The 72089-nt window shown below is 43.3% G+C and overlaps 1 protein-coding gene, 1 long non-coding RNA gene and 1 pseudogene across 6 annotated transcripts; 1 reads left to right on the top strand and 2 right to left on the bottom strand.

Moving 5' to 3' along the window:
• Positions 1-43900: 43900 nt before the first annotated feature.
• Positions 43901-45174, bottom strand: LOC123166609 (uncharacterized). The gene is made up of 3 exons (XM_044584420.1): positions 44862-45174; positions 44545-44789; positions 43901-44455 (listed from the first exon to the last, which is right to left on the bottom strand). The coding sequence occupies exons 1-3, from the start codon at positions 45027-45029 to the stop codon at positions 44092-44094; spliced, it is 777 nt and encodes a 258-aa protein (XP_044440355.1). The 5' UTR covers positions 45030-45174; the 3' UTR covers positions 43901-44091.
• Positions 45175-46522: 1348 nt separating this feature from the next.
• LOC123166005 (uncharacterized) lies at positions 46523-52386 on the bottom strand. Of its 5 annotated transcripts, none has more exons than XR_006483324.1 (5): positions 51903-52386; positions 51739-51791; positions 51408-51465; positions 47262-50992; positions 46523-46984 (listed from the first exon to the last, which is right to left on the bottom strand). It is a non-coding gene; the product is annotated as an uncharacterized lncRNA (long non-coding RNA). The 5 variants fall into 5 exon arrangements; XR_006483325.1 differs by having other exon boundaries at positions 51739-51833; positions 51933-52386; XR_006483323.1 differs by lacking the exon at positions 51408-51465 and having other exon boundaries at positions 51739-51833; positions 51933-52386.
• A 7411-nt stretch (positions 52387-59797) lies between these two features.
• On the top strand, positions 59798-62666 carry LOC123171026 (UDP-glycosyltransferase 92A1-like; annotated as a pseudogene).
• Positions 62667-72089: the final 9423 nt, after the last annotated feature.

Below are 72089 nucleotides of genomic sequence, written 5' to 3'. Positions count from 1 at the left end.
TCCGTTTGGACTCCATTTGATATTCTTTTTCTGCGAAACTCTGAAATAGGCAAAAAAAACAGCAATTCTGGGCTGGGCCCCCGGTTAATAGGTTAGTCCCAAAAATAATATAAAAGTGAATAATAAAGCCCAATAATGTCCAAAACAGTATATAATATAGCATGGAGCAATCAAAAATTATAGATACGTTGGAGACGTATCAGGCATTCCCAAGCTTAATTCCTGCTCGTCCTCGAGTAGGTAAATGATAAAAACAGAATTTTTGATGCGGAGTGCTACTTGGCATAATTTCAATGTAATTCTTCTTAATTGTGGTATGAATATTCAGATCCGAAAGATTCAAGACAAAAAATTAATATTGACATAAAAATAATAATACTTCAAGCATACTAACTAAGCAATCATGTCTTCTCAAAATAACATGGCCAAAGAAAGTTATCCCTACAAAATGATATAGTGTGGCTATGCTCTATCTTCACCACACAAAGTATTTAAATCATGCACAACCCCGATGACAAGCCAAGAAATTGTTTCATACTTTTGACGTTCTCAAACTTTTTCAATCTTCACGCAATACATGAGCATGAGCCATGGACATAGCACTATATGTGGAATAGAATGGTGGTTGTGGAGAAGACAAAAAGGGAGAAGATAGTCTCACATCAACTAGGCGTATCAACAGGCTATGGAGATGCCCATCAATAGATATCAATGTGAGTTGAGTAGGGATTGCCATGCAACGGATGCACTAGAGCTATAAGTATATGAAAGCTTAACAAAAGAAACTAAGTGGGTGTGCATCCAACTTGCTTGCTCACGAAGACCTAGGGCATTTTGAGGAAGCCCATCATTGGAATATAGAAGCCAAGTTCTATAATGAAAAATTCCCACTAATATATGAAAGTGACAAAATGAGAGACTCTCTATCATGAAGATCATGGTGCTACTTTGAAGCACAAGTGTGGTAAAAGGATAGTAACATTGTCCCTTCTCTCTTTTTCTCTCATTTTTTATTTGGGCCTTTTCTCTTTTTTCGTCCGGAGTCTCATCCCGACTTGTTGGGGAATCATAGTCTCCATCATCCTTTTCCTCACTTGGGACAATGCTCTAAAAATGAAGATCATCACACTTTTATTTTCTTACAACTCAACAATTACAACTCGATACTTAGAAAAAATATGACTCTATATGAATGCCTCCGGCGGTGTACCAGGATATGCAATGAATCAAGAGTGACATGTATGAAAGAATTATGAATGGTGGCTTTGCCACAAATACGATGTCAACTACATGATTATGCAAAGCAATATGACAATGATGGAGCGTGTCATAATAAACGGTACGGTGGAAAGTTGCATGGCAATATATCTCGGAATGGCTATGGAAATGCCATGATAGGTAGGTATGGTGGCTGTTTTGAGGAAGGTTTATGGTGGGTGTATGATACCGGCGAAAAATGTGCGGTATTAGAGAGGCTAGCAATGGTGGAAGGAAGAAGGGTGCGTATAATCCATGGACTCAACATTAGTCATAAAGAACTCATATACTTATTGCAAAAATCTACAAGTTATCAAAGCAAAGTATTACGCGCATGCTCCTAGGGGGGTAGATTGGTAGGAAAAGACCATCGCTCGTCCCCGACCGCCACTCATAAGGAAGACAATCAATAAATAAATCATGCTCCGACTTCATCACATAACGGTTCACCATACGTGCATGCTACGGGAATCACAAACTTTAACACAAGTATTTCTCAAATTCAACACTAATCAACTAGCATGACTCTAATATCACCATCTTTATATCTCAAAACAATTATCAAGCATCAAACTTTTCTTAGCATTCAACACACTCATAAGAAAGTTTTACTAATCTTGAATATCAAGCATATTAGGATTATTTAAGCAAATTACCATGCTATTTAAGACTCTCAAAATAATCTAAGTGAAGCATGAGAGATCAATAGTTTCTATAAAACAAATCCACCACCGTGCTCTAAAAGATATAAGTGAAGTACTAGAGAAAAACTATATAACTCAAAAGATATAAGCGAAGCACATAGAGTATTCTAACAAATTCCAAATCATGTGTGGCTCTCTCAAAAGGTGTGTACAGCAAGGATGATTGTGGTAAACTAAAAAGCAAAGACTCAAATCATACAAGACGCTCCAAGCAAAACACATATCATGTGGTGAATAAAAATATAGCTCCAAGTAAAGTTACCGATGGAAGTAGACGAAAGAGGGGATGCCTTCCGGGCATCCCCAAGCTTTGGCTTCATGGTGTCCTTAGATTATCTTGGGGGTGCCATGGGCATCCCCAAGGTTAGGCTCTTTCCACTCCTTGTTCCATAATCCATCAAAATCTTTCACCCAAAACTTGAAAACTTCATAACACAAAACTCAACAGAAAATCTCGTGAGCTCCGTTAGCGAAAGAAAACAAAAGACCACTTCAAGGTGCTGTAATGAACTCATTCTTTATTTATATAGGTGTTAAACCTACTGTATTCCAACTTCTCTATGGTTTATAAACTATTTTACTAGCCATAGATTCATCAAAATAAGCAAACAACACACGAAAAACAGAATCTGTCAAAAACAGAACAGTCGGTAGTAATCTGTAACTAACTCAAACTTCTGGAACTCCAAAAAATCAGCCAAAATAGGAAGACCTATACAATTTGTTTATTGATCAGAAGAAATTGGAAACACTAATTTATCATGTTCTGGTGATTTTTAAGAATTATTTTCATGAGCAGAAAGTTTCTTGAAATTACAGCAAGATCAAATAACTATCATCCAAGAAGATCCTATAGGTTTAACTTGGCACAAACACTAATTAAAACATAAAAACACATCTAAATAGAGGCTAGATCAAATATTTATTCCTAAACAAAAGCAAAAAGCAAAAAAAACTAAAAATAAAGTTGGGTTGCCTCCCAACAAGCGCTATCGTTTAACGCCCCTAGCTAGGCATAAAAGCAAGGATAGATCTAGGTATTGCCATCTTTGGTAGGCAATCCATAAGTGGCTCTCATGATAGATTCATATGGTAATTTTATTTTCTTCCTAGGGAAGTGTTCCATGCCTTTATTTAATGGAAATTGGAATCTAATATTCCCTTCCTTCATATCAATAATTGCACCAATCGTTCTAAGGAAAGGTCTACCAAGAATAATAGGACATGAAGGATTGCAATCTATATCAAAAACGATAAAATCTATGGGCACATAGTTCCTATTTGCAACAATAAGAACATCATTAATTCTTCCCATAGGTTTCTTAATTGTGGAATCCGCAAGGTGCAAGTTTAGAGAGCAATCATCAAAATCACAGAAATCTAGCAAATCGCACAAAGTTTTGGGAATAGTGGAAACACTAGCACCCAAATCACATAAAGCATAGAACTCATGATCCTTAATCTTAATTTTAATAGTAGGTTCCCACTCATCATAAAGTTTTCTAGGGATAGAAACTTCCAACTAAAGCTTTTCTTCATAAGATTGCATCAAGGCATCAACGATATGTTTAGTAAACGCTTTATTTTGACTATAAGCATGAGGAGAATTTAGCACGGATTGCAACAAGGAAATACAATCTATCAAATAGCAATTTTCATAATTAAATTCCTTGAAATCCAAAATAGTGGGTTTATTAACATCTAGGGTTTTGATTTCTTCAATCCCACTTTTATCAATTTTAGCATCAAGATCTAAAAACTCCGAATTTTTGGAATGCCTTCTAGGTAAAGGTGGATCATATTTAGTCCCATCATTATCAAGATTCATATTGCAAAACAAAGATTTAATAGGGGACACATCAATAACTTTTAGATATTCATCTTTATTTTCATAGAAATTTGAAGATAACGCTTTCATAAAGCAATCTTTCTTAGCACGCATCCTAGCGGTTCTTTCTTTGCACTCATCAATGGAAATTCTCATGGCTTTGAGAGACTCATTGATGTCATGCTTAGGAGGAATAGATCTAAGCTTTAAAGAATCAACATCAAGAGAAATTCTATCAACGTTCCTAGCCAATTCATCAACTTTAAGCAATTTCTCTTCAAGCAAAGCATTAAAATTCTTTTCCGAATTCATAAACTCTTTAACACTAGTCTCAAATTTAGAGGGCATCTTATTAAAATTTCCATAAGAGTTGTTGTAGGAATTACCATAATTATTAGAGGAATTGCTAGGATAAGGCCTAGGATTAAAGTTTCCTCTATACGCGTTGTTACCAAAATTATTCCTACCAACAAAATTCACATCCATAGATTCATTATTATTCTCAATCAAAGTAGACAAAGGAATATCATTAGGATCAGAAGAAACACTCTTAGTAGCAAATAATTTCATAAGTTCATCCATCTTTCCACTCAAAACATTAATTTCTTCTATCGCATGCACTTTTTTATTAGTAGATCTTTCAGTGTGCCATTGAGAATAATTAACCATAATATTATCTAAGAGTTTAGTAGCTTCTCCTAAAGTGATTTCCATAAAAGTGACTCCCGCGGCCGAATCTAAAAGATTTCTAGAAGCAAAATTCAATCTGGCATAAAAAAATTGTATAATCATCCACAAATTCAAACCATGAGTAGGGCAATTACGTATCATTAATTTCATCCTCTCACAAGCTTGTGCAACATGTTCATGATCAAGTTGCTTAAAATTCATAATATCGTTTCTAAGAGAGATGATCTTAGCGGGAGGAAAATACTTAGAGATAAAAGCATCTTTGCACTTGTTCCAAGAATCAATACTATTTTTAGGCAAAGACGAAAACCAAGCTTTAGCACGATCTCTAAGCGAAAAAGGAAATAGCTCCAATTTAACAATATCATTATCAACATCTTTCTTCTTTTGCATATCACACAAATCAACGAAGCTATTTAGATGAGTAGCGGCATCTTCACTAGGAAGGCCGACGAATTGATCTTTCATGACAAGATTCAACAAAGCAGCATTGATTTCACAAGATTCAGTATTGGTAAGAGGAGCAATCGGAGTGCTAAGGAAATCATTATTGTTGGTATTGGTAAAGTCACATAATTTGGTGTTATCTTGAGCCATCGTGACAAACAAGCAATCCAACACATGAGCGAACAAAAAGCAAGCGAAAAAGAGGCAAACAGAAAAGAGAGGGCGAATAAAACGGCAAGGGTGAAGTGGGGGAGAGGAAAACGAGAGGCAAATGGCAAATAATGTAATGCGGGAGATAAGGGATTGTGATGGGTACTTGGTATGTTGACTTTTGTGTAGACCTCCCCGGCAACGGCGCCAGAAATGGCTCGTTGTCGGGAGTCCAAATCTTGACTCAACCTTGCGTAAGCCTCCCCGGTAACGGCGCCAGAAATCCTTCTTGCTACCTCTTGAGCACTGCGTTGGTTTTCCCTTGAAGAGGAAAGGGTGATGCAGCAAAGTAGCGTAAGTATTTCCCTCAGTTTTTGAGAACCAAGGTATCAATCCAGTAGGAGGCTACGCGCAAGTCCCTCGCACCTACACAAAACAAATAAATCCTCGCAACCAACGCGATAAGGGGTTGTCAATCCCTTCACGGTCACTTACGAGAGTGAGATCTGATAGGATAATATTTTTGGTATTTTTATGATAAAGATGCAAAGTAAAATAAAAGTAAAGTAAAAAGCAATGGAAATAACTAAGTGTTGGAAGATTAATATGATGAAGATAGACGCGGGGGCCATAGGTTTCACTAGTGGCTTCTCTCAAGAGCATAAGTATTTTACGGTGGGTGAACGAATTACTGTTGAGCAATTGACAGAATTGAGCATATTTATGAGAATATCTAGGTATGATCATGTATATAGGCATCACATCCGAGACAAGTGGACCGACTCCTGCCTGCATCTACTTCTATTACTCCACACATCGACCGCTATCCAGCATGCATCTAGAGTATTAAGTTCATAAGAACAGAGTAACGCCTTAAGCAAGATGACATGATGTAGAGGGATAAATTCATGCAATATGATAAAAACCCCATCTTGTTATCCTCGATGGCAACAATACAATACGTGCCTTGCTGCCCCTACTGTCACTGGGAAAGGACACCGCAAGATTGAACCCAAAGCTAAGCACTTCTCCCATTGCAAGAAAGATCAATCTAGTAGGCCAAACCAAACTGATAATTCGAAGAGACTTGCAAAGATAACCAATCATACATAAAAGAATTCAGAGAAGATTCAAATATTTTTCATAGATAAACTTGATCATAAACCCACAATTCATCGGTCTCAACAAACACACCGCAAAAAGAAGATTACATCGAATAGATCTCCACGAGAGAGGGGGGAACATTGTATTGAGATCCAAAAAGAGAGAAGAAGCCATCTAGCTAATAACTATGGACCCGAAGGTCTAAGGTAAACTACTCACACTTCATCGGAGGGGCTATGGTGTTGATGTAGAAGCCCTCCGTGATTGATGCCCCCTCTGGCGGAGCTCCGGAACAGGCCCCAAGATGGGATCTCGTGGGTACAGAAGGTTGCAGCGGTGGAATTAGGTTTTTGGCTCTGTATCTAATCGTTTGGGGGTACGTAGGTATATATAGGAGGAAGGAGTACGTCGGTGGAGCAACAGGGGGCCCACGAGGATGGAGGGCGCGCCCTGGGGGATAGGCGCGCCGCCTACCTCGTGGCCTCCTCTTTTGTTTCTTGACGTAGGGTCCAAGTCTCCTGGATCATATTCTTCCTAAAAATCACGTTCCCGAAGGTTTCATTCCGTTTAGACTCCATTTGATATTCTTTTTCTGCGAAACTCTGCAATAGGCAAAAAACAGCAATTCTGGGCTGGGCCTCCGGTTAATAAGTTAGTCCCAAAAATAATATAAAAGTGAATGATAAAGCCCAATAATGTCCAAAACAGTAGATAATATAGCATGGAGCAATCAAAAATTATAGATACGTTGGAGACGTATCAACGACCTCCCGAAGACCAAGCCTGAGAGACGCATAGCACTATGCATATTTGAACTTTTTGGTAACTTATTGCGAAAGGGGGAGAAATATGTATAGATCATTGGCTTTGAGAGAGTATTTTGCTTCTTTGCTTTTTGGTTGAACCTTTTGATTGTGTGCTTGTGTGAGATACTTTATGTCCTTGTGAGATACTTGTGTGATCATGTGATTGATCATTTGCTACCTTATTGCTTGTTTGGATGATACTATATTTTATATCCTATATATGATCATTCACTTGCTTGGTGATGAGTGCATGCTTTTAATTTCTATCATTTTGAGCGCTCCACCAAGATGTATGTGATATGGAAGAGTAACCCATGATCCTAATCGATTGTGCATTTGCATTCAAAAGCAAATTTTAAATAATGCACAAATTTAGGGGGAGCTCTTGCTTATCACATACTTCTCAAAGCGACAATTTCAATCTTATGATCATTTGTCGAAGCTTTGATCTATATGTTGTCATCAATTACCAAAAAGGGGAGATTGAAAGTGCAACTATCCCTAGGTGGTTTTGGTAATTCCTAACAACATATAGCTCATTGATCTAATGCTATCTCAAGATAAATATTTCAGGAAAGCTCAATGATTGACATGGCATGGATTAGAAAGTGGACCCCTCAAAATGCTAAGGACAAAAGATTGGCTCAAGCACAAAGCACAAGACTCTACATTTTACTTTTAGTGATCCAAGATCACATTCAGTCCATAGGAAAAGCCAATACTATTAAAAGGGGGTGAGGTGTTGCTTAATGAGTTACTTGCTCAAAATGCTTAGTGATATGCTCCAAAAACCCTCAACTACTTTCTCATATCCACATATGTCCCAAACCAAAAGTCAAACTTGGCCCCACCGAAATCTCCTATCCGGCGCCACCGAGTTCACTTGACATAGCCACTGCCACAAACCCTAGTCACTTCAGTCTCACCGATAGGGATCTCGGTCTCACCGAGATGGGATTGCAACCTCTCTGTTTCCCTTTGAAACGTTTTGGTCCAACCGAGATGAGCGATCGGTCCCACCGAGATTGCAATGCAAACTCTCTGTTTCCCCATCGTAACGTTTCGGTCTAACCGAGATGAGCGAATCGGTCCCACCGAGTTTGCCTGACCAACTCTCTGTTTGCTTATTACCAAAATCGGTCCCACCGAGTTTGTGTAATCGGTCTCACCGAGATTACGTTATGCCCTAACCCTAATGGAATCGGTCCCACCGAGTTGACATGTCGGTCCCACCGAAAATCCTAAGGTTCGCATTTTGAACTAGATCGGTCTGACCGAGTTTCAGGACTCGGTCCCACCGAGTTTGGTGATTTGTGTGTAACGGTTAGATTTTGTGTGGAGGCTATATATACCCCTCCACCCACTCTTCATTCATGAAGAGAGCCATCAGAACATGCCTATACTTCCAACATACATTTTCTGAGAGAGAACCACCTACACTTGTGTTGAGGTCAAGATATTCCATTCCAACCACATAAATCTTGATCTCTAGCCTTCCCCAAGTTGCTTTCCACTCAAATCATCTTTCTACCAAATCCAATCCTATGAGAGAGATTTGAGTGTTGGGAAGACTATCATTTGAAGCACAAGAGCAAGGAGTTCATCATCAACACACCATCTATTACCTTTTGGAGAGTGGTGTCTCCTAGATTGGCTAGGTGTCACTACCTCCGTCAAGATTGTGGAGTTGAACCAAGGACTTTTTGCGGGCAAGGAGATCGCCTACTTCGTGAAGATCTACCCTAGTGAGGCAAGTCCTTCGTGGGCGATGGCCATGGTGGAATAGACAAGGTTGCTTCTTCGTGGACCCTTCGTGGGTGGAGCCCTCCGTGGACTCGCGCAACCGTTACCCTTCGTGGGTTGAAGTCTCCATCAACGTGGATGTACGATAGCACCACCTATCAGAACCACGGATAAAAAATATCCGTGTCTACATTGCGTTTGCTCCCTCCAAACTCCTCCCTTTACCTTCATATGCAATTGTTTTACATTCCGCTGCTATACTCTTAGAATTGCATGTGTAGGTTGATTACTTGATTTGTGCTAAGTTGCTAAAATCTTCCAAGACTTGAAATTGGGGAAGGGCTAGACTTTTATTTGGTCAAGTAGTCTAATCACCCCCCCCCCCTCTAGACATACTTTCGATCCTACATTTATCTTAAGGACAGACATTTGTTGGAAGCAGAGGAGAAGGAACTTGAGATTTGAGATGTCCGTCTCCGAGCCTTCGACCATGATGATGGTGTCGTCGGTGTACTGGAGAAGGGAGATCCCGCAGCCGCCGGCCAGGTGGGAGTGATCCCAAGAATATGGCCAGCAGCCTTAGGCTTATCCCGGATGGCGGCAAGAGCGTCCACCACCATATTGAACAAGAAAGGGGAGTAGTTTTGCGATATAAAGATGGTGATATTAGAGTCATGCTAGTGGGTAGTTGTGGATTAGTAAAAATACTTGTGCTGAGGTTTGTGATTCTCGTAGCATGCACGTATGGTGAACCGTTATGTGATGAAGTCGGAGCATGATTTATTTATTGATTGTCTTCCTTATGAGTGGCGGTCGGGGACGAGCGATGGTCTTTTCCTACCAATCTATCCCCCTAGGAGCATGCGCGTAGTACTTTGTTTCGATGACTAATAGATTTTTGCAATAAGTATGTGAGTTCTTTATGACTAATGTTGAGTCCATGGATTATACGCACTCTCACCCTTCCATCATTGCTAGCCTCTTCGGTACTGTGCATTGCCCTTTCTCACCTCGAGAGTTGGTGCAAACTTCACCGGTGCATCCAAACCCCGTGATACGATACGCTCTATCACACATAAGCCTCCTTATATCTTCCTCAAAACTGCTACCATACCTACCTATTATGGCATTTCCATAGCCATTCCGAGATATATTGCCATGCAACTTCCATCATCATCATATACATGATTTGAGCATTCATTGTCATATTGCTTTGCATGATCGTAAGACAGCTAGCATGATGTTTTCATGGCTTGTCCATTTTTTTGATATCTTTGCTATGCTAGATCATTGCACATCCTGGTACACTGCCAGAGGCATTCATATAGATTCATATCCTTGTTCTAGTATCGAGTTGTAATATTGAGTTGTAAGTAAATAAAAGTGTGATGATCATCATTATTAGAGCATTGCCCCAGTGAGGAAAGGATGATGGAGACTATGATTCCCCCATAAGTCGGGATGAGACTCCGGACTTTACAAAAAAATAGGCCAAAGAAGCCCAAATAAAAAAAAGAGGCCAAAGAAGCCCATCCAAAAAAATATAAAAAAATGAGAGAAAAGAGAGAAGGGGCAATGCTACTATCCTTTTACCATACTTGTGCTTCAGAGTAGCACCTTGTTCTTCATATAGAGAGTCTCTTGAGTTATCACTTTCATATACTAGTGGGAATTTTCATTAAAGAACTTGGCTTGTATATTCCGATGATGGGCTTCCTCAAATGCCCGAGGTCTTCATGAGAAAGCAAGTTGGATGCACACCCACTTAGTTTTTAGTTTGAGCTTTCATACACTTATAGCTCCAGTGCATCCGTTGCATGGCAATCCCTACTCCTCACATTGACATCAATTGATGGGCATCTCCATAGCCCGTTGATTAGCCGCATCGATGTGAGACTTTCTCCTTTTTGTCTTCTCCACACAACCTCCCCATCATATTCTATTCCACCTATAGTGTTATGTCCATGGCTCATGCTCATGTATTGCGTGAAAGTTGAAAAGGTTTGAGAACGTGAAAAGTATGAAACAATTGCTTGGCTTGTCATCGGGGTTGTGCATGATTTGAATATTTTGTGTGGTGAAGATGGAGCATAGCCAGACTATATGATTTTGTACGGATAACTTTCTTTGGCCATGTTATTTTGAAAAGACATGATTGCTTTATTAGTAGGCTTGAAGTATTATTGCTTTTATGTCAAATGATAGACTGTTGCTTTGAATCACTCGTGTCTTAATATTCATGCCAAGATTAGATAGATGATCAAGATTATGCTAGGTAGCATTCCACATCAAAAATTATCAGTTTTATCATTTACCTACTCGAGGACGAGCAGGAATTAAGCTTGGGGATGCTGATACGTCTCCGTCGTATCTATATTTTTGATTGTTCCATGCCAATATTATACAACTTTCATATACTTTTTGGCAACTTTTTATACTATTTTTGGGACTAACATATTGATCCAGTGCCCAGTGCCGGTTCCTGTCTGTTGCATGTTTTATGTTTCGCAGAAACCCCATATCAAACGGAATCCAAACGGGATAAAAACGGACAGAGAATATTTTTGGAATATTTGGAACATATGGGAAGAAGAATCAACGCGAGACGGTGCCCGAGGGGGGCACGAGGCAGGGGGGGCGCCCCTGACCCTCGTGGACCCCCCATAAGGCGGTTGCTACTCTTCTTTGGCCGCAAGAAAGCTAATTTTCGGAGAAAAATCTGGGCGAAGGTTTCAATCCAATCGGAGTTACGGATCTCCATATATATACGAAACGGTGAAAGGGCAGAAGAAGAGAGCGCAGAAACAGAGAGAGACAGAGAGACAGATCCAATCTCGGAGGGGCTCTCGCCCCTCCCATGCCATGGAGGCCAAGGACCAGAGGGGAAACCCTTCTCCCATCTAGGAAGGAGGTCAAGGAAGAAGGGGAAGAAGGGGGCCCCTCTCCCCCTCTCCTCCGGTGGCGCCGGAACGCTGCCGTGTCCACCATCATCATCACCGTGATCTTCACCAACACCTCCGCCATGTTCACCAACATCTCCATCACCTTCCCCCCTCTATCTACAGCGGTCCACTCTCCCGCAACCCGCTGTACCCTCTACTTGAACATGGTGCTTTATGCTTCATATTATTATCCAATGATGTGTTGCCATCCTATGATGTCTGAGTAGATTTTCGTTGTCCTATCGGTGGTTGATGAATTGCTATGATTGATTTAATTTGCTTGTGGTTATGTTGCTGTCCTTTGGTGCCCTTCATATGAGCGCGCGTGTGGATCACACCATAGGGTTAGTTGTATGTTGATAGGACTATGTAAGTGAGGGCAAGAGTGACAGAAGCTTCTACCTAGCATAGAAATTGATGCATACCGGATTGAAGGGGGACCAATATAACTTATTGCTATGGTTGGGTTTTACCTTAATGAACGTTAGTAGTTGCGGATGCTTGCTAATAGTTCCAATCATAAGTGCATAGAATTCCAAGTCAGGGATGACATACTAGCAGTGGCCTCTCCCACATAAAACTTGCTATCGGTCTAGTAAAGTAGTCAATTGCTTAGGGAAAATTCCGCAACTCCTACCACCACTTTTCCACACTCGCTATACTAACTTTATTGTGTCTTTATCTAAACAGCCCCTACTTTTTATTTACGCAATCTTTATTATCTTGCAAACCTATCCAACAACACCTACAAAGTACTTCTAGTTTTATACTTGTTGTAGGTAAAGCGAACGTCAAGCGTGCGTAGAGTTGTATCGGTGGTCGATAGAACATGAGGGAATATTTGTTCTACCTTTAGCTCCTCGTTGGGTTCGACACTCTTACTTATCGAAACAGGCTACAATTGATCCCCTATACTTGTGGGTTATCAAGACATAACAACATACGTTGTTCCCTTTGTCATCGGTATGTTACTTGCCCGAGATTCGATCGTCGGTATCTCAGTACCTAGTTCAATCTCGTTACCGGTAAGTCTCTTTACTCGTTCCATAATTCATCATCCCAAAACTAACTCATTAGTCACATTGCTTGCAAGGCTTATAGTGATGTACATTACCGAGAGGGCCCAGAGATACCTCTCCGACAATCGGAGTGACAAATCCTAATCTCGATCTACGCCAACTCAACAAGTACCATTGGGGACACCTGTAGAGCACCTTTATAATCACCCAGTTACGTTGTGACGTTTGGTAGCACACAAAGTGTTCCTCCAGTATTCGGGACTTGCATAATCTCATAGTCATAGGAACATGTATAAGTCATGAGGAAAGCAATAGCAACATACTAAACGATCAAGTGCTAAGCTAACAGAATGGGTCAAGTCAATCACATCGTTCTCTAATGATGTGATCCCGTTAATCAAATGACAACTCATGTCTATGGCTAGGAAACTTAACCATCTTTGATTCAACGAGCTAGTCAAGTAGAGGCATACTAGTGACACTATGTTTGTCTATGTATTCACACATGTACTAAGTATCCGGTTAATACAATTCTAGCATGAATAATAAACATTTATCATGATATAAGGAAATATAAATAACAACTTATTATTGCCTCTAGGGCATATTTCCTTCAGTCTGCCACTTGCACTAGAGTCAACAATCTAGTTCACATCGCCATGTGATTTAACACCAATAGTTCACATCACCATGTGATTAACACCCATAGTTCACATCGCCATGTGACCAACACTCAAAGGTTTTACTAGAATCAGTAATCTTAGTTCACATCGTCATGTGATTAACACCCAAAGAGTACTAAGGTGTGATCATGTTTTGCTTGTGAGAGAAGTTTAGTCAACGGGTATGCCATATTCAGATCCGTATGTATTTTGCAAATTTCTATGTCAACAATGCTCTGTACGGAGCTACTCTAGCTAATTTCACCCACTTTCTATATGTATCTAGATTGAGACTTAGAGTCATCTAGATCAGTGTCAAAACTTGCATCGACGTAACCCTTTACGACGAACCTTTTGTCACCTCCATAATCGAGAAACATATCCTTATTCCACTAAGGATAATTTTGACCGTTGTTCAGTGATCTACTCCTAGATCACTATTGTACTCCCTTGCCAAACTCAGTGTAGGGTATACAGTAGATCTGGTACACAGCATGGCATACTTTATAGAACCTATGGCTGAGGCATAGGGAATGACTTTCATTTTCTTTCTATCTTCTGCCGTGGTCGGGTTTTGAGTCTTACTCAATTTCACACCTTGTAATACAGGCAAGAACTTGTTCGTTGAATGTTCCATTTTGAACTACTTCAAAATCTTGTCAAGGTATGTACTCATTGAAAAAACTTATCAAGTGTCTTGATCTATCTCTATAGATCTTGATGCCCAATATATAAGCAGCTTCACCGAGGTCTTTCTTTGAAAAAACTCCTTTCAAATACTCCTTTATGCTTTCCAGAAAATTCTACATTATTTCCGATCAACAATATGTCATTCACATTTATTTATCAGAAATGTTGTTTCCCACTCACTTTTTTGTAAATACAGGCTTCACTGTAAGTCTGTATAAAACTATATGCTTTGATCAACTCATCAAAGCGTATATTCCAACTCCGAGATGCTTGCACCAGTCCATAGATGGATTGCTGGAGCTTGCACATTTTGTTAGCACCTTTAGGATCGGCAAAACCTTCTGGTTGCATCATATACAACTCTTCTTTAAGAAATCCATTAAGGAATGTAGTTTTGACATCCATTTGCCAGATTTCATAAAATGTGGCAATTTGCTAACATGATTCGGACAGACTTAAGCATCGCTACGAGTGAGAAAATCTCATCGTAGTCAACACCTTGAACTTTGTCAAAAACCTTTTTCGAAAAGTCTAGCTTTGTAGATAGTAACACTACTATCAGCGTCCGTCTTCCTCTTGAAGATCCATTTATTTTCTATGGCTTGCCGATCATCGGGAAAGTCAACCAAAGTCCACACTTTGTTCTCATACATGGATCCCATCTCAGATTTCATGGCCTCAAGCCATTTCACGGAATCTGGGCTCATCATCGCTTCCTCATAGTTCATAGGTTCGTCATGGTCAAGTAACATGACCTCCAGAACAGGATTACCGTACCACTCTGGTGCAGATCCCACTCTGGTTGACCTACGAGGTTCGGTAGTAACTTGATCTGAAGTTACATGATCATCATCATTAGCTTCCACACTAATTGGTGTAGGAGTCACAGGAATAGATTTGTGATGAACTACTTTCCAATAAGGGAGCAGGTATAGTTACCTCATCAAGTTTTACTTTCCTCCCACTCACTTCTTTCGAGAGAAACTCCTTCTCTAGAAAGGATCCATTCTTAGCAACGAATGTCTTGCCTTCGGATTTGTGATAGAAGGTGTACCCAACTGTCTCCTTTGGGTATCCTATGAAGACACATTTCTCCGATTTGGGTTTGAGCTTATTGATACGTCTCGAACGTATCTATAATTTTTGATTGCTCCATGCTATATTATCTTCTGTTTTGGACATTATTGGGCTTTATTATTCAGTTTTATATTATTTTTGGGACTAACCTATTAACCGGAGGCCCAGCCCAGAATTGCTGTTTTTTGCCTATTTCAGAGTTTCACAAAAAAAGAATATCAAACGGAGTCCAAACGGAATGAAACCTTCGGGAACGTGATTTTTGGAACGAACATGATCCAGGAGACTTGAACCCTACGCCAAGAAATCAAAGAGGAATCCACGAGGTAGGGGGGACGCGCCTACCCCCCCCCCAGGCGCGCCCTCCACCCTCGTGGGCCCCTGTTGCTCCACCGACGTACTCCTTCCTCCTATATATACCTACGTACCCCCAAACGATCAGATACGGAGCCAAAAACCTAATTCCACCGCCGCAACCTTCTGTACCCACGAGATCCCATCTTGGGGCCTGTTCCGGAGCTTCGCCGGAGGGGGCATCGATCACGGAGGGCTTCTACATCAACACCATAGCCCCTCCGATGATGTGTGAGTAGTTTACCTCAGACCTTCGGGTCCATAGTTATTAGCTAGATGGCTTCTTCTCTCTTTTTGGATCTCAATACAATGTTCTCCCCCTCCCTCGTGGAGATCTATTCGATGTAATCTTCTTTTTGCGGTGTGTTTGTTGAGACCGATGAATTGTGGGTTTATGATCAAGTTTATCTATGAACAATATTTGAATCTTCTCTGAATTCTTTTATGTATGATTGGTTATCTTTGCAAGTCTCTTCGAATTATCAGTTTGGTTTGGCCTACTAGATTGATCTTTCTTGCAATGGGAGAAGTGCTTAGCTTTGGGTTCAATCTTGCGGTGTCCTTTCCCAGTGACAGTAGGGGCAGCAAGGCACGTATTGTATTGTTGCCATCAAGGATAACAAGATGGGTTTTTTATCATATTGCTTGAATTTATCCCTCTACATCATGTCATCTTGCTTAAGGCGTTACTCTGTTCTTATGAACTTAATACTCTAGATGCATGTTGGATAGCGGTCGATGTGTGGAGTAATAGTAGTAGATGCCGGCAGGAGTCGGTCCACTTGTCTCAGACGTGATGCCTATATACATGATCATACCTAGATATTCTCATAAATATGCTCAATTCTGTCAATTGCTCAACAGTAATTCGTTCACCCACCGGAAACTACTTATGCTCTTGAGAGAAGCCACTAGTGAAACCTATGGCCCCGGGGTCTATCTTCATCATATTAATCTTCCAACACTTAGTTATTTCTGTTGCTTTTTATTTTGCTTTTATTTTACTTTGCATCTTTATCATAAAAATACCAAAAATATTATCCTATCAGATCTCACTCTCGTAAGTGACCGTGAAGGGATTGACAACCCCTTATCGCGTTGGTTGCGAGGATTTATTTGTTCTGTGTAGGTGTGAGGGACTTGCGTGTAGCCTCCTACTGGATTGATACCTTGGTTCTCAAAAACTGAGGGAAATACTTACGCTACTTTGCTGCATCACCCTTTCCTCTTCAAGGGAAAACCAACGCAGTGCTCAAGAGGTAGCAAGAAGGATTTCTGGCGCCGTTGGCGGGGAGGCTTACGCAAGGTTCAGTCAAGATTTGGACTCCCGACAACGAGCCATTTCTGGCGCCGTTGCCGGGGAGGTCTACGCAAAAGTCAACATACCAAGTACCCATCACAATCCCTTATCTCCCGCATTACATTATTTGCCATTTGCCTCTCGTTTTCCTCTCCCCCACTTCACCCTTGCCGTTTTATTCGCCCTCTCTTTTCCGTTTGCCTCTTTTTCGCTTGCTTTTTGTTCGCTCATGTGTTGGATTGCTTGTTTGTCACGATGGCTCAAGATAACACCAAATTATGTGACTTTACCAATACCAACAATAATGATTTCCTTAGCACTCCGATTGCTCCTCTTACCAATACTGAATCTTGTGAAATCAATGCTTCTTTGTTGAATCTTGTCATGAAAGATCAATTCGTCGGCCTTCCTAGTGAAGATGCCGCTACTCATCTAAATAGCTTCGTTGATTTGTGTGATATGCAAAAGAAGAAAGATGTTGATAATGATATTGTTAAATTGGAGCTATTTCCTTTTTCGCTTAGAGATCGTGCTAAAGCTTGGTTTTCGTCTTTTCCTAAAAATAGTATTGATTCTTGGAACAAGTGCAAAGATGCTTTTATCTCTAAGTATTTTCCTCCTGCTAAGATCATCTATCTTAGAAACGATATTATGAATTTTAAGAAACTTGATCATGAACATGTTGCACAAGCTTGGGAGAGGATGAAATTAATGATACGTAATTGCCCTACTCATGGTTTGAATTTGTGGATGATTATACAAATTTTTTATGCCAGATTGAATTTTGCTTCTAGAAATCTTTTAGATTCGGCCGCGGGAGGCACTTTTATGGAAATCACTTTAGGAGAAGCTACTAAACTCTTAGATAATATTATGGTTAATTATTCTCAATGGCACACTGAAAGATCTACTAATAAAAAAGTGCATGCGATAGAAGAAATTAATGTTTTGAGTGGAAAGACGGATGAACTTATGAAATTATTTGCTACCAAGAGTGTTTCTTCTGATCCTAATGATATGCCTTTGTCTACTTTGATTGAGAATAATAATATCTATGGATGTGAATTTTGTTGGTAGGAATAATTTTGGTAACAACGCGTATAGAGGAAACTTTAATCCTAGGCCTTATCCTAGCAATTCCTCTAATAATTATGGTAATTCCTACAACAACTCTTATGGAAATTTTAATAAGATGCCCTCTAAATTTGAGACTAGTGTTAAAGAGTTTATGAATTCGGAAAAGAATTTTAATGTTTTGCTTGAAGAGAAATTGCTTAAAGTTGATGAATTGGCTAGGAACGTTGATAGAATTTCTCTTGATGTTGATTCTTTAAAGCTTAGATCTATTCCTCCTAAGCATGATATCAATGAGTCTCTCAAAGCCATGAGAATTTCCATTGATGAGTGCAAAGAAAGAACCGCTAGGATGCGTGCTAAGAAAGATTGCTTTATGAAAGCATGTTCTTCAAATTTCTATGAAAATAAAGATGAAGATCTAAAAGTTATTGATGTGTCCCCTATTAAATCTTTGTTTTGCAATATGAATCTTGATAATGATGGGACTAAATATGATCCACCTTTACCTAGAAGGCATTCCAAAAATTCGGAGTTTTTAGATCTTGATGCTAAAATTGATAAAAGTGGGATTGAAGAAATCAAAACCCTAGATGTTAATAAACCCACTATTTTGGATTTCAAGGAATTTAATTATGTAAATTGCTCTTTGATATATTGTATTTCCTTGTTGCAATCCGTGCTAAATTCTCCTCATGCTTATAGTCAAAATAAAGCGTTTACTAAACATATCGTTGATGCCTTGATGCAATCTTATGAAGAAAAGCTTTAGTTGGAAGTTTCTATCCCTAGAAAACTTTATGATGAGTGGGAACCTACTATTAAAATTAAGATTAAGGATCATGAGTTCTATGCTTTATGTGATTTGGGTGCTAGTGTTTCCACTATTCCCAAAACTTTGTGCGATTTGCTAGATTTCTGTGATTTTGATGATTGCTCTCTAAACTTGCACCTTGCGGATTCCATAATTAAGAAACCTATGGGAAGAATTAATGATGTTCTTATTGTTGCAAATAGGAACTATGTGCCCATAGATTTTATCGTTTTTGATATAGATTGCAATCCTTCATGTCCTATTATTCTTGGTAGACCTTTCCTTAGAACGATTGGTGCAATTATTGATATGAAGGAAGGGAATATTAGATTCCAATTTCCATTAAAGAAAGGCATGGAACACTTCCCTAGGAAGAAAATAAATACCATATGAATCTATCATGAGAGCCACTTATGGATTGCCTACCAAAGATGGCAATACCTAGATCTATCCTTGCTTTTATGCCTAGCTAGGGGCGTTAAACGATAGCGCTTGTTGGGAGGCAACCCAACTTTATTTTTAGTTTTTTTGCTTTTTGCTTTTGTTTAGGAATAAATATTTGATCTAGCCTCTGTTTAGATGTGTTTTTATGTTTTAATTAGTGTTTGTGCCAAGTTAAACCTATAGGATCTTCTTGGATGATAGTTATTTGATCTTGCTGTAATTTCAAGAAACTTTCTGCTCATGAAAATAATTCTTAAAAATCACCAGAACGTGATAAATTAGTGTTTCCAATTTCTTCTGATCAATAAACAAATTGTATAGGTCTTCCTATTTTGGCTGATTTTTTGGAGTTCCAGAAGTTTGAGTTAGTTACAGATTACTACCGACTGTTCTGTTTTTGACAGATTCTGTTTTTCGTGTGTTGTTTGCTTATTTTGATGAATCTATGGCTAGTAAAATAGTTTATAAACCATAGAGAAGTTGGAATACAGTAGGTTTAACACCTATATAAATAAAGAATGAGTTCATTACAGCACCTTGAAGTGGTCTTTTGTTTTCTTTCGCTAACGGAGCTCACGAGATTTTCTGTTGAGTTTTGTGTTATGAAGTTTTCAAGTTTTGGGTGAAAGATTTTGATGGATTATGGAACAAGGAGTGGAAAGAGCCTAACCTTGGGGATGCCCATGGCACCCCCAAGATAATCTAAGGACACCATAAAGCCAAAGCTTGGGGATGCCCGGAAGGCATCCCCTCTTTCGTCTACTTCCATCGGTAACTTTACTTGGAGCTATATTTTTATTCACCACATGATATGTGTTTTCCTTGGAGCGTCTTGTATGATTTGAGTCTTTGCTTTTTAGTTTACCACAATCATCCTTGCTGTACACACCTTTTGAGAGAGCCACACATGATTTGGAATTTGTTAGAATACTCTATGTGCTTCGCTTATATCTTTTGAGTTATATAGTTTTGCTCTAGTACTTCACTTATATCTTTTAGAGCACGGTGGTGGATTTGTTTTATAGAAACTATTGATCTCTCATGCTTCACTTAGATTATTTTGAGAGTCTTAAATAGCATGGTAATTTGCTTAAATAATCCTAATATGCTTGATATTCAAGATTAGTAAAAACTTTCTTATGAGTGTGTTGAATGCTAAGAAAAGTTTGATGCTTGATAATTGTTTTGAGATATAAAGATGGTGATATTAGAGTCATGCTAGTTGATTAGTATTGAATTTGAGAAATACTTGTGTTAAAGTTTGTGATTCCCGTAGCATGCACGTATGGTGAACCGTTATGTGATGAAGTCGGAGCATGATTTATTTATTGATTGTCTTCCTTATGAGTGGCGGTCGGGGACGAGCGATGGTCTTTTCCTACCAATCTATCCCCCTAGGAGCATGCGCGTAATACTTTGCTTTGATAACTTGTAGATTTTTGCAATAAGTATATGAGTTCTTTATGACTAATGTTGAGTCCATGGATTATACGCACCCTTCTTCCTTCCACCATTGCTAGCCTCTCTAATACCGCACATTTTTCGCCGGTATCATACACCCACCATAAACCTTCCTCAAAACAGCCACCATACCTATCTATCATGGCATTTTCATAGCCATTCCGATATATATTGCCATTCAACTTACCACCGTTCCGATTATTATGACATGCTCCATCATTGTCATATTGCTCGCATGATCATGTAGTTAACATTGTATTTGTGGCAAAGCCACCGTTCATAATTCTTTCATACATGTCACTCTTGATTCATTGCATATCCCGGTACACCGCCGGAGGCATTCATATAGAGTCATATTTTGTTCTAAGTATTGAGTTGTAATTCATGAGTTGTAAGTAAATAAAAGTGTGATGATCATCATTTTTAGAGCATTATCCCAAGTGAGGAAAGGATGATGGAGACTATGATTCCCCCACAAGTCGAGATGAGACTCCGGACGAAAAAAAAAGAGGCCATAAAAAAAGAAAAGGCCCGAATAAAAAATGAGAGAAAAAGAGAGAAGGGACAATGTTACTATCCTTTTACCACACTTGTGCTTCAAAGTAGCATCATGATCTTCATGATAGAGAGTCTCTCATTTTATCACTTTCATATACTAGTGGTAATTTTTCATTATAGAACTTGGCTTGTATATTCCAATGATGGGCTTCCTCAAAATGCCCTAGGTCTTCGTGAGCAAGCGAGTTGGATGCACACCCACTTAGTTTCTTTTGTTGAGCTTTCATAATACTTATAGCTCTAGTGCATCTGTTGCATGGCAATCCCTACTCACTCACATTGATATCTACTGATGGGCATCTCCATAGCCCGTTGATACGCCTAGTTGATGTGAGACTATCTTCTCCCTTTTTGTCTTCTCCACAACCACCATTCTATTCCACATATAGTGCTATGTCCATGGCTCACGCTCATGTATTGCGTGAAGATTGAGAAAGTTTGAGAACGTCAAAAGTATGAAACAATTGCTTGGTTGTCATCGGGGTTGTGCATGATTTAAATACTTTGTGTGGTGAAGATAGAGCATAGCCAGACTATATGATTTTGTAGGGATAACTTTCTTTGGCCATGTTATTTTGAGAAGACATAATTGCTTAGTTAGTATGCTTGAAGTATTATTATTTTTTATGTCAATATTAAAATTTTATCTTGAATCTTTCGGATCTGAATATTCATACCACAATTAAGAAGAATTACATTGAAAATTATGCCTAGTAGCATTCCACATCAAAAATTCTATTTTTATCATTTACCTACTCGAGGACGAGCATTAATTAAGCTTGGGGATGCTTGATACGTCTCCAACGTATCTATAATTTTTGATTGCTCCATGCTATATTATCTTCTGTTTTGGACATTATTGGGCTTTATTATTCACTTTTATATTATTTTTGGGACTAACCTATTAACCGAAGGCCCAGCCCAGAATTGCTGTTTTTTGCCTATTTCAGAGTTTCACAGAAAAAGAATATCAAACGGAGTCCAAACGGAATGAAACCTTCGGGAACGTGATTTTTGGAACGAACATGATCCAGGAGACTTGGACCCTACGTCAAGAAATCAAAGAGGAAGCCACGAGGTAGGGGGGCGCGCCTACCCCCCAGGCACGCCCTCCACCCTCGTGGGCCCCCTGTTCCTCAACCGACGTACTCCTTCCTCCTATATATACCTACGTACCCCCAAACGATCAAATACGGAGCCAAAAACCTAATTCCACTGCCGCAACCTTCTGTACCCACGAGATCCCATCTTGGGGCCTGTTCCGGAGCTTCGCCGGAGGGGGCATTGATCACGGAGGGCTTCTACATCAACACCATAGCTCCTCCGATGATGTGTGAGTAGTTTACCTCAGACCTTCGGGTCCATAGTTATTAGCTAGATGGCTTCTTCTCTCTTTTTGGATCTCAATACAATGTTCTCCCCCTCCCTCGTGGAGATCTATTCGATGTAATCTTATTTTGCGGTGTGTTTGTTGAGACCGATGAATTGTGAGTTTATGATCAAGTTTATCTATGAACAATATTGAATCTTCTGAATTCTTTTATGTATGATTGGTTATCTTTGCAAGTCTCTTTGAATTATCAGTTTGGTTTGGCCTACTAGATTGATCTTTCTTGCAACGGGAGAAGTGCTTAGCTTTGGTTTCAATCTTGTGGTGTCCTTTCCCGGTGACAGTAGGGGCAGCAAGGCACATATTGTATTGTTGCCATCAAGGATAACAAGATGGGGTTTTTATCATATTGCATGAATTTATCCCTCTACATCATGTCATCTTGCTTAAGGCGTTACTCTATTCTTATGAACTTAATACTCTAGATGCATGCTGGATAGTGGTCGATGTGTGGAGTAATAGTAGTAGATGTAGGCAGGAATCGGTCTACTTGTCTCGGACGCGATGCCTATATACATGATCATACCTAGATATTCTCATAACTATGCTCAATTCTGTCAATTGCTCAACAGTAATTTGTTCACCCACCGTAAAATACTTATGCTCTTGAGAGAAGCCACTAGTGAAACCTATGGCCCCCGGGTCTATCTTCATCATATTAATCTTCCAACACTTAGTTATTTTCGTTGCTTTTTATTTTACTTTGCATTTTTATCATAAAAATACCAAAAATATTATCCTATCATATCTATCAGATCTCACTCTCGTAAGTGACCGTTAGGGATTGACAACCCCTTATCGCGTTGGTTGCGAGGATTTATTTGTTTTGTGTAGGTGCGAGGGACTCGCGCGTAGCCTCCTACTAGATTGATACCTTGGTTCTCAAAAACTGAGGGAAATACTTACGCTACTTTGCTGCATCACCCTTTCCTCTTCAAGGGAAAACCAACGCAGTGCTCAAGAGGTAGCACTTATTAGGATGAAACTTTTTCACATAAGCATCACAACCCCAAACTTTAAGAAACGACAATTTTGGTTGCTTGCCAAACCACAGTTCATATGGTGTCGTCTCAACGGATTTAGATGGTGCCCTATTTAATGTGAATGCAGCTGTCTCTAATGCATAACCCCAAAACGATAGTGGTAAATCGGTAAGAGACATCATAGATTGCACCATATCTAATAAAGTACGGTTATGATGTTCGGACACACCATTACGCTGTGGTGTTCCAGGTGGCGTGAGTTGAGAAACTATTCCGCATTGTTTCAAATGAAGACCAAACTCGTAACTCAAATATTCTCCTCCACGATCAGATCGTAGAAACTTTATTTTCTTGTTACGATGATTTTCCACTTCACTCTGAAATTATTTGAACTTTTCAAATGTTTCATCAAATAGATATACCCATATCTGCTCAAATCATCTGTGAAGGTCAGAAAACAATGATACCTGCCGCGAGCCTCAACACTCATCGGACTGCATACATCAGTATGTATTATTTCCAACAAGTCTGTTGCTCGCTCCATTGTTCCGGAGAACGGAGTCTTAGTCATCTTGCCCATGAGGCATGGTTCGCAAGCATCAACTGATTCATAATCAAGTGATTCCAAAATCCCATCATCATGGATTTTCTTCATGCGCTTTACACCAATATGACCTAAACGGCAGTGCAACAAATAAGTTGCACTATCATTATTAACTTTGCATCTTTTGGCTTCAATATTATGAATATGTGTATCACTACGATCGAGATTCAATAAACCATTCACCTTGGGTGTATGACCATTGAAGGTTTTATTCATGTAAACAGAACAACAATTATTCTCTGACTTTAAATGAATAACCGTATTGCAATAAACATGATCAAATCATATTCATGCTTAACGCAAACACCAAAATAACATTTATTTAGGTTCAACACTAATCCCAAAAGTATAGGGAGTATGCGATGATGATCATATCAATCTTGGAACCACTTCCAACACACATCGTCACTTCACCCTTAACTAGTCTCTGTTCATTCTGCAACTCCCGTTTCGAGTTACTAATCTTAGCAACTTGAACTAGTATCAAATACTAAGGGGTTGCTATAAACACTAGTAAAGTACACATCAATAACATGTATATCCAATATACCTTTGTTTACTTTGCCATCCTTCTTATCCGCCAAGTATCTAGGGTAGTTCCACTTCCAGTGACCATTTCCTTTGCAGTAGAAGCACTCAGTTTCAGGCTTGGGTCTAGCTTTGGGATTCTTCACGGGAGTGGCAACTTGCTTGCCATTCTTCTCGAAGTTCCCCTTCTTCCCTTTTGCCCTTTTTTTGAAACCAGTGGTCTTGTCAACCATGAACACTTGATGCTTTTCTTGATTTCTACCTTCGTCGATTTCAGCATCACGAAGAGCTTGGGAATTGTTTCCGTTATCCCTTGCATATTATAGTTCATCACGAAGTTCTAGTAACTTGGTGATAGTGACTAGAGAACTCTGTCAATCACTATCTTATCTGGAAGATTAACTCCCACTTGATTCAAGTGATTGTAGTACTCAGACATTCTGAGCACATGCTCACTAGCTGAGCTATTCTCCTCCATCTTGTAGGCAAAGTACTTGTCAAAGGTCTCATACCTTTTGACATGGGCATGAGTCTGAAATACTAATTTCAACTCTTGGAACATATCATATGCTTCGTGGCATTCAAAACGTCTTTGAAGCCCCGATTCTTAGTCGTAAAGCATGGTGCACTAAACTATCAAGTAGTCATCATACCGAGCTTTGCCAAAACGTTCATAACGTTTGCATATGCTCCTGCAATAGGTCCGTCACCTAGCGGTGCATCAAGGACATACTTCTTCTGTGTAGCAATGAGGATAATCCTCATATCATGGACCAAGTCCGCATCATTGCTACTAACATCTTTCAACATAGTTTTTCTCTAGGAACATATCAAAATAAACGGGGAGCAACATCGCGAGCTATTGATCTACAACATAGATATGCTAATACTACCAGGACTAAGTTCATGATAAATTAAAGTGCAATTAATCATATTACTTAAGAACTCCCACTTAGATAGACATCCCTCTAATCATCTAAGTGATCACGTGATCCATATCAACTAAACCATGTCCGGTCATCACATGAGATGGAGTAGTTTTTAATGGTGAACATCACTATGTTGATGATATCTTCTATATGATTCACGCTCGACCTTTCGGTCTCCAGTGTTCCGAGGCCATATCTGCATATGCTAGGCTCGTCAAGTTTAACCCGAGTATTTCTGCGTGTGCAAAACTGGCTTGCACCCGTTGTACAAGAACGTTGAGCTTATCACACCCGATCATCACGTGGTGTCTCGGCACGACGAACTTTGGCAATGGTGCATACTCAGGGAGAACACTTATACCTTGAAATTTTAGTGAGAGATCATCTTATAATGCTACCGTCAATCAAAGCAGAATAAGATGCATAAAGGATAAACATCACATGCAATCAATATAAGTGATATGATATGGCCATCATCATCTTGTGCCTTTGATCTCCATCTCCAAAGCACCGTCATGATCACCATTGTCACCGGCGCGACACCTTGATCTCCATCGTAGCATCGTTGTCGTCTCGCCAACTATTGCTTCTACGACTATCGCTACCACTTAGTGATAAAGTAAAGCAATTACATGGCGATTGCATTTCATATAATAAAGCGACAACCATATGGCTCCTGCCAGTTGCCGATAACTCCGTTACAAAACATGATCATCTCATACAATTAAATATAGCATCATGTCTTGACCATATCACATCACAACATGCCCTGCAAAAACAAGTTAGACGTCCTCTACTTTGTTATTGCAAGTTTTACGTGGCTGCTACTGGCTGAGCAAGAACCGTTCTTACCTATGCATCAAAACCACAACGATATTTCGTCAAGTTAGTGTTGTTTTAACCTTCAACAAGGACCGGGCGTAGTCACACTCGGTTCAACAAAAGTTGGAGAAACTGACACCCGCCAGTCACCTGTGTGCGAAGCACGTCGGTAGAACCAGTCTCGCGTAAGCATACGCGTTATGTCGGTCCGGACCGCTTCATCCAGCAATACCGCCGAACCAAAGTATGACATGCTGATAAGCAGTATGACTTGTATCGCCCACAACTCACTTGTGTTCTACTCGTGCATATAACATCTACGCATAAACCTGGCTCGGATGCCACTGTTGGGGAACGTAGTAATTTTAAAAAAATTCCTACGCACACACAAGATCATGGTGATGCATAGCAACGAGAGGGGAGAGTGTCGTCTACGTACCCTCGTAGACCGTAAGCGAAAGCGTTATGACAACGCGATTGATGTAGTCGTACGTCTTCACGATCGACCGATCCTTAGTACCGAACGTACGGCACCTCCGCGTTCAGTACACGTTCAGCTCGGTGACGTCCCGCGAACTCACGATCCAGTAGAGCTTCGGGGAAGAGCTTCGTCAGCACGACGGCGTGGTGACGGTGTTGATGAAGCTACCGACGCAGGGCTTCGCCTAAGCACCGCTACGATATGACCGAGGTGGATTATGGTGGAGGGGGCACCGCACACGGCTAAGAGAGATCAGTGATCAACTTGTGTGTCTTGGGGTGCCCCCATGCCCCCGTATATAAAGGAGCAAGGGAGGAGGAGGCCGGCCCTCATAGGGCGCGCCCAAAGTGTGGAGTCCTACTAGGACTCCCTAGTCCTAGTAGGATTCCACCTCCCACATGGAATAGGAAAAAGGGAAGGGAGAAGGAGAAGGAAGGAAGGGGGCGCCCCTTTTCCCTAGTCCAATTCCGACCAGTCAATGGGGAAGGGGCGCGGCCACCCTTGAGGCCTTTCTCTCCTTTCCCGTATGGCCCATTAAGGCCCAATACGAATTCCCGTAACTCTCCGGTACTCCGAAAAATATCCGAATCACTCGGAACCTTTCCGATGTCTGAATATAGCCTTCCAATATATCGATCTTTACGTCTCGACCATTTCGAGACTCCTCGTCATGTCCCCGATCTCATCCGGGACTCCGAACTACCTTCGGTACATCAAAACACATAAACTCATAATACAGATCGTCACCGAATGTTAAGCGTGCGGAGCCTACGGGTTCGAGAACTATGTAGACATGACCGAGACACGTCTCCGGTCAATAACCAATAGCGGAACCTGGATGCTCATATTGGCTCCCACATATTCTACGAAGATCTTTATCGGTCAAACCGCATAACAACATACGTTGTTCCCTTTGTCATCGGTATGTTATTTGCCCGAGATTCGATCATCGGTATCTCAATACCTAGTTCAATCTCGTTACCGGTAAGTCTCTTTACTCATTCCGTAATGCATCATCCCGCAACTAACTCATTAGTCACATTGCTTGCAAGGCTTATAGTGATGTACATTACCGAGAGGCCCAGAGATACCTCTCCGACAATCGGAGTGACAAATCCTAATCTCGATCTATGCCAACTCACCAAGTACCATCGGGGACACCTGTAGAGCACCTTTATAATCACCCAGTTACGTTGTGATGTTTGGTAGCACACAAAGTGTTCCTCCGGTATTCGGGAGTTGCGTAATCTCATAGTCATAGGAACATGTATAAGTCATGAAGAAAGCAATAGCAACATACTAAACGATCAAGTGCTAAGCTAACGGAATGGGTCAAGTCAATCACATCATTCTCTAATGATGTGATCCCGTTAATCAAATGACAACTCATGTCTATGGCTAGGAAACTTAACCATCTTTGATTCAACGAAATAGTCAAGTAGAGGCATACTAGTGACACTCTGTTTGTCTATGTATTCACACATGTACTAAGTTTCCGGTTAATACAATTCTAGCATAAATAATAAACATTTATCATGATATAAGGAAATGTAAATAACAACTTTATTATTGCCTCTAGGGCATATTTCCTTCAATTCGATCAGGGAGGGCTTCTACATCAACACCATAGCCTCTCCGACGATGTGTGAGTAGTTTACCACAGACCTTCGGGTCCATAGTTATTAGCTAGATGGCTTCTCCTCTCTCTTTGGATCTCAATACAAAGTTCTCCTCGATCTTCTTGGAGATCTATTCGATGTAATTCTATTTGCGGTGTGTTTGTCGAGATCCGATGAATTGTGGGTTTATGATCAAGATTATCTATGAACAATATTTGATTCTTCTTTGAATTCTTATATGCATGATTTAATATCTTTGCAAGTCTCTTCGAATTATCAGTTTGGTTTGGCCTACTAGATTGATCTTTCTTGCAATGGGAGAAGTGCTTAGCTTTGGGTTCAATCTTGCGGTGCTCGATCCCAGTGACAGAAAGGGAAACGACACGTATTGTATTGTTTCCATCGAGGATAAAAAGATGGGGTTTATATCATATTGCTTGAGTTTATCCCTCTACATCATGTCATCTTGCCTAATGCGTTACTCTATTCTTATGAACTTAATACTCTAGATGCATGCTGGATAGCGGTCGATGTGTGGAGTAATAGTAATAGATGCGGAACCGTTTTGGTCTACTTGTCACGGACGTGATGCCTATGTTCATAATCATGCCTAGATATTCTCATAACTATGCGCTTTTCTATCAATTGCTCGACAGTAATTTGTTCACCCACTGTAATATATGCTATCTTGAGAGAAGCCACTAGTGAAACCTATGGCCCCATATTATTTTCCTATCAACTTGCTATTTCTGCCGTCGTTTACTTTGCAATCTTTACTTTCCAATCTATACAACAAAAATACCAAAATATTTATCTTATTATCTTTATCAGATCTCACTTTTGCAAGTGGCCGTGAAGGGATTGACAACCCCTTTATCGCGTTGGTTGCAAGGTTCTTGATTGTTTGTGCACGTACTAGGCGATTTGCGTGTAGTCTCCTACTGGATTGATACCTTGGTTCTCAAAAACTGAGGGAAATATTTACGCTACTTTGCCGCATCACCCTTTCCTCTTCAAGGGAAAACCAACGCATGCTCAAGAGGTAGCAAGGAGGATTTCTGGCGCCATTGCCGGGGAGGTTTACGCCAAGTCAAGTCAAGATTTGATCTCCCGTCAACGTGCCAATTTCTGGCGCCGTTGCCGGGGAAATCTACGCACAAGTCAAGACATACCAAGTACCCATCACAAACTCTTCTCCCTCGCATTACATTATTTGCCATTTGCCTCTCGTTTTCCTCTCCCCCACTTCACCTTTGCCTTTTCTTCGCCCTCCTTCCGTTCGATCTTGTGTTACCATGTGCCTTCTTTTTGCTTGCATCTTCGCTTGCTAAAAGTTTATGGATCCTCATCCCCTTCCTAATCTTTTTAAGAGATCCAATTATGATGAACCAATTTCTAGTGATTTGAGTGCACTATATTATCTTTATGAGGTTTTGCTTGAAATTCGTGAATCTGAAAATTGTGATGAAGAAATTTATGAAGAGATTCACGATAGCTCCTTGAATAAAAAACATGATTGCAATGATTTTACTATAAATTCTCTTGATGTAAATTGTGCTAATAATATTCAAAACCCTAAGCTTAGGGATGCTAGTTTTGCTATGTCTACTACTTGTTGCAATGATCATGATTGGGGTGATTCTTCTTATGATCTTGAAATTTTATTTAAGCCCCATGATGAATATGAGATTGATAATAGTGTTTGCAACAATATTGAAAGTGGGTTTGGAAGAGTGCCAACTTTAGATCCCACATATTTGGACAATGTTCAATCTTATGGTATTTTTGATAAAAGTGGGTTTGGAGAGGTCATGACTTTAGTTAATGATAATCTCACTATTTTGGAAGAGTGTCAACTTCGCATGCATGTGGATCGTGTTGAGAATATGTTATGTGATAGCTATTTTGTTGAATTTGCCTATGATCCTACATGTAATTATTAGGAGAGAGGAAAATATGGTTTTAGAAATTTTTATCTTACTAAATTACCTCTCATCATGTTGAGATTGCTATCGTCCATTTCTTCTTCCTTGCATATGCTAGTTTTTGCTTGCCTTGAAAATTTGTTTGCTTACAAAATGCCTATGCATAGGAAGTATGTTAGACTTAGATTTGTTTGTCACGTGTTTTACGATGCTCTCTTTGCACTTCAATTCTTGTCTTTCATGTGAGCATCATTAAAATTATCAATGCCTAGCTAGGGGCGTTAAACTATAGCGCCTGTTGGGAGGCAACCAATTTTATTTTTGTTTATTGTTGTTTCTGTTTAGTAATAAATAATTCATCTAGCCTCTGTTTATATGTGTTTTTGTGTTTTAAATTAGTGTTTGTGCCAACTAGAACCTTTGGGAAGACTTGGGTGAAGTCTTTATGATCTTGCTGTAAAAAACAAAAACTTTAGCGCTCACGAGATTAGCTGCCATTTTTTACTGGAGAGTTATTTTAGGTTGATTATTTTTGCAGATGATTAATAGACAAATTCCCCACGTCCACCAATTTATTTCAGAATTTTTTAAGTTACAGAAGTATACGTTTGATACAGATTACTACAGACTGTTCTATTTTTGGCGGATTCTGTTTTTCTTGTGTTGTTTGCTTATTTTAATGAATCTATGGCTAGTATAGGGGGGTATGAACCATATAGAAGTTGGAACACAGTAGTTTTAACACCAATATAAATAAAGAATAAGTTTATTACAGTAACTTAAAGTGGTGATTTGTTTTTTTATACTAACGGAGCTCATGAGATTTTCTGTTGAGTTTTGTGTTGTGAAGTATTCAAGTTTTTGGGTAAAGATTTGATGGATTTTGGAATAAGGAGTGGCAAGAGCCTAAGCTTGGGGATGTCCAAGGCACCCCAAGTTAAAATTCAAGGACAACCAAAAGCCTAAGCTTGGGGATGCCCCGGAAGGTATCCCCTTTTTCGTCTTCGTCCATCGGTAACTTTACTTGAGGTTATATTTTTATTCACCACATGATATGTGTTTTGCTTGGAGCGTCTTGTATGATTTGAGTCTTTGCTTTTTAGTTTACCACAATCATCCTTTCTGTACACACATTTTGGAGAGACACACATGAATCGGAATTTATTAGAATACTCTTTGTGCTTCACTTATATCTTTTGAGCTAGATAATTTTGCTCTAGTGCTTCACTTATATCTTTTAGAGCACGGTGGTGGTTTTATTTTATAGAAATTATTGATATCTCATGCTTCACTTATATTATTTTGAGAGTCCTTTAGAACATAATGGTAATTTGCTATGGCTATAAAATTAGTCTTAATATGATAGGCATCCAAGATGGGTATAATGAAAACTTTCATATAGAGTGCATTGAATACTATGAGAAGTTTGATACTTGATGATTGTTTTGAGATATGAAGATGGTAATATTAGAGTCATGCTAGTTGAGTAGTTGTGAATTTGAGAAATACTTGTGTTAGAGTTTGCAAGTCTCGTAGCATGCACGTATGGTAAACGTTGTGTGACAAATTTGAAGCATGAGGTGTTTCTTTGATTGTCCTCCTTATGAGTGGCGGTCGGGGACGAGTGGTGGTATTTTCCTACCAATCTATCCCCCTAGGAGCATGCGCGTAATGCTTGGTTTTTGATGACTGGTAGATTTTTGCAATAAGTATGTGAGTTCTTTATGACTAATGTTGAGTCCATGGATTATACGCACTCTCACCTTTCCATCATTGCTAGCCTCTTCGGTACCGTGTATTGCCCTTTCTCACCTTGAGAGTTGGTGCAAACTTCGCCGGTGCATCCAACCCCCGTGATATGATACGCTCTATCACACATAAACCTCCTTATATCTTCCTCAAAACAGCCACCATACCTACCTATTATGGCATTTCCATAGCCATTCCGAGATATATTGCCATGCAACTTTCCACCATTCTGTTTATTATGACACGCTTCATCATTGTCATATTGCCTTGCATGACCATGTAGTTGACATCGTATTTGTGGCAAAGCCACCATGCATAATTTCATACATGTCACTCTTGATTCGTAGCCCAACCCGGTACACCGCCGAAGGCATTCATATAGTCATACTTTGTTCTAGTGTCGAGTTGTAATCTTTGAGTTGTAAATAAATAGAAGTGTGATGATCATCATTAATAGAGCATTGTCCCGAAAAAAAAGAAAACAAAAGAAAGGCCAAATGAAAAAAAAGGAAAGGCCAAATAAAAAAGAAGAAAAAAGGGACAATGCTACTATCCTTTTTCCACACTTGTGCTTCAAAGTAGCACCATGATCCTCATGATAGAGTCTCTTATATTGTCACTTTCATATACTAGTGGAATTTTTCATTATAGAACTTGGCTTGTATATTCCAACAATAGGCTTCCTCAAATGCCCTAGGTCTTCGTGAGTAAGCAAGTTGGATGCACACCCACTTAGTTTCTTTTGATGAGCTTTCATACATTTATAGCTCTAGTGCATCCGTTGCATGGCAATCCCTACTCCTCGCATTGACATCAATTGATGGGCATCTCCATAGCCCGTTGATTAGCCGCGTCAATGTGAGACTTTCCTTTTTTGTCTTCTCCACACAACCCCCATCATTATATTCTATTCCACCCATAGTGTTATGTCCATGGCTCACGCTCATGTATTGCGTGAAAGTTGAAAAAAGTTTGAGATTACTAAAGTATGAAACAATTGCTTGGCTTGTCATCGGGCTTGTGCATGATGAGAGCATTTTTGTGTGACAAAAATGAAGCATAGCCAAACTATATGAATTTGTAGGGATAAGCTTTCTTTGGCCATGTTATTTTGAGAAGACATAATTGAAGTATTATTATTTTTATGTCAATATTAAACTTTTTTCTTGAATCTTTTGGATCTGAACATTCATGCCACAATAAAGAAAATTATATTGAAAATTATGTTAGGAAGTATTCCACATCAAAAATTCTGTTTTTATCATTTACCTAATCGAGGACGAGTAGGAATTAAGCCTGGGGATGCTTGATACGTCTCCAATGTATCTATATTTTTTATTGTTCCATGCTATTATATTATCTGTTTTGGATGTTTAATGGGCTTTAATATACCTTTTTATATTATTTTTGGGACTAACCTATTAACCGAAAGGCCCAGTGCAAATTGCTTTTTTTCTGCCTATTTCAGTGTTTCGCAGAAAAGGAATATCAAACGGAATCCAAACGGAATGAAACCTTCGCGAGGATCTTTTTTGGAACAAACGCAATCCAGGAGACTTGGAGTGGAGGTCAAGGAAGCCACGAGGCGGCCACGAGGTAGGAGGGCCCGCCCAGGGGGGTAGGCGCGCCCCCCACCCTCGTGGGCCCCTCGCAGCTCCACCAACCTACTTCTTTCGCCTATATATACTCTTATAACCTGAAACCATCGGGGAGAGACACGAAACACCTTTTCCACCACCGCAACCTTCTGTACCCGTGAGATCCCATCTTGGGGCCTTTTCCGGCGCTCCGCCGGAGGGGGGTTCGTTAATAGAGGGCTTCTACATCAACACCATAGCCTCTCCGATGATGTGTGAGTAGTTTACCATAGACCTTCGGGTCCATAGTTATTAGGTAGATGACTTCTTCTCTCTCTTTGGATCTCAATACAAAGTTCTCCTCGATCTTCTTGGAGATCTATTCGATGTAATTATTTTTACGGTGTGTTTGTCGAGATCCGATGAATTGTGAGTTTATGATCAAGATTATCTATGAACAATATTTGATTCTTCTCTGAATTCTTATATGCATGATTTAATATCTTTGCAAGTCTCTTCGAATTATCAGTTTGGTTTGGCATGCTAGATTGATCTTTCTTGCAATGGGAGAAGTGCTTAGCTTTGGGTTCAATCCTGCGGTGCTCGATCCCAGTGACAGAAAGGGAAACGACACGTATTGTATTGTTGCCATCGAGGATAAAACACTACTGCAAATAGAGAATTTGCCATCAGTCATTTCTTTGCCGTCTACCAGCGGATGGCAAAGAACGTCTTTGCCATCTGCTTACAAAAAACAGACGGCAAAGAACTGACAGATGGCAAAGAACCTGGTTGCCATCAGCCAGTTCTTTGCCATCTGCCAGCAGATGGCAAAGAATCTTTTCCGTCTGCTGGCAGATGGCAAAGAAGTGGGTGGGGCCCAGTGGATGACGGAGCTGTAACGGCCCACTAGCCCCACCTCTTTGCCATCTGCCAGCCGACGGCAAAGGTTCTTTGCCATCAGCTGGCTGATGGCAAAGAGGTGGGGCTTTGCCATCTGTTGGCTGATGGCAAAGATGTGGGCCTTTGCCATCCGTTGGCTGATGGCAAAGAAGTGGGACTATCTCCTCCCCTCTCTTTTTCACAAAAAAATCTCCTCCCCTCTCTCCCAGCCCGGCCCCACCCCTCTCTCTCTCCCCCCACCTCTCCCAGCCACCACCGCACCGCGCCCCAGCCCCGCGTTCCCGACGCCGCCCAGCACCGCCACCGGCCCGCCCCTCCCCGCCATCGCAGCCCGCCCCTCCCCGCCACCGCAGCCCGCCCCTCCATCGTTCCAGGCCGCGGCGCCGCCCCCTCCCCCAACCCTCGAGGCTCTTTCCCCTTCCCCCAACCCTAGCCACCGCACGCAGCAGCCATGGCGAACTGCACCTTTAGTGCCGGCAGTCGCCGCTCGTCCATGCTGTGAAGCCATCCCCGCCCTGCTCGCCTTCGTCCGCTGCCATCGCGGACCGTCTCCTCCGTCCCCGACCACACATCCCCGCCCTCGTCTGCCGCCATCACCGACCGGCTCCTCCGTCCCCGACAAGTCATCCCCGTCCTACTCGCCGTCTTCCGCCGAAGAACCCGGCGGCTGTGTCGATTCTCTGCCTCCCCGACCACCTCTTCCGATTTTGCGAAGGTGATGCCCTCTTTGCTGCCCGACCACCTCTCCCTGTACATTTTCAATAGCATTACTGGACAAATATATAGTGAACCCTCAGAAAACAGTGAAGTGGCACATACAAGTGTAACGAATTATAGTCTTGTGCCAACAAGCACTTCACATGCAGGTGCTTTAACAGGTAGATGAAATTAGTTTGTTCTCATGTACAATATCTGAGAAGAGGATGAAGTTTCACAATACAGAACTGCTCAAAAATCTAGTATAGCAAACTAGAACAAGCTTGTCCAGTTACAATTTTTTTCTGTGCATGGATACAAAGAGATATCCCTGTTATTCCTCTCAAATTGAAAGCAAGCATATCCCAGATGAGCATGAACTAGTTGTCCTGTCCAAATTTTGAGGCAAACATTATGTTTTCTGTTATGGCTAATCAACACCACATAAAGTGTCAGTACATACTAAACTAAGTTTTTGCACTATAGTTCACATTTATCACATGTGCTTTTTTCCGTTGGAATAAGCATATATACTGGTAATATATCTATTCAGTTAGATTGATGGATGTTCTGTCCTTTAGTAATTTCTTTTAGCTCTCTGTATGTATGTATAACATACTGTGTTGCTAGTGGGTTAGCTACTGTATTGCTCGCCTTTGCCCAAAAAATCATTGTAAGCATCCAAGGTACTGTTACTCATGATTAAAATATATCATCTACATGCCATTCATATCATTTCCAAAGATCCAATTTTTTTGAATCTTATCCTAGAGGATACAACATATGCTCAAAGCATTTTAAAGCAAGAGTACTTTCAGATATATATGCCAAAAATATTATGTACTCTTAAATAAACTTGATATGCTACAGAATTGTGCTTCCAGTTTGCAGTAAGAGTTGAAAAAAAATGATTTTCTAAATAATATTATGTACTGGAAGTACTCTTTACGCCGAAGAAGTTTGAAAGTACTAATATTATGTATGTCGTAGATGACATGTACAAGCACAACATATGGTACTTTCAGACTTTCACACTGTCCAAGCACTAGTCTGAAATTTGGCACTTTTAGACTCTCCAAGCACAAGTCTGGAAGTCTGAATTTTGGTACAAGCACAAGTAATTTCAGACTGTCGTCTTTGTTAATATTACCTTTCAGACTGTCAGTCTGAAAGTATGAAATTTGGTACAAGCTCAAGTACTTCCAGACTGTCCAAGCACAAGTCTAAAAGTCTGAAATTTTACTCAATAGAGTACTTTCAGACTGTCCAAGCACAAGTCTGAAATTTGGTACATAATATTTGCAGAATGTTTGGTACTTTCAGTCTGAACTTCAAGCACAAGTCTCTTTACCATGTAGAGGACATTTACTACAGAATCAACTATGAAAATTGGTATCAACCTTTGACAAGCATACCTGAAGACTGGATATTTCTTTTTCTTTTTTTTTGCGGGATGGATATTTCTTCTTAGGCATTCCCAGATGGCGGAGCTAGATGCGGGGGTGCAAGCGACGTGTGATAATGGGCTGGTTGGGGTAGGACAAAGAATGGAGCGAGGATTTCCTCTAGATGTCGGAGCAGAGTAGCTTAGAGAACTTGTCCGCACAAGGTCACAGCTTAGAACAGCAGAGGTCCATCAGGGCAGCCAGAACGCCGGCGGCAAGACGGTCGACGATGGATCTGGACCTCCACCGGGCGCAATCTCCCAGCTAGGCACCGGGTCTGACCCGCCGCCACCGTCGGCAAGCTGGAGGGTTGGTGTTGGAGCCAGCTGCTACGCGTTGGGGATTTGGGTTCGTGCTGCTGCGTTCTCAGGAAGAAGAAGGCGATTTTGATAGCAAAACGAGTAGAAGCAAGGGAGTTTTCTGCAAAGAACCTAGTACCTGTGCGCTCATATCTATCCACTAGAATCTGGACCATTCATCCAGGATCGGAAGGCCTAGATACGTTTTTTCTATTTTTGCACCCATGGCCCTTCTTTTATTATAGTCGCTCCCTATTTTTCCAAGCCAAAATCTGGGATGAGGATATAAATCCTTTTTGTTTTGTTTTGATGAAGACACAAAAATCTTGCTAGTTCTATTCTCTCCAGTTTGTACTTTGGAGCACATCAGGAAGCGGCCACACTGGTACAATATGAAAGATCTTGCATTTTGGTATCCTAATTCACAACATTCATTGGTGGATATAGTTTTGTTTCAAAGTATAGGTTGCAACATAAAAATATATGGAGATTAGTCTCTGTAGGATAAGACTCCATTTCCATTTTCATAATAAAAATGAGGCCGTGTCCTTTGATCAAAAAAAATCGTGCCTATATTATCAACACTTACGGTTATAGTAGTACATATTTTGCTATACTCAATGTCAACTTCTATATATTCCGCCAGGCTTAGTTGCATTTTAGAGTTGTCCTTGATGTTCGGCCCCCCTTATGTTTATTTCCTGGCTCCGTCGTTGCCTACTTCACATACAGATTGGATATTTAGTTGTATATTTAGCACCAACAAAACCATAAAGCTTACTATAGTCTCCATATATATATTTTATAGAAGATTAGATCACGTTTCTTTATACACACACAAAGAAGAATACCTTTCTATTATGATTATTTATTCATCATTATTTTAGGCATATTAGTATGGAAGCTAGGCTAGTATTGTGGTAGTGATTCCAGTTTGATTCGTTGAAATCTGCAGCTCTTTGTTTCAACTCCGAGGTTGGCGCTGATGTCATTGGTGAGAAAATTAGATGAAAAAAAACATCAAAAGCCCCTTAAAGAACATCCCACGATAATACCCAGTCTCATCTGCCACCCTCTGATTATTTTCCAGCTTGTTGCACTATCCCATGTGAAGAAGCAATCTATCTGAGAAAGAAATTTTAAGAGGTTGGCCTATTAATTTTAAGAGGATTTTTAACCCAGCTTTTTCTGTTTAGTGCTGGTTTGGCTTGCCTTAGCTTTTATATTTGAACAATCAGGTTCACAAATAGATACCAACCTAGACACGAGCTGGATAAACCCTATCTGATTTTGTTTTCTCAACTTGAGATTTGCAGGGGAGGTTGCATTGCCCGGAGGAAAGGCAGAGGAGGGTGATGCTGATGATGCAGCAACATCATTAAGGGAGGCAAAGGAGGAGATTGGGCTTGATCCAGCCTTGGTCACTGTCGTTTCCTCGCTTGAGCACTTCTTGCCCAAGGTAAGATGTCTATGAGTTCTCGCTCATACCCCTACTGGAAAAAAATCACATTGTACAGCCAAAAGGCATGTTAGTTTTTTTTCTTCTTAGACTTCCAAAAAACACATGCATGCAGCCAAGATTTAGGATATGCTTATAGATGTTTTGAGGATTATGTAGCAGGCTTTTCTTTACAGTCCACTTTTGCCGGATAGAATTTATCTTTGTCCCTTTGACACCACGACACCCAGACACGACACCCCCGACCCCCGACACCTCTTCGGCTTCTTGTTGACTGAAAAGGTGCTTTTCGGTCTTCCAGAAGCCGACGGGGTCATATATTTATGAATTATGAGTTAGGTCATATATTTTTCGATTTTGTTATGAAAAACATCATATATATTTGTGTTGATCGGGTGGATTTAAATGTGCAGTTGTTTCGTCGCTGCGAGGGTCTGGTGTTCGACGACCTCCCCGTGCGTTCAACAAGCTCCGCCCCGGCGTTCGTGGGTGAGCACAAATGACATCTCCTCCTCCCCCAATCATTTGTTATGTTCCGGTCTTCATGTCGATGAAACATGCTAGCTGTAGGTAGATTGAATCATCAGTATGCGTGACCACTATGCGTCTCCCGTTCGAAAGGGTTACATCTATAAATGTGCATGCATTTGCATATTTATAACCGTGATTCTTTCGAATTGTCCAACATTATTCATGGACAGCCCGAGTATGTGTAGATTGGGTTCGTTTTCCCATATGCTCTGCTCCGGATCCGATGTAGAATTTCGTCAGCGCCTCCCTGTTGTTCTCCGGGTACACATCCTCTTTGCTTATTGCGGAGACGTGTATGCCAAAAATGACTTAGTATGCTTAGCTAGCTCAAAAATGACATAATAACCATACTTAGCTCCAAAATGACCTATTTTACAGATATAAGTTGCATCATAATAATCTTCACAGTTTAGTTGCATCATAATAATCTTCTTCTTCTAACTTTCTTCTTTCCCATTTTGTAGATTTGCTTCATATCACGGAAGCTTGGGTTGATGGAGTGCTTGTCTTTAGTTTTTGTTTTGACTTTGTGAAACTTGCTACCTATGATGAAACTGTGTAATATTGATGAAACTATGTATATGTATGGATGAAACTTGCTACTATTGGTAACACGTGTTGGATATATTTGCGTTCATGACTATTGGTAATATGTGTTGAATATGCTATATTGTTCATATATATATCTATGTTTGATTTTCTGTGAAAATGAATTGATATAAGAAAAAACAAAATTAAATGAGGCAATATAGGCACTTTGCCATCTGCTGGCTGATGGCAAAGAGCTTTGCCATCCGCTGGCAGATGGCAAAGAGGCCACGTGGCAGCAACCTATGTAGCGCTCATCTGGCCTATTTGTTCTCTTTGCCATCCGCCGGCAGATGGCAAAGAGCCTGCATCCTTTGCCATCAGCTGGCGGATGGCAAAGAGCCTGCAGCCTTTGCCATCAGCTGGCCGATGGCAAAGAGCCTGCAGCCTTTGCCATCAGCTGGCCGATGGCAAAGAGCCTGCACCCATTGCCATCAGCTGGCGGATGGCAAAGAGCCTGCAGCCTTTGCCATCAGCTGGCCGATGACAAAGAGCCTGCACCCATTGCCATCAGCTGGCGGATGGCAAAGAGCCTGCAGCCTTTGCCATCTGCTAGCTGATGGCAAAGCACGCCGTTAGCCTCCTAACGTGGCTAACCCCGTTCCTCAGGCTTTGCCATCGGCCAGCTGATGGCAAAGGCTACAGGCTCTTTGCCATCTGCCAGCAGACGGCAAAGAAGCCTTTACCAGAGTTTATTCAGCCGGAACTTTGCCATCTACTGGCAGATGGCAAAGCCCTTTGCCATCCGCCGTCCGTGCCTTTGCCATCTGCCATGGCAGATGGCAAAGTGCCTGATTCCAGTAGTGAAAAGATGGGGTTTATATCATATTGCTTGAGTTTATCCCTCTACATCATGTCATCTTGCCTAATGCGTTACTCTGTTCTTATGAACTTAATACTCTAGATGCATGCTGGATAACGGTCGATGTGTGGAGTAATAGTAGTAGATGAAGAATCGTTTCGGTCTACTTGTCACGGACGTGATGCCTATGTTCGTGATCATGCCTAGATATTCTCATAACTATGCGCTTTTCTATCAATTGCTCGACAGTAATTTGTTCACCCACCGTAATATATGCTATCTTGAGAGAAGCCACTAGTGAACCATATGGCCCCCGGGTCTATTTTACATCATATTATTTTCCTATCAACTTGCTATTTCTGCCGCCGTTTATTTTGTAATCTTTACTTTCCAATCTATACAACAAAAATACCAAAAATATTTATCTTATTATCTTTATCAGATCTCACTTTTGCAAGTGGCCATGAAGGGATTGACAACCCCTTTATCACGTTGGTTGCAAGGTTCTTGATTGTTTGTGCAGGTACTAGGCGATTTGTGTGTAGTCTCCTACTGGATTGATACCTTGATTCTCAAAAACTGAGGGAAATACTTACGCTACTTCGCTGCATCACCCTTTCCTCTTCAAGGGGAAACCAATGCATGCTCAAGAGGTAGCAAGAAGGATTTCTGACGCCGTTGCCGGGGAGGTTTACGCCAAGTCAAGTCAAGATTTGATCTCCCGTCAACGTGCCTCAGCAAGTGGAAGAAGGCCACCGGCACACCGAGGCTGCACCGGGGTGGCGTCCTCCGTAGAGGGCGGAGGAGCGATAGGCGTGAGCAGAGCCGCGCGGGCTTCCACAAGTCTACCGTCAAGAATCTCGTGGGCCCGGATGGCCTCGATCTGAACTAAGGGGGGAGCAGCCGCCCCCTGAAGATGATTGCGGAGTCTGTCGCAACCTTCGCAAGGTGACCAAGCAGAACCGACTCGAGAGCAGAAAACGAGCAAGTAGAGGCGGAGGAGGGGACTGCAGGGGTACCTGGCTCCAAGTTCCGGGCCGCAGCGCGGAGCGCCGCCCGCTCGGCGATGGGCAGCGCCGGACTGCCCTCAGGACGCGCAGCGTCGAGCCGAGCGCTCCGGCGGGAGGCCGTCACCGGGGACGAGGCCGACCGGCCGCGGCGGGAGTAAGCCGTGGACCGTGGAGGGGGGGCTAGGGGGGCACGGGGGTTGTCACCCAAGTCCCCCCCCCTCCGTGTCGGGGTCCGCCACGGGGGCGAGCAGGGTCTGCCGCCCATCGCAGCCGAGGAGCGGGGGGGCAGGGGAGGAGCTGGCGAAGCAGTGTCGGGGACGAGCTGGGCCACCAGACTGGCCTTGCCGAAGCGGGGGGAGGCCGGAGGTGGGGGCGGGGGCGGCTGGGCGGAGCCGGAGGCCGGGGCGGAGCTGGGGGACGGGAGGTCCGAGGCCACCGCTGGCAGCAGGAGCGGCAGGAGGCCTGCGGCCGGGGGTAGAAGGACGTCCGCGGGGGCCGTCACCGGGAGCCGAGCATCCAGGGGAGGAAGCTCAGCCGGACCGGGTGACGAACCGGAGCGGGGGGGCGAGGGCGGTAAGGTCATCTCGGCGGTGGGAGAAGCGCCCGCCAGTGGGCTCTGCGGGGAGCGCGGGAAGGAAGCCGGGAGGACGACCATTCCCACACTAGACGTGTCGCTCGCCGGGACAGCCTAGTCGGGGACCCCTCCGAACTGGCCAAGGCAGCCTGCAGGGGAGGCAAGGACAGCCCAACCTGTCGGCCACCATGACCGGAGGAAGGAGCCTGGGGGTCCGGCGAGGGAGAGCGGGAGCGGCTGTCATCCGAGGGATCATCCTCGGAGCGGGAGGGACGGGGGTGGTGGCGGCCGTGGTAGTCCTCGCCGGGGCCCCTCAATGGCATTTTGGTTTACTGTAGCCCGTGTAAACTTGAATTTGTTTAGCCAATCCTTTTTACTTCAGGGACTAATAAATCAATGTTGCGACTACAAGTTGTGTCAAGTTGAACTAGAATGATTCAGGAGCTCGGTAAACAACGTTTGATGTTGAGCGCTTGACTTATTATGAAATTCGATTTGTTTATCATCTATGTGATTAGTTCTTGAGTTAATGATGCATAGCTACTAATTCACATAGCTACTTGCTAATAGACTTGCTATTAGGCTTTTATGTGGTTTGTGCACAAAGAAGTGATCTTGACTAATAACAACTTGGCAATACATAGATTGGAGGGTAGTAAACGGTGTTGTTTTTGTGATGAAGATGAATCAATCCAACATATTTTTCTCAAATGTCCACTAGCCAGGTTATTGTGGCGTACAATACATGTGCCATTTAATGTATGTCCTTCTAATAGCATCTTCCGCTTATTTGGGACATGGTTAAATGGGGTAGAGCCTAAGATAGAGGCACATATTCCAGTAGGAGTGTGTGCATTACTTTGGGCCATTTGAAACTGCCCCAATGATGTTATATTTAATCAAAACAACATCACAATTTTTTTTGCAGGTCATCTTCCGGACGTCTGAATGGATTCGCACGTGGTTGTTACTCAACCGTGCGGAAGTCAGGGAGCATCTGGCCTATGGGTGCAATCGCTAGGAGACAGTAGCATGGGATACGTACAATCGGTTTGGATGGCGGTCGAATAATAGGATATGTGTTTAGTCATCCGGTCCTATTTTAACCGGTTGTGGCATTTTATTCCTTTTCGTTTGAGTTTGATTGCGAACATGAGTTGAACTACATACTTTGTGGCTATTTTGCTTAATAAAATGGTTGTGTACATCACTTGATGCAGAGACCGAGGGTAATCCTCATTTTTGAAAAAGCTTGCTAGTAGACTGAAAATTGATCATCCTTAGTCATTTTGGTTCTGTCCATAACTAGCTTCCATGGTCATTTTGGTAACCGTATAGATTGAAGATGCTCGTGCAGCAATGTTCATTTACAAGAAGCACAAGAAAGGTTGGGAGAAGAACAAAAAAGAGCAATTCAGGTTAAAAAACAAGAAGCGAGTCAATAAGAAATCTGCTGAAGCCAGTGAGAAGAACCCCAATTGTCCCAATAGTCTACTGTAGAAGATGTAGAAGTATAGGACTAGTGTAGTTCTTAACATGGATTTCACGATTGGAATTTTGGATGGAACTTTGTCAAAATCAGTATGCTAACCCGCCAGATTTTCTCGAATATGCACGAGCGTGCATATTATATATTAAAGAAGAAAGACAAAGATTGCCTCCACCATAGTTTTACAAGATTTCCGTTACAATTTACCCTCCCTACGCGCCCACCTTTCTAAATTACCAAAGAAGGGTTCAACGTCCCCTTTGAACTTGCCGCGGAAATCTTGTAAAACTATGATGGAGGCAATCTTTGCCTTTCTTCTTTAATATATAATATGCACGAACCATGAACTTGGATACCATGTTTGACGAGTAGATGACGATGTCGTGATTATATCAATTGATTCTGATTTCTCTGCATCGCATTTGTTTCAGGATGGAATACTTGCAGTGAGAATTGTGTGGCTGATCATGCACATACGTGCAGGTTCTTTTTTTCCTTAAGGATTACCTCCGGCCTCTGCAGTTTGCACATACATGCAGGTTCTGTAACAAAATATTTACATGATCAACTGAAGAATGTTACAGGCGATAATATCGGGTTGTTGATAATCGCATTTCGAGGACTTGGTTGGCTTGTAGCTAGAATAGAAGCCAGAGCCCCCTGATCAGGCCGTTTCCTGACTGTGAACTGGTACTGGTGCAGGGGCAGGGAGTTGCTGTCCAGCATGTGTAGGATGAACACCATGAACACTGAGCAGACAAACATCGGTATCGGCCCGAATATCCACATCAGCAGCGTCGTTGCGAAGTAGAGTGCTCGGAGCCCCATGGACCAGAAGTTGCCGCCCCGGATCACCGCATGCTGCATGTAGCTCGCCGGGACGTCCGAGTCCAGCGTGGTCACCAGGAAGCTGGCTTGGACATAGTACCTGATCAGTTGCAGAGCAACCAGATGCTGAGTCGTCTTTGACTTTGAGAAATCGGTCTTAATCTAAGGTTTGGTAGAGCGGCAAGCTACCTCGCGGAGTGGATGAAGCAAGTGAAGGACACCAGAAAGCAGACGAGGAGGGAGATGTACTTGACCGCCGCCGTCGCCTGGCTGTTGTCGCCGTAGACGAGCTCCGTCATGAACACCTTGCTTGTGCTGCTGACCCAGGCGCCGATGAGCGAGCCCAGCGCGATGGACAGCGAGGCCAGGTTCGTCGACGCCGCGATACTGCTGGAGATCACGCTCAGCGCCAGCCCGGTCTCCTCCGGAGCCGCCTGCCAAGAACAGGAGAGCAGATGAAGGAAAGTCCTCATGGTTCCTGCAAGGGAAGGAACCGCTGCAGTTACCTGGGACATGCGACGGACCCACGCCAGCTTGTTGTGATTCTCGTAGCCGATGACGGTGGCGGCCGGATGCCGGAGGATCCGGTAGAGGAGGATGAGGTGGTAGCCGAACATGATGACCAGGCCGCACGGCACCAGCACCAGGTCCAGGGAGCCCTTGTCGAGCATCATCTTCTCCTCTTCCCTTGTCTCACCTTTTCTCTTTTATGAATGAGCCATATGGTTCCATGACGAGTATGCGATATGATCTTGGCCGGAGGAGTAATGAGCCGGTTGCTTATGGGTTTTGTTCTGCACAGACTAGTAGTACCCGTGCTGTCCGATTGTTGCTTTGGGTGCAAGATATACGAGCAAGGGAAGCAACTCCGGCGAGCTTTGCTTCGACGAAAGGCGGTGAGGTTGACGCTTCACTGGTTATTATTGGGTCTGACTGACATATTTGGACCAGGCCCGGATCAAGAATGCAGATTTATAAAGCCTACGCACCCGGGCCGCGTTATCCTGGCGGTTGGCTCAGGCCAGTGTACCTCGAGATGTGCAGCAGTTAGTACCTTTTATCTGAACCCATTACCGCGGCAGACATGTAGAGCATCTCCAGCCGTTGGCCCCCCCAGGAGGGGCTAAAAATCGCCCCCTGAGGCGCACCGGCGCTAAACCGCGCGTTGGGGGCGTGATGCCCCCCAGTCGCGGCACCCACGTTTTTTTTTAAACTTAAATACGGCGCAAACACAGCTTAAATTTAACGCAAACATCAGTGAGTTCGTTCAAATTTAAACATATTTAAAAAAACTACTAGGGGCTGCTCCGCGCCGTCTCATCGCCGCTCCTCGCCGCCCGCCGCCCGTCCTTGCAGTTCTACATGCCGAGGAGGCTGTAGAACCGCGTGTAGTCGCCGCCGCCTCCGCCGCTGCCGTCCCTGCTGCATCCCTCCCCTGGAGACGGCGAGAGGAGGCGAGGGAGGAAGGGGGAGAAATGGGCGCGTCGGCGATGGAGGATCTGTGAGTGTCTCCGGTGCACTGGTGGTCGGCTTATATAGGCGGAGGCGCCGCGTAGTACGCGTGGCCGGCGCGTTACGCGTGGCGGGCGAGGGGACGCACGTCGCCAGGCCTTCACTGCGCCGCCCGTGAGGCATCAATGGAGGCTGACCGGCGCGGCAACGCGCGCAGCTTTGGCATTGATTCACCGCGGGGAACGAGACGATGAGGACGACGAAGCGGCGAGAAGAGAGTCGAGTCGCTAGCAAGGGGGACCCGCGGCTCTTCGCGCCAAACACAATTTGCCCGGCGCCCCCGGTTCAGGTTGGGTCCTCTGGCGCCAATTTCGGCCCGAGCCGGCGAAAACTGGGCCCTTGGGGGCGCGACTGGGCCGTTTTTTTTACGCCGGCGGCCGAAAAATCGCCTGGGGGCGCGGCTGGAGATGCTCTTACGGTTCACGGTGTAGTAGACGCGCATGTAGGTTCCAAACGAGCATAGGCTCTGCACGTTTGTTCTCTTGTCCCAATAGAATATGGACCCGCACCCATGACTCTCACCAACACAACTCCAACGCAACTCTGTTCATTCTCACTAGATCAGGGCCACGCCTTAGCGCGAGGGTGCCGGTCCCAACAATATGGTCAAGCAAATAATGATCATTTAGTAAGAAGCATAGTTTTAACACACGTATTGAACAGGACAACAAAGCAAGACATTATCAAGCTCAACATCGTCATGAAATTATAAACACTCAGTTAGTTCATTAGACCACAAAAGCTAATAACTACGACATTAAGTTCAATACTAAGAGCACGAACACGAGAGAGGAAGTACTAATAGCAGGAACATAATAAGAAAGCAAAAGCCAGGCATACTGACGGTAGAGGCGGTCAAACTACAAAGCCATGGCTATTAGGCATACTAATTAATTAGTAGCTCTGTCCAACTGCTTTGTCGGTCAACTTCATAGGTGCGCTTAGATGATCAACCGCGTGGCCTTGGTGTGAAAGCAACTGGCGCAAGCACATCATGCTCTTGTGCCTGAGACCGTCTTTTTGTTTGCATAATCTCAGCCAATGTGGGAAACTAAAGCATGATGACACGAACTTCAGAAGCTGTCGTGTACTCAAAGATAACTTGAATTCGATGGTTCTACAAAACAGATAAAAATAAAGATCATTATTCTATGGATAAGTTAGGAAAAGGGCACAAATAACAAACATCTACTTCGGGTTAGCTAGTGTTAATAAACCATTAAAGATTACTGAGTGTACAAAAAATGATGTGCGGTTAGACTATCGATACTCTTAAGCCTATATAACCTAGGTGTACGTCATCCCTTTCTCTACAAAATACAATTTAGCGGTCCTTTATTGTTATTTTTGAATCAAGAAAGCAATGGAATGATAAATGGATACATTGAACTTACACGAAGGGCCGCCAGATATCTCAAAGAAAAGATTGCTGATGTGAACATGTCTATGCCACAACCTGTGGATATTTATTTGAGTAGATGTCACTAATTTCAAACGTTAATATCTGGTATAGGGGAAATTCATGTATGTGATAAAAATGTGGTGGCAGAACTGAATTATACAATAAAGGCATATGCATATATGAAACAAAATCTCTGTCTGTTGTCCAAATATACGAAATCTGCTTATAATCTTGATCCAGAGCAGCCAGTAGGTCTCTAAGCTGCTTTTTTTTTAAGGAAGATAACCAAAAAGACTAATAATGATTGTAGCTACATCCTTAATCTGTGAAGTGATACACATAGCCAAAGGCCCTTGAAGATCACATGGCTAAGGAGCATGTCAATATCAGCTTTTATGCAAGTAGAAGCAGCACACTTCATTGACACTGCACTATGATAGCAGTATGTATACATTGTGTAGATACCATTACTGAAGTATAGTGATAAGAAAAGAAACATGATTACTGCACATTATTTATTCCTAATTTATTATATTTGAAGAAGCCCCACAGAAAAAATAGATAAGTTGTAAAGATCACCATGTATGTTGACATGTTCACTAAATCTTGAACTATAGTCAGTTAATAATTTAAAAGCATTATCTCAGGGGCTTGAACTAAGAAAAAAAATGAAGAACCACATATTAACTACATGGGCGGATTCACAAGAATCACAACATATATATAGCAGCAACTCTTATAGATCCTTCCTAATACAGACAATAGAAATATTTTGGAGAGGGTATTGAAGATAAAATTAAATTTATTTGGTTCCTAACCATTTACGTGTGGTTAAATGATGTATTCAACGGCCATGAGAATAATGCAGGGAATTTAAGGATACAGAGCTATACATGGAATTTAAGGATAAAGAGTTACTTGTCTGCTGAGTGGGTTCAGAGCGACGAACGTGAATGGTGTCAAGGAGGTCAATAGTCACACTGCCAGATCACTGCAGTTCCATTGCTCGACACCATAATCGACGGTGGCGTCCTCTACTGGTTTGATTCAAACTATCAATGGTATGCCTCCTTCCCTGTATAAACATCTCGGGATAAATTCATCTACAGGGTCAAAAACAGATGCTGGATTAACACGCATTCAGAACCTGGAACCAAGGAAATTTTTGCGCAACTGTGGAGTAAGCAAGTTGAATGTACATGCCATCTACAGTTAAATGTATATCATAATGCGTTTTCAAGCCGACGCATCAAAAGAACAGTGCATTGAATGCCATCTACAACAAATAGTTAGAAATTAATCACCAGGAAAAGAATAATCAGGAGAGGACAAAGCAACCTCGAAAAGAAAAACTACCAACAGATATATGAAAGAGAGACAGATTACATGCAATTAGCATGATGCGGGTAGTGTATGGATATACGCCCCCTCTCCCTACACGAAATTATTTATTATTCGGGCGAAAGCACTATTCCAAGAATAAGAAATCGACTATCTCGTTTTATGATTATACCAAAAGGTTATGCACAGACGAAGGCAGCTGAACCCAAAGCAAACAAAAAAGGCACCACACTACAAAATATAAGACCATGATGGTACACAGATATCTCAAAAGGACCCAGCAGAGGCTAAGGGTAAACGATATTCTGTGTTTCAATAGTACATTCTACAACTTTATCTTCAGTAAGTATTTTTAGCAATTCTCTTAATGTACATGAGACAGAACATCATATGGTTGTCCATGAGTAACATATGAACTGCTACCTTTTTGGATAACAAAAAATCAGCAGGCCACAATTCAGAAGAGTGAACTGGGAGGACTATTGCAATTGCTATATCGGAATCCTATATCCAAGAAGAATAGTGGGCACCAAGATTATTGGAAGAACACGTCAGCAATGAAAAAGGTACTAAAAGGATTTATAATATCACTCGGTCGCTGTCTATATGGTCGTATCATAGTTCTGGTTACCTTGCTAACATTTAAAATAAAAAGTGTGTAGTAGATAACCCACTAATCATGCATAAGACATAAACTGCTCAATAAACAGAGGTATGAAATACTTAGACCATCACTCGAATTGCTTCAGAGTCATAAGGGATGATACATTATGTATGTGCCTGATATCTGAATCTTAGAATAGCAGGTACACTTCCTTTTATCTATTTGGAGTGCCAAAATAGTAGGAATTTGTTAACTGGAAATCATATGAAGTTACATCATGAAATTTATTATAAGCATTCTCTCTTGCAGAAGCGAGTGGCAAAACGTAATGGAATACCAATTTCAAACCCAGTAAGGTTTAAAAAGTGTATGTCTGGTAACTAATACAATAGATTGCTAAAGAAAGAGATCAATTGTTAAAAGACTCGACAGTAAAAAGAAGCAGAGCACATGGCCATTTGAGGAATGATAGTACGTCTAATGGGAGCCATTATTCAGTCTTTTCTCTAGCCGCCAGCCTAATTGTATGTCCGTTGAAACCATTTTCAAAAAATAAAGGCTTTGTCAGACTCAAAAGAACATGACGTTACTACCAGCTAATACATGACCATGAGATCTTGTATCATAGCCGTATTGTGATCTGGTCCTAAATATTGCCATTTTATATTATGAACCATGAAATCTAAACTTTTCGTCTTGTAACAGAGCAAGCACAAGCATGCTCTTGCCGTCTGCGGACTTATAGCAAATCCGGTGCCTTACATGAAACAGTCCAAGAACCATATTTCAGATTGCACAACTAAAAGCAGAGAACCATGTAGCAAAGTAACAGTATCAATACATGGAAACAAGCAGAACAGATGATAGGTGGGTATAAAGTGAAGGTTGGTACCTGAGAGTCATGGAAACCAGCAGAAAAGAGGGTTCAACTCTAAATCCAAAATCACAAATTCACTTGCAAACTACCACACAACAAATCCAGAACTATTTCCCACAGTTTATCTTAACCAGATTAAATCAAGGACCAACAACAAACAATAAAACATCAGGAACAACTTATATGCAATAAAGGTATGAGAGAGAAGAAATGTCCACATAAGACGCTATAAATAACTGAAGCATAAATAAGCAACACTTTTAAATACAAATAAAAAGGGTTCAAGGTTCATTGCATAGTGGGCTCAGATTCGTCTTTCCTCGATCATATAACCTACCCCCATCATCTCTTATCGCCAGATCAATCTGTTTATACAGTGGAGCTACCCTGGTTATCACTCTACAAGAATGACCATCCAAGGGCAGAACAACAAGTATCACAGGATCAAAAACGATTCTAGAGACAAGAGGGAGGATCCAACTTGATACCCACAGGTGCCTCGATTGCTCAAAGGCACACTTATTTCAGCCAAGGTTAATCACCATCGCCCTAGCACAAGTACAACATATCAATTTAGCATAGCTATACGACCAGGGCATCAACTCAGTGGGCGTCGGGGTTGCGCCTGAACGCCGTCCAACCGGCGAGGAACCGCCTACTACACCGCACATCCATGCCGTCGCGGGAGAACGGGGGATGGGGGCGCGAGTGCGAGGGAGAGGCGGGGGTGACAAATCCAGCCAGCAGCTGCACGAGCACGTGAGTATCGCAAGATGCATTTCATAAGTTGGGAATGGAAGCAAACATCATATTCGTACGTACGTGCATTCCTTTATGAGCACTCCACATCTACAAATTTTTTTCCAAAACGAGAGTTCAGCAAGCTACCACCTTCAGCCTCCTAATTTGTCAGAGAACAACATTTGTTAGTTTTGAGAAACCAGGAAAAACAAAGAAACATTAGGCACATCTGAATAAACATGTCAACAAAATGAGTGATATAGATAGAAAAACAGCAAAACAAAATTATGTAAAAAGAAACACTGGTAGATCAATATGTATTTCTGAAACTGATATATTATGTTGATAACATGTTTATTTTCTATCCAAGGCTTGATTGTAGCATGAAATTACACCATGGTAAATTTTGAGAAAGACCAAGCTTCAGTTTCAGGCTTTAACCACTTGGTCACAAATTTCAGGAAAAGGAAAGACGACAGCCCAACGGTCACGAGATGAATTGTGCCTGCTAGTTCAGAAACACCAATACACCTAAACGGAGGATTTTACTTCCTAAGCCGGTGATGCAACTTTACCGGTGCCAATGGCCCACACTGGTTCGTGCGCGACGACAATGTTGGTCCAGTCCTCAATCTTGTATGCAAATAAAACGATCATCTTAGCCTACACATTTCAGGTGACAAGATATTCTATACAAAATCTGCGCGCATTGGTCGCGGAAAACAGGAATTATAAAATAATTGCAATGATCTGAGTGTTTTTTCCACAAAATTGGTGATAGTGTAATATTGTAGGTTTGTCTTCCAATAGCAGTATTTCATGGTTTGGTTGTTTACTGTATTTGCAGATGAAAAGGCACCTGATTTATGAGCACATGATATGATACGAAAAGATACTGCAGCATACCTCACTTGATTGTCCCAACAAGCTCCTCCTTTCAGAGTACCTTCCTCGGGCTGCTGGTGGTGGCCACGGAGCAATTAGAGTGAGGGGAGAAAGAACTGCCAGAGGGACATGTACAGAGAGGTTGAGCAGAATATACACGTACATGAAACTGAGAGGAGATTTACCAGATTTAGAGCTGCAAGTTTTCCTCGTACGTCTGGGAGCGGAGAGGTGGGAGAGGGAGGTGGAGGCGAGGCGTGCCAGCCGGGATCTCGATCCAACTCCGGCCGTCCAGCCCTATCGTCGCGGCGAGACCACCCCGCCCCAGTGCGCCTACCTCCTCCTATCCTCCCTCAGCATCTTCTCTTCTGCAGGGACGCATCCATGGGGATCGAGAGATTGGGGCAACGAGCAGCCGGCCGCCGGAGGCGAGGTCCAGCTCCACCACCAAAACCCTAGCGAGGGAAATCGATGGACACCGGCGACGCCTCTCTCTCTGGTCGCTTCCTTCACAGCGCCATCCGGTAGGTGGCGGCGATGGCATGGCGGCGGCGGACGGGGAGGATGTTTTCTGGCGGCGGATGGCGAAGAACGCAGGCGGCGGCTCGCGAGCGCGAGAGAGAGATGTGCGGGAGAGAGAGAGATCGATTGGGGAGGAGGCAGCGAATCTGAGATGAGCACGTGTTGACCTAAGACGGGAAATGACGAAAATACCCTCGGCGGGGCAGCGAAATTACAGGCGGTGGCACACTGGAGGGCATAGAACGGTCTACTATTCATTGTAGCAGTAACTTTTTTTGATCCAGCGGCTGATATCGACCAAGAGCGAGATCGAACGGTCCATAACGCATCAAAAAATCGATCCGACGGCCGAGAGTCGCTAAGCTCTGAGAAGCCTCATGTTCTCCCAACTAACATAGTAGTCTGATCTGATGCCACAGGTTCTATGGAGGAGGGCCCAGGCGGCGTTCCCATGGCGACGGAGCCCGGCCGCGTCAACAGTACTGCAGAAAAGATTTTGCTATCTGCCTCCTTCAGATGGACCCTGCAGAAAAGATACTGAAGACGTGAAAAACTATCAGATTTGCACACAAACTAGAGATAGCGGTCAAGGGAGAACGACGAAAACATAAATCCCAACGGCGAGATGGCTCTGCCAGATCAAGCAACATAAATTTACCTGGATGCTCCAAAGGCTCCGCCTGCGCCGGAGATTACAAACAGCGGTGCGCGTCCAGGTCCCCGGCCGGCGACCCAGATGAGCGGCTGCTTCCCCTCCTGCTCCCTATCCGGCAATTGAAGCACTCCTTCAGATCCGTTTCTTGTATGCTCCATCAAATGGATCCGCCGGCGGCGCCGCCGAGCATGCTACTCGCGAGAGCGGTACGCCCATACCGGGGTCGCCTGCAATGTTGTACCTGTTTTCCCTTGTGCAAAATGTCCACACGCATTTGGCCTCATCTGATGTGCGCGGCTCACAGATGGAACAGTACCCTAGTCTGGCACGAGCAATGCTACATCTACGAACGAGTTAACGAAAGGCTACGTAATTAGCCACATAACAGATTGTGATTGGGATGAGGGAAGGAGGGGCCCACCCCACTTAAAATCGGGGGGCGAAGAGAATTATCGAAGGGAAGTTTATACAGCCTTTCGTAACTTGTTTCGTAGGTGTAGCATTGCTCGGTCTGGCATATAGGCCGATTACGGTCGCTTACCCTGTAATCACCTGTGAGAAAAGCATGCACGGGCATCTTACAGACTTGCGTGGCACATATCTCTATGTGTGGACGCCCAGGATAGCAGGACCACGGTGCGTAAGCTCTGTTGAATGTTTTCGCTCGGATCAACGTTTCCCCGGCTTTCGCAACCATGACTCGAGTTTGATCCAACTTGGTGCTTGGGAGGCTCGCAGCCGCTAGGGAATTTATAAGCCCCGCCTCACAGATTGCGTCCGAATATGGCGCTTCTGAGCGTGCTGAAGCACGCAACGTTATACTGAGAGACAAAACAATAAGTCGTTGTGCGAAATAAAACAAATAAAAAAGAGGGCTCAACCTCAAGTACTCTAGACATGCAACATTAGGGCCTAGTAGTTCTTTTGGGCTGCGGCTTGTGCAGAGGCGGCTTCTCGGGAGCTGCTCAGAGATACTCCCTCCGGTCCTTTTTACTTCGCGTATTAGATTTTTGTCAAGTCAAACATTGCAAAGTTTGATCAAATTTATAAAAAAGGTATATTAATATCTACAATACTATAAATATATATAATTTGAAACTACAATTTATAACAAATCGAACAATATTTATTTGGTATTGTGAATGTTGATACTTGTTTCTATATGTTTGGTCAAAGTAGAGATACTTTGGTTTCGGACAAAACTTATATGCAGACTAAAAAGGTCCGGAGGGAGTACGAAAAAGTTTTTTTACCGGTGGCTGAAGGTAGGTGGAGAATCGATCACAAACGTTGCTTTGAGATTGGTATGGCTGGTAGACCCTCACTATACTTTTGTTTCTCTCTTTTAGCAATAAGCATCTTATACAAACAGATATACAGGGTTGGATGGGGTCCACAGCAGTAGCTTTTGTCAGGTGGCAGTGAGAGAGAGAGAGAGAGAGCAGATGAACGAGCTACATGCACACACTAAATACTTACACTTTATTTTCCATGCCACATTTTAAAAGGTTGATAACTTTTGAACTAAATATCCAGTTTTTAAATATTTTATATTTTTAATTTAGGGCGACAAGACCTTTAAAACAAGATCAATCTTGGATGCACTTTGGCTAGTTCGAATTTTACCGTTTCACTCATTTCAGAGAAAGCATTTCAGCCAGTTTCACATTTCACTAGTTTCGGAAAACCTTCCAGTCAGTTTCACATACTAGAGTCAGAGGACACATTACAATCATTTACAGAAGATAGATTTCACTCATTTTAGAAAACCCATTACACTCATTTACGAAAAATAGATTTCATTCATTCAGAAAACACATTACACTCACTCAATTGAAAATAATATGTTTCACTTGTTTCAAAAACCTTGTCCACTCATTACAAAGGATATATTTCAAAACTAATTTCACTACTCGCTTGCAAAACTGATATTTCACTCATAAAAAATTGATTTCAATAAATATATTTCACCACATTTCTTATAAAATAGGTTTATTTCACATATTTCTTACGAAATAGGCTTGTTCGTGCTATTTCTTTTGAAATAGGTTTATTTTGAATATTTGTTTACTCATCCTCACAAATTTAGTTTTTCAGTTTCAGTAAACTTATTTCACTAAAAAACACATTTCACTCATTTCAGAAAACACATTACACTCATTCAATTGAAATACTATATTTCACTTGTTTCAAAAAAACCTTTTTCGCTCATTAAAAAGATATATTTCAAAAGTAATTTCACTGTGCGCTTGTGAAACTGATATTTCACTCATATAAAAATTGATTTCAATCATTTCAATAAACATATTTCACCTGTTTAAATATATCTCACTCAAAAAGTCTATTGAAATACTATATTTGTGAAATACTATATTTCATCCATTACAAAACTAATTTCAAAATTATTTTAGCTCATTTCAAAATAAGAATTTCACTCAATGCAAGTTTAGCTCATTTCAAAATACTAATTTCACTAAAATCAAAAACAGATTTCCCACACCGAATTAATAGATTGAACGAAATAAGTGAATTCGACGTTGAAATTTAAACATATTTCAAATATATCCAAGAATTGTCTTGTTGTAAAGGTCTTGATCCTAGGAGTTCAAATAAAAAAAGTTTTGAAAATAAAACTATAGATTAAAAGATATGCATGATTGAAAATGTCAAAGCGAAAACAAAATGCATGCGTGCTTCATAGGTACTTGTGTGTCAGCAAGAGATGATCAGCGCATGCATGTGTCCTTCATCTGACACATGGTAGGTCCTAGTGCATGAAATACATTACATGCAAATCTGGAGAAACGAGTGAAATACATCTACCATATATGAATGCTTGATGTGGTGTCATGTGCTCATTGGCTAGGTGGTTGCCGGTAGATCCCGGCACGGGTAGAAAAAGCTTTGCGCTCAGAGATATTGCAGTGGAAATAAGCTCCTAAGAAAGAATAATGCTACATCTACGAATAGGTTATGAAGGCCTACGTAACCTTTCAAATAAAATCATCTTGGCCCCCTGATTTTTCAGCAGGGGTGGGCCCCAGCTTCTAATCCCGACCCATTAATCACCTCCACATCAGATTTTACATGAAACCCTCACGTAACCTTTCGTACGTGTAGCATTGTCCCCTCAGGAAATTGCGGTCCAGTTCTTTTCGGCTTATGTCGCTTTAGTTTGTTTTCATCGGTTTTTGACAGGAAGTACCCTTGAGCTCGTGTATGGTGTAACATTGATCCCTATTTTTTGCTGCTCTTCGCATGTGATGTACAGACATTGAAACATCACACTAGCCTTTGTCGAAAACTACAATCTGCAACAGCACTACTATAAGTTGAAAATAGTACTAGCTTGTAAATGTACAAGTGCACAATTAGCTCCTTTGAAAATTACAATCAGCTATCCGCAAAAAAAAATTACGATCAGCAAGTACACTATTACAGTTCAAAATTACAACCTTCAAAACAGACTAGTCCAAGTTGAAAACTACAACCTGTAAAATTTCAGTAGCATCTCCTCCTAACATCATGCTGCTGCTTAAGGGCATCTCTAACCGATCCTCTATCTGGCATTAGCGGAGGATAAAATTGGTTATCCTCCACTGATCGGTACCTAACCGAACTCCTACCGCTGTTACACGAGGCGCCTAACCGAACTCCTACCGCTGTTACAGGAGGCACCTAATTCGGTTAGAGACAACAATTTTTTAGATGGGCAAATATACTCCTCTAAATGATACTTGGACGTATCCTCCTCTAAATTATAGGGGGGTCAATTAGAGATACCCTAAGCATGCCCGATCTTGCGAGGTCAATGAGTTTTGGCCGACAAGTCTCATTCATAGCTTCCCCAAGCTCTTTGTCAAGGTGCTCACTAGAGATGACCAGGTTTGTGGGCACGCACTAGAGTGCTTTCATCCAAGGGTGGTGTTTGCATGATAACTTCATGATGGTCCAAAGCACAACAGGGAAATTGCACAGCTCTAGCACGACTGCGGTTATGCTCCAGCTAGACATAAGCAAGGCATTCGTCACGTGGATTGGGCCTTCTTGCTCCAAGTTCTCAAGAGGCTAGGCTTTGGATATAGGATGATTGCATGGACGTGTAGCTTGTTGGCTTCGACCTTCACACGAGTCTTGATGAAAGGGACACCAGGGGAGATCATCTTCAATAAGAGAGGCTTGCGGCAGGAGGGCTGATACGTCTCCAACATATCTACTTTCTAAATAATTTTGCTTTTGTTTTGACTCTAACTAGCATGATTTGAATGAAACTAATCTGGACTGACACTATCTTCAACCGAACTACATTGGTGTTGTTTTCGTGAAGAAATAAAAAGTTCTCGGAATCAGACGGAATTTTATGGATGATTGTTTTGGAATATATAAAAAATACTAGCACAAAGATCTACCCGAGGGGGGCACCAGAGAGCCACAAGATCAGGGAGCGCACTCCCCCCACCATCTGAGCTTGTGGGCCCTTGAGGCTCGGTTTGCCCTAAACCCAAGTCCATAAGTACCGTCTTCCCAAGAAAAAAATTAGAGAGAAAGTTCCATCATGTTTTACGATACAGAGCCGCCGTCACCTCATGTTCTTCATCGGGAGGCCTGGTCTGGAGTCCGTTCGGGGCTCTGGAGAGGGGAATTCATCGTTGTCGTCATCAACAACCTCATGATTCTCACCACTAGGAGTGAGATTTCATCGTATGCATATTGGAGGTAGATGGATATGGATGAGATTCATCATGTAATCGAGTCAATTTTTGAGGGCTTGATCCCTAGTTTCCACCATGTTCTAAGATTGATGTTGCTATGATTTTTCTACACTTAATGCTTTTCGCTAGGGCCCGAGTGCCATGATTTCAGATCTGACACTATTATGTTTTGATGAATGTATTTGTTCTTGACCCTACCAGCAACTTATTTGCACATCTAATTGTTCTGAACCGTAGACCCCCAAGTCAACAATAATTGAAACTCTCTGAGGATGACTGTAATTTGAGGATTTTATGTATTCACTGTTTGTTAATGCTTTCTTCTGGTTCTCTATTAAAAGGAGCGCCTTAATTACCCTTAGTTTCTATTAGGACCCCGCTGCCACGGGAGGATAGGACAAAACATGGCATGCAAGTTCTTACTCCAAGCATGTACGACTATATACGGAATACATGGCTACATATGTCCATGCCTACGCTTTTCATAATATTTTCTTTGCTCAAGTTACTATTGTTGTTGTTGTTTCATTGCTACAAAACTGCTACGGTTACTATTACTACTGTTACCACTGTTGTCCAAATTATCATATTATTGTGCCACTAATACATTGCTGCAAGGAAGTGACTTCTCATATGTGGTTGAATTGACAACTCAACTGATAAGGCTTATAAATATTTTTTGGCTCCCTTTGTGTCGAATCAATAAATTTGGATGAAATACTACCCGCGAAGACTTTTGCGATCCTCTATACTTATGGATCATCAAGCACCCATTGTCACTGTTGTTCGTTATAGTGATGGATGGGCTGCACTTCATGTTGCGAAAGGCGGCGGACATTGGGCTTCTTCAGACGCTTGCACGCTTAGGGTTGCACTATCGGGCATCCATTTATGCCGCCGACATGGTCACCTTCATTGAACCCGAAGGAGGGAGTTTGCTCACCTACGTCGTGATCGTGCAAGACTTTAGAAAGTCTTCCGGCCTACGGACCAATGTGGAAAAATGTGTGGCTCATTTCATATATCGTTCACCAGGACAAATGGGAGGCTGCTCATCAACCTCTCACTTTCCCATTACTCCCCTTCCCGTGCAAGTATTTGGGCCTTCCCCTTGTGCTGCAAAAGCCAACTATTGCTCAGCTTCAACCTCTTGTGGATAAAGTTGTTGACAAGCTACCGGATGGCGAGCATCTATGCTCTGTCATGGTGGTCATTTGACTCTGGTGAAGACCACTTTGTCTGCCTTGCCAGTTCATGCTATGCTAGCATTGGACCTACCGGTTAATACCATCATAGGGGTGGAGAAGATTTTTCGTGGGTTCTTATGGTGTGCCCTAAGAACGTGCGAGGCGATCATTGTGTGGTGGCCTGGGAGAAGGTCTGCGGCCCCAAGGCCCCAAGGAGCGAGGTGGGCTTGGCATAACAAATCTCAGGATCCTCAATGCCGCTCTTCGGGCCGATGGCCCTAGCTTCAGTGCACCATCCCTGAGAAGCCAAGGAAGGACTTCAACATTCAGGTGCCAAAGCTCTGCCTCGCTCTCTTCCGCGCTGCCACTAAGACTAAGCTTGGCGATGGAGCCACCACTCTTTACTAGGCAGACAAGTGGCTTTAGGAAGGCAGAATTAGTGAGTTTGCTCCCAACCTCTTCTTTGTCGTGGGCAAGCGTGCGACTAAGACAAGAACGATGGACAGTCCAGCGGGTGATTGGTGGGAGGATGTGAATCCAAACATGGGTCTAGCGGCCCTAGACAAGTTTCTTCACCTAGGGGATCAAGTGATCAACATCACACTTACGGAAAGGGTTGAGGACAAACTTCTTTGGGCTTGAGAGCCCAGTGGTTGCTTCTCGGCCAGGTCTGCATACTCGGCGTTGTTCAGTGGAGTTGTGCTTAACATTAGTGCCACACCGATCTAGCAATCCAGGGTTCCTGTGTCTTGCAAGTTCTTTGGTTGGCTGGTGGCCCGGAATCAGTGTTGTATCGCAAAAAGATTGGAGAGACGTGGTTTGCCTAGCCCTTTCGTGTGCCCCCTCTACGATTAGTAACTGGAGATAATCCAACATATGTTACTAGCGTGCGTCTTCTCTCGCGAAGCGTGGGAGTTGTGCTGGCGGTTTGGGAGAAAAATGATTGGATGTCGAACTCGAGCACTAACTTCATCGGAGGAGTAGGACATACCGTGGCGACGAGGATGACGTGGAGGGGCTTTGTGCCGGTGGTGGTGACGTTGTGGGGTCAGGACAACGACACAACTAAGGGGGACGGTGCGGATGAGGCAGGAGAGAGGACTTGAAGAGGGCATGTCGGGCTAGGATAGGGACGATTTGAAGGGATTTGGGTGGGCCAGGTCTGTCAGATCCGATGTGAAGGACGCACTTTCATGACTTCTCATATGTGATTTGAAAGGATTGTTGAAACCCGGACGTGTAAGGCCGGTTTGAGGGTGTTCGTTGGATGACATTTTTATGACCAGACATTTATTGGGCAGACGATACGAGGTGTCGAGTGTAGATGCTCTTGTTACTATATTGCCACCTTGATACCCGCTGGCTTTATATATAAATTCAGCTATGCCTCTTGTTTCTTAAATAAAAGGAAAAAAAGCACACACTAAACAAAACACGGACGGCAGCGGAATCATTTTATTCCATTTGCTAGCTGCGGGATCATAGTCTATTTGGTGGTCCCTTGATTAATCACTTCCTTTCACACGTCGACAGTTTGAAAAGTCCACTGGTAAGGTGTCAAAAAGGTCCATATATTTGGGTACCGTACATGTCAACTTCACACTTACCGCTCCTATAACAATGGCCAGCACCAAACACGTCTTTCTTCCCGTTCCCGGCCCAAGGCCACCTCGGGGCATTCATGTCCCTCGCCGAACTCCTCCACCGCGCCATCCGGTCCGCCGCCGTAACTCTGGTCTCCACCCCTCGAAACGTCGCCGCCCTCTCCGCCACGGCGCCGCCATGGCTTGCCTTCCACTCGCTCCCCTTCAACCCAGCCGACCACGGCCTGCCGGCCCAGGCCGAGTCCGCCGACGCCCTCCCCGTCGGGTTTCCCTTGGTCACCCTCTTCGAAGCTTTCGAGGCTCTGCAGCCCGCGTTCGACGGCTACGTGGCCAAGGATGACGCCGTCGTCTCCATCGTCTCCGACCTGTTCGTCGCGTGGACCGCCAGCGTCGCGCGGAGGAACGGGTGCTCCCACGCCTTCTTCGCCTCATGTGGCGCGTTCGGCACGGCCATCCTGCGCTCACTGTGGGAGAACGTGCCGCTCTCGGTCACCCCCACCAGCAGTGGCGGAGCCAGGATTGACTGACGCCCCAGGCGAGAAACTTAAGAGCTAAAAACCACCTCTAAAAAACTCTAGTTTCAAGGCATGCAAAAGTGAATCTATGTTGCATAACTAATAAGAAACTAAACATAATATTCAGTGGCAAAATTTGTTCCATGATGGGTCAACTAATAAATTAAGACAAATCAGAGGACAATATGTAGCATACATATAGATCAGTACCGCAAAAATTTGGAGCAAGTAGATTAGCTGGATCGGTTGTAATGACCCATTGGCCAGTTTCTACTACCTCACTAAATAAATTTGGAAGAATGACTAACATAGGAAGTACTGTGTAGAAGACATGCTCCTATTTGATAAAAGCGAACCCATTCAAATTAGTCAAAATTGGACTATGCTACCATGTTCCATCTTTATCTAAAAGTGCATTACAGTAAATCATTATCAGTATTTCTCATAATCGATGAATGTCTGCTTGTGAACTATTGGCCTATTTGTGAACTACTCTCTTCGTCCCAAAATAAGTGACTCAACTTTGTACTAGCTTTAGCCCGTTGGTCTGTTTGTGAACTATTTCTCAAAATCGATGAACTTTTTTGAGGTTTATGAACTTTTGTCTGAATATCGATGAATGTCTTTAAATTTACGATTTTATGAAAGTAAAATAATAAATGATAAATAAATAGCGCGGCCATACTAGTTCATGTACTGTTACGCAATGAAAATCACAGGTGCCCAATCAGTGTGGTGGTCAGCTAAGCTAGAATGAGCATTTCCTTTCCTAGCGACTAGCGATGCAGGTTCGATTCCTGCGCTGCCTGGGGCCTGTCTCCGCCCATGCCCACCGGGCACGTACCCGTGCCTGGGTTCCCCGGCAAGATCTTCCACAAGACGCAGGTATCCGAGGTCATGCTCCGCGCGGACGGCGAGGACCGGGCGTCGGCTTTCTGTCACCGGCAGATAGCTCACAGCCACGCGACGGACGGGGTGCTCATCAACACCGTGGAGGAGTTCGAGCCAACGGGGCTGGGCATGCTACAGAGCAGCCTGCGCGTCCCGGTTTGGCCCATCGGGCCTCTCATCCGCGTCGCCGGCGCAAGACTGGCCGTCTCCGCCGACAAAGCGCACGACGGCACGGTAAGCTGGCTGGACACGCAGCCGTCGGCCTCGGTGTTGTACGTGTCGTTCGGGTCCCAGAACTCCATCCGGCAAGCGCAGATGGCGGTGCTGGCAAGGGCGCTGGAGCACACCGGACGACCGTTCATCTGGGCTATCCGGCCGCCTGTGGGCTCGCCGTCGCGGTCAGCGAGTGGCTGCCGGAAGGATTCGAGAAGAGAGCGCGTGACAAGAACAGAGGGCTCGTCGTCCGTGGATGGGCTCCGCGGGTTAGGATCCTCGCCCATCGCTCCACGTGCGCGTTCCTCTCGCACTGCGGGTGGAACTCGGTGCTGGAGAGCCTTCTGCACGGCGTGCCGCTCCTCGGATGGCCGCTCGCCGCCGACCAGTTCTACAACGTGGAGATGTTGGAGAGGGAGTGCGGCGTGTGCGTGGAGGTGGCGAGGGGGAACAGAGAGGACGCCGCGCCGTCTGAGATTGACAGGGTGACGGAGCTGGTCGAGACGGTGATGGGACAGACGTCCAAGGCGGCGAAGATGCGGAGACGGATGAAGTACATCGGCGAGTTGATGAGAGGCGCAGCTACAGACGACGGTGGGTCATTGAAGAAGGCGCTCGAGGGCTTCGTGGGAGCAACGAGGATGCATTGAAGATGGCATGGGTGGGGAACATGGGCTCACATGACAAAGGGGCAATGTTAGACTTACGTAAGACTAAGACTACCCATAGTGGGAGTAACATAGATGGTAACATCACACATCTCTAGGCAAAACAGATGATGTGGCGAGTAATTAATGAGGAAAGAGAGGCATGCGGTAACATAGCTAGTTACTGTAACATCACATATACCAAGACAAGATGAGTTTACAACCTAATAAATGAAGGGCTAGTTTGGAAGCAAAGTTTCTAAAGAACTATGGTAATTGAAAACCACAGTATTCCCATGAGTGGGCAAAGAATACTGCAGTTTCCTAAAACTATTGTTTTTCTCAGTTTTACATGTGTTTGGCTAGTGCTGATTTATCAAAGTTTTGACCGAGTTATTCAAAAGGGAATACAAATCCTAGGAGCGTGTTGCCATTATATGTCTATACGTGCATGTATTCTTTTGTGCCGTTGTTTACACTGAATCGGCTAGCTAGCATATATAGCCTGCTGCTAACGAGTGGTTTTCTCTAGAAGGATCAATCGATCTAATCAGTGCGCTACTCGCCCGAAATAAATTGGCAGCCAAGGACTCGATGGAGGAATAGCCTGAATCGGCTATAACCAAGAGATATAATAATATGGGTGCGTCTATATGTCATCTAGACGTGAGATAATATCTCACATCTAAGTATGACATCAGCACTTTTATGGTCTTTTTTATTTGTTTGTTTGTTTGTTTTTGTGTGTGTTGGGCCTGTTAGTTTGTCGGAAGACTTCCTTTCCCCCGGCTGATAAAATGCACGCGTCAGCCATAGGCTGCCAACCACACGTATGCTGATGAGGCCCACTACCACGTCCTATCCTCTTTTCTAAAGCCAGCCCATCCGCCGCTTGCTCCATATTGCGCTGCACGCACAATTTGTTCTCCCGGCTATGGTCACTGTTATTTTTAGCTTACGATACGCTCATTGGTGTAATCCCATCGACTTTGTTACTTTTCTGGTGGGAGTACTACTGGCTACTAGTACTAGTTCCCCGCAAAAAAAAAAAAGGCTACTAGTACTAGTCACTGTACACAACAAGATACTACGCCTGTTTTACTTTTTATTACTTACAAAAGAAGACACAAATAAGCACACTCAGAAAATATTATTGTGTATTTTGCAATGCCGTTTGAGCGTCGCTGCTTCAAGCGAGACGCGCACCATCGCAAAAAAATATTATGTTGTATTTATGTAATATTTTTGTCAAATTGAGAACATTTCTTGAAAATGTGACTTTTTATTGAGACGGCAAATTTGAAATTGAGATATGTTTCTGTAAAAATGAGAACAAATTTTAAAAATTGAGAAACATTTTTTGGAAAGAAGAAATACTTTTACAAACTTCTACACATTTTATGAAAACATGGACATTTTTTGAAAAATGTGTAGACTTTTTAAAAAAATTGACATTTTTAGAAATTTGCAAACAATATTTGGAAACGTAAACATTGTATAAAACATTTTGTAACTGTCTTAAAAAAATACATACATTTTTGAACTTGCGAACATTTTTTGAAAAACATGAACACATTTTGAAATTTTCAATTTTTTGATAAACTCGACCAATTTTTGAAAATGGAAAAACTTATGAATTTTGGAACATGTTTTGAACATTGTGAATTTACCCAAAAGGGAAAAGATTCAGAAAAATAAAAATAAAATAAAAATGAAAAAATGAGATCGACTTTTCAAAGTAGAAAAATTAAATTGAGAGGAAAACCTATGAAGAAGAAATGATAAAAATGTCGGGCCTCTGTTGGAAGTCGTGGGTGGAGTTGCAGTTGGGATTAAAAAAGCTCGGACCCCGGTTGTAAGTCGAGAGTGGACTTGCAACTCTGACAAACAAGTTTGGGCCCCTAGTTGCGAGCCTAGGGTGGACTTGCAACTGCGACAAAAAAATGTCGGAACCCTAATTGCGAGTTGAGGATGAACTTGCAACTTGGACAAAAAAGGTTGGGCCTCAATTGCGAGTCGAGGGTTGTGACGCCCCCGATTTGACCGTACACTAATCATGGACGCAAATGTGTACGATCAAGATCAGGGACTCACGGGAAGATATCACAACACAACTCTAAAACATAAATAAGTCATACAAGCATCATAATACAAGCCAGGGGTCTCGAGGGCTCGAATACAAGTGCTCGATCATAGACGAGTCAGCGGAAGCAACAATATCTGAGTACAGACACAAGTTAAACAAGTTTGCCTTAAGAAGGCTAGCACAAACTGGGATACAGATCGAACGAGGCGCAGGCCTCCTGCCTGGGATCCTCCTAACTACTCCTGGTCGTCGTCAGCGGCCTGCACGTAGTAGTAGGCACCTCCAGTGTCGTAGGAGTCGTCGTCGACGGTGGCGTCTGGCTCCTGGGCTCCAGCATCTGGTTGCGGCAACCAGGTAGAAAGGAAAGGGGGAAAAAGAGGGAGAAAGGCAACCGTGAGTACTCATCCAAAGTACTCGCAAGCAAGGAGCTACACTACATATGCATGGGTATATGTGTAAAGGGGCATATCAGTGGACTGAACTGCAGAATGCCAGAATAGGAGGGGGATAGCTAATCCTGTCGAAGACTACGCTTCTGGCCATCTCCATCTTGCAGCATGTAGAAGAGAGTAGATTGAAGTCCTCCAAGTAGCATCGCATAGCATAAATCCTACCCGGCGATCCCCTCCTCGTCGCCCTGTTAGAGAGCGATCACCGGGTTGTATCTGGCACTTGGAAGGGTGTATTTTATTCAGTATCCGGTTCTAGTTGTCATAAGGTCAAGGTACAACTCCGGGTCGTCCTGTTACCGAAGATCACGGCTATTCGAATAGATTAACTTCCCTGCAGGGGTGCACCACATAACCCAACACGCTTGATCCCATTCGGCCGGACACACTTTCCTGGGTCATGCCCGGCCTCGGAAGATCAACACGTCGCAGCCCTACCTAAGCACAACAGAGCGGTCAGCACGCCGGTCTAATCCTAAGCGCACAGGGGTCTGGGCCCATCGCCCATAGCACACCTGCACGTTGCGAATGCGGCCGCGAGCAGACCTAGCAACCCACACGATCACGGCGGTTACGTCAAAGCGGTCCAACACGGCGCGCGCCACTCAGTCGCTGACGTCACGAAGGCTTCGGCTGATACCACGACGCCGGGATACCCATAACTACTCCCGCGTAGATGGTTAGTGCGTATAGACCAAAAGGCCAGACTCAGATCAAATACCCAGAACTCGTTAAGCGTGTTATATTTAAATAACCGCGAACGCCGACCAGGGCCAGGCCCACCTCTCTCCTGGGTGGTCTCAACCTGCCCTGTCGCTCCGCCACAAAGATCCACTTGCGGGTACTCCTACGAGCCGACCCGACTTTAGTCACCACATGTGTCATGTATAAAGTATATAGTATAAACCGTGATCACCTCCCGAGTGATCACGGCCCGATAGTATAGCATGGCAGACGGACAAGGATGTAGGGCCACTGGTGGAATACTAGCATCCTGTACTAAGCAGGTAGGATTGCGGTAAAGGTAACAATAGTAGTAGCAATGACAGGCTATGCATAAGAATAGGATTAACGGAAAGCGGTAACATTACTACACTACTCTAATGAAGGCAGTATAGAGAAGAGTAGGCGATATCTGGTGATCAAGGAGGGGCTTGCCTGGTTGCTCTGGCAAGAAGGAAGGGTCGTCAACACCGTAGTCGTACTGGGTAGCAGCGGTGTCGGTCTCGGTGTCTAGCAAGAGAAGAGGGGGAAGAAACAATAAATATAATGCAAACATATGCATGACGATGCATGACAAAGAAAACGCGGTGTTAGGTGTGCCCTAACGTGGTAAGGGGTGATACCGACGAAGGGGGAAAACATCCGGGAAAGTGTCCCCGGTGTTTCGCGTTTTCGGGCAAAGGTACCGGAGGGAGAAAGTTGCGAGTTCGATAGGTTAGGGAGGTGTGGCGGACGAACGGGCTGCGCATCCGGATTCGTCTCGTCGTTCTGAGCAACTTTCATGTTGAAAATATTTTAATCCAAGTTACGGATTAAAAGATATGATTTTCTAAAGATTTTATTAATTTATGGAATTTAATTAATTATTTAATTTAATTCGAAAATGGATTTATGACATCAGCATGATGTCATGCTGATGTCAGCAGTCAACAGGGGTTGACTGGGTCAAACTGTCGCGTGGGTCCAGTGGGACCCACGTGTCATACTCTGTTAGGTTAATTAGGGTTTAATTAAACTAATTCTGTTTAATTAAACTAACAGGTTAATTAGATTAATTCATTAGGATTAATTAATTTAATTAATTTAATTAATTAATTAATTTAATTATTATTTATTTATTATTACTATTTTTTAAACGTTTTAGGGGTTGGCCCCATTTGTAAGCGGGCCAGGGGGTTTCGGGCCCAGGGGTCAGCGGCCCAGGGGCGCGGGGCCCCACCTGGCAGTGGCCCAGGGAGAGCCCTAGCGGGCGATCGGGCACGGGACTCGGGCGCGGTTGCAGGCGCCCGACGGGGGCGAGCCCGGGCGCGGCCAGCGGCACGGCGCCGGCGAGGCAAAGCGCGCCGCGGCGGGGCGTGGGCGACGGGCGCCCGTAGCCTGCCCGGGGCAGGGCGGGGCCGTGGCCATGGCGGGGGGGGTGGTTGCCGCAGCGGGGCACGAGGGCCACGGCGGGCGAAGGCGGGGCGAGCGCAGTGGCCGGACGCGGCCACGGCGGGCGCGTGCGGGCACGCACCGGCGGGGCGTGGGGAAGAGGAGAAGGAGGGGGGTCCTCACCGGGGGGGGCGGGGTCTGGGCAGTGAGCGCGGGGAGGAGCGACGGGGACGACCGGCGCAGGGGAGGAGGGGGAAGGAGGCCGGCGGGGGAGTGCTCCGGCGACGGCGTCCAACGGGGCGGTCGGCGACGGGGCCGGGGCGGCGGCGTCGGTGGTCTCCTCCCGATCCAGATCGGGGAGGCAGAGGAGGGAGATTTTTCGGGGGGAGTGGGGGCTGTCGGTGGAGTGGGTGGGGGGTTGGTGAGTGGATAAGGGGGGGAGTGGGTGGCCGGCTGGGCCTGGTGGGTTGGCCCAGTTGGGCTGGCCAGCTGGGCCATAGATGGCCCAGTGGGGGGGGTTTCTTCCTCTTTTTTTGTTTGCTTTCTCTTTTTTTATCTTCTTTCTTTTACTTATTTTCTTTTCTGTTTTAATTCAATTTAAATTATTTAGGCATTTTATAAAAATGTGTTTACTACACCATATTTACTTATGCAAAATATGGCACCTCCCAAACATTTTTGTTTTAAATTTTGAAAAACTTTTATCGTTGACTTTAATTTTGAATTTGAATTTTGAAACGGTTTGACCTAACGGTAGATTAGCAATAGTAACTGTGGTGACGTGGCACCATTAGCGTGGGATTACTGTAGCTTGATTATCCGGGCGTTACAAGGGTGGACTTGCAACTGGGGCAAATAAGGTCATATTCCAGTTGCAAGTCGATGGTGGACTTGCAACTAAAAAAAGTTTGGGACTAGTTGTGAGTTGAGTGTGGACTTGCAACTGCGACAAAAAAAGGTCGGGCCCCAGTTACGAGTTGAAGATGGACTTGCAATTGGGAAAAAAAAGTCGGGCCCCAGGTATGAGTCGACGGTGGGATTGCAACTGGGAAAAAAGGTCGGTCCCGAGTCGAGGGTGGACTTGCAACTGGAAGAAAGAAAAGTCAGGCCCCAGCTGTGAGTCGAGTGTGGACTTGCAACTGGGACAAAAAAAGTCAGGCCCTAGTTGCAAGTCGAGAGTGGACTTGCAACTGGGACATAAAATGTCGGGCCCAAGTTACGAGTTGAAGGTATACTTGCAACTGGGACAAAAAAGGATGGGCCCTAGTTGCGAGTCGAGAGTGGACTTGCAACAAAAAAGGTCTGGCCCTAGTTGCAAGTTGAGGGCGGACTTGCAAGTGGGACAACTACCCAAAATTACTATACCATTTTATGAGTCGAGTATGGACCTACGACTGGGACAATAACAAAGTACGAGCCGAGTTGCGAGTCGAGCATGGAGTCGCAACTGGGATAAAAAATAAAAACACATGCCCAGTTGCAAGTCGAGGGGCACTTGCAACTGGGATAACTACGAGCCCATTTGCGAGTCGAGGGTGGACTTACAACTGGGGCAACTATCAAACTATGAGCCCAATTGCGAGTCAATGATCAACTTGCAACTGGTTTGGAATAAAGTATGAGCCCAATCGTGAGTCATGGGTGGACTTGTAACTGGGATGGAAAATACACATGCTTTAGTTGCTAGTCGAGGGTGGGCTTGCAACTCAGACAACTACAAGCCCGGTTACAAGTCGAGGTGGATTTGCAACTGGGACAACTACAAAAATTACAAGTCTGGTTACGAGTCAAGGGCTGACTTACAACTAGGATGAAACAAACTATAGACCCAGTTACAAGTCAAGGAGATGGTCGTACACATTTCTATCGCTGCATCTAGAAAAGAGCTTAGGCCCCAGTTACAACTAGGACTAAAAAAGCATGCGCCCCAGTTGCGAGTCAAGGGTGGACTTGCAACACTGATAAGAAAGGTTGGGCCCTAGTTGCGAGTCGAGGATGGACTTGCAACTGGGACAAAAAAGGTCAGACTCCAGTTGCGAGTCGAGGGTGGATTTGCGACTGGTACAAAAAAGGTCAAACCCTAGTTGCGAGTCAAGGGTGAAATTGCAACTGGGACTAAAAATGTTTGGGCCCCAGTTGCGAGTCAAGGGTGGACTTGCAACTCAAATAAGAAAGGTTGGGCCCTAGTTGCGAGTCGAGGGTGGACTTGCAAATGGGACAAAAAAAGGTCAGACGCCAGTTGCGAGTTGAGGGTGCATTTGCAACTGGGACAAAAAAAGGTCAGGTACTAGTTGCGAGTAGAGGGTGGACTTCAGCTGGGACTAAAAAAAGCTCGGGCCCAGTTGTGAGTCGAGGGTGGACTTGCAACTCCAACAAGAAAGGTTGGGCCGCAGTTGCGAGTCGAGGGTGAACCTGCAACTCGAACAAAAAAGGTTGGACCCTAATTGCGAGTTAAGAGTGGACTTGCAACTGGGTCAAAGAAAAGGTCGGTCCCCAGTTGTGAGTCGAGAGTGAACTTGCAAATGAGAGAGAAAAAATTGGCCACAGTTATGAGCCATAATGAACTTGCAACTGGGACAATACACATCGGGCCCCAGTTGCGGGCGCATAACAAATATGATAACAGGAGAGACAACGAACATGGCATCATGTCTCTTCCGCTTCTATAGAAAAAGGTCAATAAAAAATGGCAAAATAATCCCCCAAAAAATGACCATGGAAAAACAAAGCAGAGGCAAACAATGGGCCTAAAACCCGGTTGACAAACTGGACACGACGACGTATAACACGCTCAACAAAACACAATGTGGGGTCGAATTTGCGCACAGATTACCACGAATAGATCGGACAAACCACACCAAAATTGAAATCTGATTGAAAAAATGTTCAAATATTTAAAAATATTCATGAATTTAAAAAACATAAATTCAAATAAGTGTTCACAAATTAAAAATTCAGGAATTTTAGTAGGTTTTTGCACACTTCAAAAAATGTTTGTGTCCTAAAAAATACCATGAATTAGAAAAATGGAAAAGGAGAAATGAAAAGGAGAAGAACGACAAAAAGAAAAAAAATAGCTCAAACAAAGGGAAGAGAGAAAAGGAGAGAAAGTGCCAAATAGGGAGTTAGAGCAGAGGCAACCACCGGATTCTTCGTATATAGCGTCCGTTGATGCTTCTATTCTCTACAATGCAGAAAAAAACAAAGCAATGTCTCACCATATCAAGCTGACAAAAAAGGAACAAACCAACAGCTCTAAAATTAAATGTGAGATAATTATTTCACATCTAGGGGCTAGTTTGGCTACACAGTTTTTCCAAAACCGTAGTAAGTGAAAACCTCAGTATTCAAATGTGTGGGCAATGGATACTTCCATTTTTAAAAACCACGGTTTTTCTCAGTTTTAGCAAAACTATGAAGATGTTTGGCAAATGCAGTATTCCTCACTTTTCCTGGTTTAACTGTTGCATTCATCGTCTAGCTGAACTGAACTCAGCTGCACTGAAGGACAAGAAGTTACAATGATCAATCAGGCTGTGTGTAGGGCCATTCACACAATCAATTGGCTAGCTAGCTTAGCATGCCGTGTATCGGGAAGTCGGGATCAATCAATCAACTCCCCATTCTAAGAGCATCTACAGCCAGTTGGCAAATACGGCCCCTCAAGCGTCCGTGGACACGCCCGGGCACGTCCGCGTGCACTCATCGGGCACCCCTCATATTTGCCACTTTGCATCCGCATATCGCATATTCGGCGCCTTATATCCATACTAGAGATGCAAATGTTGATCTATCCTACGTGATCAAATGACGGACAACAAAAATCGGCTGCAGAGAAACACAAGATAGGGTGCAAATGGACATTAACATACTTCACCACCATCCAAAAGATCATAGTTCGTCCCTGGACAAGTTCATAAACTTCTACAACTAAAAACGATATAAACATTGAGGAGGAGAGGGGGGGATCACCACTTCCTCGCCGGACCTTTATCCTTCCAGTCGCTGATGCAGCTGTAGGCGTCCGCGGCTGTTGGAGGGTCTTGGTCCTCAGACGAGGAGGTGCAGTTGTCGCCGCCTTCAGAGTCGGAGTTGAAAAGGACGATGAGCCCCTTCATCCGATGGACCGCCCTGTCCTGCTCCCAGCGCTGGCCGCGTAGAGGAGCGGGAAGGAGACGACGCGGGGCCGATGCGGACTGTGTTGTCCTTATGTCGCTGCGCACGGGCCGGGAGGATCCAGCTCCAGCGTCCGCGCCGCGCCGGCCGGGAGCTGCGGCGATGCTCCAGATCCGGAGTTGCCGCAGGTATCCACCTTGGACCGCTCCAGCGCAATGCGGAGGGCCATCTCCTCCTCGTAGTCGAGCTCCGAGTTAGACTCGCTGCCGGAGCTGCTCATCGTGGTGGATGGGATCGGGAAGGGAGAGGGAGAGGAGTGGATGGAGCGAGAGAGAGGGACAGAGTGAGCTAGGGTTTGAGCTCGCCACCTGGATTAGGGTTTTTTGTGGGGTCGATGGTGGGCCGGGCCTGCGGACACGCCCGGGCGTGACCCTGCCGCCCCATATTCTCCTATATTTGAGCTGGATACGAGGGGTGCTAGTCAATCCGGGCGTTTGTCGACGGTTTGAGAGGTCCGTTTAGATTGATTTTTTTGACCGGTCAATTACCGAATGACCTGTCCGAATGTTTAAGACGGGTATGAGAGACCCGGCTATAGATGCAATCTGTTTCTACGGGCTGCCCCTTATTGCAATGGAAGAATAGGCAACGGATTAAACAAATCATCGGCGGAGTAGTCAA

The sequence above is a fragment of the Triticum aestivum genome, chromosome 7D (assembly GCF_018294505.1).
Source record: "Triticum aestivum cultivar Chinese Spring chromosome 7D, IWGSC CS RefSeq v2.1, whole genome shotgun sequence".
NCBI lineage: Eukaryota > Viridiplantae > Streptophyta > Magnoliopsida > Poales > Poaceae > Triticum > Triticum aestivum.
The sequence above is the reverse complement of the archived record's forward strand: the minus strand, read 5'-3'. Positions and strand labels throughout refer to the sequence as shown.

Bases quoted from the DNA above. Each gene is read 5' to 3' on its own strand.
- LOC123166609 (XM_044584420.1), bottom strand. From the start codon at position 45,029: ATGATGCTCGACAAGGGCTCCCTGGACCTGGTGCTGGTGCCGTGCGGC. The intron at 44,790-44,861 runs GTAACTGCAGCG...TGTTCTTGGCAG, and splicing joins GGGTCCGTCGCATGTCCCAG to GCGGCTCCGGAGGAGACCGG. The intron at 44,456-44,544 runs GTAGCTTGCCGC...GCAACTGATCAG, and splicing joins TGCTTCATCCACTCCGCGAG to GTACTATGTCCAAGCCAGCT.